The 72,089-nt window shown below is 41.4% G+C and overlaps 1 protein-coding gene and 1 long non-coding RNA gene across 2 annotated transcripts; one reads left to right on the top strand and one right to left on the bottom strand.

Moving 5' to 3' along the window:
* Positions 1 to 20,481: 20,481 nt before the first annotated feature.
* IL6 (interleukin 6) lies at positions 20,482 to 25,176 on the top strand. Its single transcript, XM_036327920.1, has 5 exons — positions 20,482 to 20,624; positions 20,793 to 20,983; positions 22,073 to 22,186; positions 23,171 to 23,308; positions 24,586 to 25,176. Exons 1-5 carry the CDS (start codon positions 20,606 to 20,608, stop codon positions 24,748 to 24,750), a joined length of 627 nt encoding a protein of 208 aa, XP_036183813.1. The 5' UTR covers positions 20,482 to 20,605; the 3' UTR covers positions 24,751 to 25,176.
* Positions 25,177 to 61,651: 36,475 nt separating this feature from the next.
* On the bottom strand, positions 61,652 to 71,636 carry LOC118666133. The gene is made up of 3 exons (XR_004970858.1): positions 71,455 to 71,636; positions 67,034 to 67,082; positions 61,652 to 61,881 (listed from the first exon to the last, which is right to left on the bottom strand). It is a non-coding gene; the product is annotated as an uncharacterized LOC118666133 (long non-coding RNA).
* Positions 71,637 to 72,089: the final 453 nt, after the last annotated feature.

Below are 72,089 nucleotides of genomic sequence, written 5' to 3'. Positions count from 1 at the left end.
ACAGGGGAGGCAGAGGATTAATCATGCATATAATGATAATCCTGCTTCCCAAACCAAAATCCCAGAGGGTGAGTGTTAAGTTGAGGGGAAACTTGAAAGCAATCAAGTTTCCATCTGACAGGCTGGAAAGATACTGTCTCAAATGGTTCCCTGCATGTTGCATGAGATGAGTCAGAAAAGGGGCCTGAATTTAGTGGTCCAGGGCTCCCTTAGCTGCCATGTGGTGTGAGTGTACACAGTTCCTATTAAATGGCAGAATTAGGCTTCCCTGCTGTCCAATGGGGAAGGAGTCATGAGGAAGATAACCTATGAGTTAGAGCAAAAGAGTTGCTACATTTTGTACATCCAAGTGTAGGGAGTGAGTTAATCTGTGATCCACTACATAACACAAAATTACATATTGCACAAAACTTTCAGAACTCTTAGAATAGGTTACCTCTGGGGAGTAGGATTAGGGGTCAATGGGTGTGCATGGAAGGAAACTTCATTACTTTTATAATATTCAAAGGTAAAACATTTCAAATAGTCAGCTATGACCAGAAAATGTCCACTTCCCACTTATACTCTGCTTCTGCATAAAAAAATTAAAATACTACTCTGCTGGAAACCAATCATTTATTCTATTGTATTGGTCACTGATGAGCTTTCCAGTCTCCTATCCAAACCAAAAAGGACCCAAACTCTTTAAGAATAATTATATTTAAATCCCATTGAAACAGAAATATCAGATTAACTCTAGCATCACACATATCAGAATTCCCTAAATAAAAGGCTTGTAGTTAAAAAAAAAAGATTCATCTATTCATACATTCAATAATTATTTTTTGAGAGTATAGTAAGTATTGGACACTTTTATAGGAACTGGGATACAATGGTAAACAAAGTCCTGTTTTCTAAAAGCTTCTATTCCAGTGGGAAAGGTGGATAATGAACATGTATGCAAACAGATAAACATATTTGTCAGCTAGGGCTAAATACTCTGATAAAAATCAGCATGAGCTATCAACCATAAAGAGATATGGAGGAAACTTAAATGCATGTTATTAAGTGAAAGAAGCCACTGGCATTTTAGAAAATATAAAACTGTGGAAACAGTAGAGACATTAGTGGTTGCTATAGGTAACAGGAAAAGGAAGGGATAAATTGGCAGAGGACAGAGGATTTTTAGGGCAGTGACACTACTCTGTATACTCTAATGGACGGGTACCTGTGATTATCAATCTGTAAAGAAACAAAGGATGTTCAACACCAAAAGTGAACCCTAATGCAAGCTATGGACTTTGGGTGATGATGAGTGTCAATGTAGGTTCATTGATTGTAACAGATATATCACTATGAGGCTGGATGTTGATAATGGGGAAGGTTGTATGTACATGGAGGGAGAGGAGGTTAGTAGTTATATGGGAAATCTCTATACCTCCACTCAATTTTGCTGTGAACCTAAAACTGCCTTAAAAACTGAAGTCTATTATTTTTAAGTTAAAAAATAAGTCAGGCCCTAGCCGGTTTGGCTCAGCAGATAGAGCATCAGCCTGCGGACCAAAGAACCCCAGGTTCGATTCCAGTCAAGGGCACATACCTTAGTTGCAGACTCCTCCCTGGCCCCAGCCCTGGTCAGGACACATACAGGAGGCAACCAATCAATGTGCCTCTCTCACATGATGTTTCTCTCTGTCTTTCCCTCTCTCTTCCACTCTCTAAAAGATCAATGGAAAAATATCCTTGGGTGAGGATTAGCAACCAAAAAAAAAAAAAAAGAAAAAGAAAAAGAAATAAATCAGAGTAAGGGAAAACATGAATAGGGATGGGGATTATTTAGAACTAAATTCTCATTGGACTCAGCACATACTTTTTTTTTTTTTTTTTTTTTTTTGGTTAATCCTCACCCAAGGATATTTTTCCATTGATTTTGAGAAAAAATGGAAGGAAGGGAGGGAGGGGGAGAGAGAGAGAGAAAAAGAAACATTGATGTGAGACATATGGATTGGTTACCTCCCACACACTCCCCAGCTGGGCCTGGGATTGAACCTGCCCTTGACCCAGAATGGAACCCAAGACCCTTCAGTAGGTGGGCCAACCCTCTAACTACTGAGCAGCATCAGCCAGGACAGCAAATAATTTTTATTTACAAATATTATAGGAGATGAAATTACTTCACTTCCAGTATTTTGTCTTTTAATGTTTTTTTAACAACTGAAAATAGCAACAATATAAAAGTAATGCAAGCATAAGAGTTTTTGTAGATTAGCAAATAGTAAACACTATGAAGGCATACAAGGAAGGTTAAGCATGATGGTTAATTTTATATATAAACTTGATTGGCCCATGGGGTGCTCAGATGTTTGTTTTTTGTGGATTTTTTTTGGTTTTGTTTTTATATATATATAAATTTCAGAGAGGAGAGGAAAGGGAGAGAGAGATAGAAACATCAATGATGAGAGAGAATCGGTTGCCTCCTGCACCTTGTCCCAGACAAGGGATCAAGTCCTGACCAGAAATTGAACCATGCTGTCTGGATTCATAGCTCAAAGGTCAACCACTGAGCCAAGGTGGCAAAACTCAGATCTTTGTTAAATATTATTCTTGGGTGTGTCTGTGAGGGTGTTTCTGGATGAGATTAGCATTTTAATTAGACTGGGTAAAGTAGGTAGCCCTCCTCCACACCCAAGTGGGCCTCATCCAATCCATTGAAGACTTGAATACAACAACAAAAACTAAGGCAAAATTTTCTTTCTCGAAACATTGATGTGAGAGAGACACATGGATTATCTCTCGGCCTGAAAGCTAGAGCTGGAACATTGAACTCCTGCCTTCAGACTATAACTTAGGCCATCCTGGTTCCAAAGCCTTTGGACTCAAATTGGAACTACGTCACTGGCTTTCCTGGGTCTTGAGCTTGCTGACTGCAGATCTTGAAATTTCTCAGCCTCCATAGTCAGATGAGCCAATCCTGTTGGTTCTGTTTCTCTGGAGAGCCCTGATACAGTAGGGTACTTACCTGAAGTTCTATTGGAAGTTTGAGTCAATGGAGCACAAAATTTAGCACTTTGTAGGCTACTCAAAATTACAGTGAGGTTAGCATTCTTATATCAGTGTTAGTTTATAGGATAAGGAAAGGGAGTACCAGAGGTCCAGTGATGGGGTGGGGATGTAGCAGAGCTGGTACTCAAACTCCATTTCTAGAGCACTCTAGCACAGTTGTATGAAAGTAGGGGTTTTATCAAATTCAAATGTATTGAGAATAGAGGAATGCTCAGTTTGGCTGGGGACTGGTTTTTCTTGCTTTGTTTTAAGTCCATCTCTGAGAGAATCTTGGATCATAAAGGTCTACTTAAGTTAACAGCACCCTCCCAGAACAAAAGGGGAGGTGCCCTGGTGGATATACTCCTGGGCATCTCAGACTTGGTGTTCTAAAGAAGCTGTTAGGATTCTTATATCTCTAAGATTGAATTCATTCCCCATGGGTGAACAGCTTATCATCCTGAATCAGACCTGGAAATCAACTTGCAGAATCTCTCCTAAAAGCATGAGTTTGGGAATTTATCAGACTTAAGTTTGAGTTTGGTTTTGCTGTCTCCTAGTTGTGATTATAAGTTAGTTAATAGACCTCTCTGAACTTTATTTAGTGTCCCATCTATAAATGTAGATTATTGATGTGTACCAGTGAATTTATTCAACAAGTCTTTCTTGGCTATGTTCTATGTGCCAGAAACGTAAAATGAACAAGAGGAAGTCGTCTACTTGCCAGAAGTACCCACTCTCATAGGAAGACACACATAAACCACCTAATAATTCCAAAAGCCATACGGAGAGTGGTGGCATCTCCACTGTAGTAGAAGCTTCTAGCATTCACCTATGTCCAATTCTCCTTTCCTTCAGCCTAATGAGAGGGTTACACTTCTGCCCCCTAGTAGTTAGGTAGTGCAATACAACTTGCCAGTGAGCTGAGAATGGGAATAACATGGTCACCTCTGGGCTAATACATGTAACTGCCAGCATGATACTCTCAGTACTCTCTTCTTGAGAGTAGAGCCATGTCGACTAGAGAAGCCAAGACTTCTGGATGGTACAATTACAGGATGGTGAAGCCTCCATTAGCTCCTTCAAGGAAGTCACTGTGGGGAGCTGCCCATGAGAATGACCCAGACATAAAGCAGACTGACCAAAGAATGAACTTATGTTAAGCCGCTGAGATCTGTGGGTTGTAAGTTATGAGGGCATGATCTAGCCTCACTAACTCATAAATCAGCCTGCAAAAAGCATTCTGAAAGAGTCAGAGCTTGACTGAGTGCTAACTGATACATAAGAGGAGATCCAGGGGAAGAGGTGAGGAAGCACCATCAGAACCAGAGATGGAGGCAGAGCAAAGGCCCAGAGGGTTGCAGTGGCCTGATAAGGTAAATAATGTAGATAATCATAAATAGTTCGTGAGTGCTGGAATGCATATTACCCTGCAACTTTTTTTTTCTCACTTAACTCTATGCCATGAATACCCCATCATGGCACAGAGTTAAGTGAGAGGGGTAAAGAGAGACTGAAGAGATGGAGGAGACCAAACTATGGAAGGCCTTGTGGAGCATGTGAGTAGCTTGGCCTTAATCCTAAAGGAGATGGGAACCAAGCAGGGCTTCTAAGCAAAGAAGTGACATGCTCAAGGTTATTTATGTAGAGGAAGGAGTGGGGCAAGACTAGGGGCAGCAGACCAAGATGAAACTAAACAACTAATGGAAAGTACCTAGTGTAGTACCTAGCAGAAAGAAGCACATCAATTCCCTTTTCCGGTACCCTGCTCATATTTTAATGTAGTTTTAGAAACCAGCCAACCCTGTAGCATGACAATCTTACTTTCAAGACTCGTTAGAAATAAGTGCTTCATTATGTAAGTGTGGATGTATGAGGCTGTCTCCTACAGCCTTGCCTGTAGAGGTAGAAAACTGAAAACAACCTGGATGTTCATTGAGAGGCAACTGGTCAAATAAAGCATAGATCTACTTGGTGAACTTGTTGGGGTATTCAATGCATAGAGTTAAGTGAGAAAAAAATGTTGCAGGGTATATGCATCATATGATTTTATTACTTTAAAAATAAGTAACCCAGCCCTGTATGTATTATTATGGTGCCTGTTTATACCCATTCACGTGAGCTGTGGCAGGGCATGTTAGGCAATGGCGGCTGTTAACAGTGTTCCTCTCAAGGGGCTGGAAGTCTCAATATAGTTACAGTCAGTATGTATTACTTTCATAAGCTTTTACATTGATAAAGATATGGAAAGAAAAACACAGCCCTGGAGAACTGGAATTGGTAATGCTTTTTCTATGGTAATTATTATCAACTGCAAAGGCATGAAAACCAGTCTTCCAGCTAGAAGATTCCTCTTCTGGTTGAAGTTACCTCTTTTGGCTGGAATGTAACTGTTTTTAAAGCCAATGCCTTACCTTGAGTTCTCTGTGATTACTAATTGCAATGGATTGGACCAGACTCTCAGGAGATTTGAACGGATCTAGGCCTTCAGTGCTAATTACTCCATGATAGGAAGCCCTGTTTACTTTTAGGGATGAATGGCACTTCCCATCAGGATAAGCAAATTACTTAAGGTTGTGGGGAAAAAGCAACCAATGTTCCCAAAATATTTCTTGGCCTTGAAAGACCAAAGACATGGAAATCAAGCTGAATCATTGAAAGTTCATTGAGGGTGGAGCCAAGGCTTACAGTAGGTGCTGATAAATTGAATATAACTTAATTAAATAAAAACACTATCTCAGATTTAGAATAACTGTTCTCATTTGCCAGCATTTTGCACAAGGCTCTATGAAAAAATAACACCCCCATCTTTCAAGACGTACAACCTTAGGAGATACTGGAATGCTGAATTTAAGGTGTCCATGAGCAACCTAAGCAGAAATACCCACTGAACACTGAAAATGTCTAGATTGTCTTTCAGAATACAGGGGAGAGACTAGAGCCACAACATAGACTTGGGAATCATTTGTGTGGAAGAGAAAGGGTAAGTAACTCCACACAAGTATGAGCAGGCCACAGAAGGCACAGAGAAAGGGAGCCTGGGCCAGTTAGCGAGCTCATAAGATAGCAGTTTGCCGTAACCGGTTTGGAGTGTCAGCCTGCGGACTCAAGGGTCCTGGGTTCGGTTCCGGTCAAGGGCATGTACCCTGGTTTCGGGCACATCCCCAGTAGGGGGTGTGCAGGAGGTGTCTGATTAATGCTTCTCTCTCACCCATGTTTCTAACTCTCTATCAATAAAGTATATTTAAAGAAAAACGAAACATGATACAGCCTCTTTAATAAAAAAAAAAAAAAAGAGAGAGATAGCAGTTTAAGGTGTGGAAAGAAAGTAGAGTCCCTGGGTTCCAGTCTTGGCTCTACCCTTTTCCCAGATGGCTGCTCTTGGGCTTATTACTTAACTTTTAAATTCTCCGTTTTCTCATCTGAAAAATACAGTGGTATCATAAGGCCCTTAGAAAATTGTAGTAAGGACCAAATGAGGTAATATCTGCAAAGTAATTAGAGCACCTGGCCCACAAGGAGCCCTACCAATCTCAGGGATCGGCAGGGGAAGCAGCAGAAGGAGGAAGGAATGAGGAATGCAGGGAGAAAGGCACTGAGACCAAACTGGGAGGCATGGTCAAAAATTTCAAATTTGCCAGAGGGAAAGTAAGATTAGGACTAAAAGGCTTGCATTGAATTTAGCAACAAGGAAGTTACTAGGACTGGGCCAAAGCTGTTCAGAGTGGAAGCCAAACAGACTGTTTCCAAAGCAAAATAGGCAGCATTACTAGCATTCCGACAGATCCAGGAATCAAGTGATATCTTAAAAGAAGGTTAAAGAGGGTAAAAGTAAAATTTTATTTAATTAGTATCTTTCTGAACATCAAAGCAATATATGATCAATACAGAAAACAACAAAAAGTACAAAGTTGGGAGGGGGGGGTGAAGGGGTGGAGAGGAAAGTAGTGCTTATTTAATCTTCCAGAGAGACCTACATTTTTTCTGTGAATGTGTATTTATATCAGGGTGTGGACACAAATAGTTCATTTAGTCATGTGACAAGCATGCCTGTATTTGCTGAAAACTTCTAAAACCTATTATTTAGAGATGCTTGGGGGAAACTTAGAAGATTCTTATGATATCAGAATAGACAAGCCTTTTTAAAGTATGTCACAAAACCCAGAGCCATAAAAGAAGGGATATAAAGTCTGCTTCATATACATCTAAACCTACTATGTAGCAAAAAAAAACATACAACACTATAAAGTAATAGAAAGGTGAGTGATAAATTAAAAATACATGGGAAAAACTAAAGTTTCCCTTTTGGAATATATCAAGAGCTCCTTCAACTCAATATGAAAAGGATTAATAACCAACAGAAAATCAGATAAAGGATATGAACATAGAGTTCACTGAAAATAAAATAAAAATGATTATCAAATATTTGGCCAGATGCTCCGTCTTACTTATATACTAAGCAATGCAAATTAAAACTACACTGAGATATGTTTTCCCTCATCAGTCTGGCAAAGATCAAAACTGAGAGTGTCATTCCTGATGGGAATTTGGACACGCATTCTCTCACACCTTGCCACAGGAAGCATTAAACTGGCACAACTTCTATATATCTGTATCAAAATAGCCCGTATCCTTTGAGTACTTAATTCCATTTCTAGGAAACTATTCCATTAACATACTCACATGTGTGAAATCACGCATGGACAGTATTATTCATCATAGCATTATCTGTAATAACAAAAAATTGGAAACAACCTAAAATTCCATCAATGGGGGACTGGTTAAATAAATGGAACACAAGGGCTAAGAGGAAGGAGAGAGCCCTGAATCTCCTGAAAAGGAATGATTGTGACTACACATTCAAAAAGAAAGCAAGGCGTGCAACAGTGTAACACTTGCATTGGAAGAAAAAAGTTATGTCATGGGAAAGGCGAATATTTTGCTAATCAATGTATGGAGTATTTCTAGGAGGAATCACAAGAAAAAGAAAAAAAAAAAAACAGTAGAAGCATTTGCCCTCAAAGAGCTAAACTGTTTGGCTCAGGCAGAGTGGCAATGATTTCATTTTTACTGAGTACCCTTTGGTGCCTCTTGAACTGTGTACCAGGGGTATGTCACCCATGAAAAAAAAAAAGGAAAGGATAATCTTTTAAAACAAAGTTAAATCTGTAAACCACTTTAGTTGTCTTTATTTTTGTAGCCATTTCTATTTTTAACTACCTTGATTCCTGCCTACCTTGATTCTTTTCTATTTCCCTTCTTTTCCCTTGCCCCACGTCTGTCTAATATAACAAAACAACAACAAAAAAAGCATCTTCTTACAATTTAGCACATGAAATATACCAATAAGAGTGCTGTATGGGTATGACTTCATTTAATTCCCACAACCTCCCGCAGAAGGGAAGTTTTCTCTGCTGAAATTTACAAATGAGGAAACTCAGGCACAGGGGATTGAAGCCCAACCCAAAGTCAAACGCGCAGAAAATCTGTCTCTGAAATCCATGTTTCTTTTTGGTAAACTGTACTGCCTGCAATATGGAATAAGTACGCATACATATATATTTTTAATTGTTGAATTAACTATTACAGTCTTTGTTTCTAATTTGAAAATCAGGTGAGCTTAATATTTTATATGGCTTTTCAAAAACATACATACAAAAATAAATTTATGAATTATACTATTTTTTATTTGTAAACTCAGGATAACTTTCCACAAATCAGTTGAAAGGAAACCCTACCTTTCATTCACTCAGCAGCCCTGAGCTCCCAGGAAGTGCTCAAAACTGTACTATTAACTCACATGGAAAGATAAAGCCCTCGGGAAACTCAGTCAATTGCAGAGAGAGAGCCATAGGAATGTTTCTACAATCTGCCAGTCAGGGTGCTAAGCACTTTACATAGGTTCTAACAGCTGTATGATGTGAGGCACAATTGTCACCTCCCGTTTTACAAATGAGAAAAATCAATCTCGGATATTCAGTAATTTCTTAGTGGACCCAGCTTGTAGGTTACAGAACAGGGATTTGAATCCAGGCAGTTTGGCTCCAAAGCCAGTGCCGCACGCCACTGCCTGGAAAGTGATTACTGCGGTACATGATACCGTAGGTCAGCTGGGAGGACAGCTTTCACTGTTCCCGGAAATGGGTCAGGGCAGGCTTCCCGGAGGGTGCAGGCACAGTCTGAGTCTTGATGAAAGTTCAGAACAGAGAGATGTCATGACATCCGAAAGATATCATTCTACCCTGCACTGAAACTGATATGAAAAGATTTATATCCTTTAAAGAGGAAAAAATAATTGTAGCCTAGAGCTTCATGTGATCTGCCCGGGAGCTGTGCCATGTAACTGATCCAAGTTTCTGTCAGGGAGTTTTATATTTTACTCAATATTCTGAAGTTTGGCTATGGCATAGTCAAGTATCAACCAGGTTCCTGTCATCAGACGGGTACTGTTAGTTTGTCTTTAATGCAACATCCTAGATGTGTGCAACAGAACGTAGCAGGGCTGAGTCAGAAAAGAGGATGCAGTACAATAAGATCCAGTGCCAAGAATAACAGTAGGAGAAGTGATTCCTTGTGAATTCTGGTACAGTTAAGAGCTAAATGTATGACCTAAGAAGCATCCTTTGGGGACCTTATGAATACTTCAGGGTTCATCCTGATCGCTGAGGGCCTCAAAGCTGGACTTGATTCATCAGCTCTGGTTGGGATGGGTCAGTGACAAGGCAGAAATCTCTAGGCCTGTGGTGTTCTATTATCTGCCTTGCTTTGTCTAATTCTTTCATTATGACCACTCTTCTATCCCTAACTGGGCCATGGCTCAAGAGCTGGGCTCAGCCTCTGCCCTATCCACCAAGGCATTAGCTGATATCTAATTGGGAAAACTGAAGGGCTTCTAATTCTGTAAAACACAAATTCTGCCCTAGATACATTCTGACTCTCCCAAACTCAGCTGATAGCCTATGCCTACTTGTTTATACAAATAGCAGCCTTCATTTTTAAACAATTTATCTTTATTGTTGAAAGTATTACAGATCTCCACTCCCCCCCACCCCCGCTTCATTTACCTCCCCTAATCCTGCACCTGAATACCACCACCCCGAGGCCTACTGCACTACTGTCTATGTCCATGGGTTATGCATATATTGACAGCCTTCATTTTGAGACATAGGAGCAGCATGCTTTGGCCAGAACAATTTCTTTTCTTAAAAAGATTTATGGCTGGCCTGGCCAGCATGGCTCAATAGTTGAGTGTCAAATTATGAACCAGGAGGTTGCAATTGGATTCCTGGTTGGGACACATGCCCAGGTTGCAGGCTCAGTCCCCAGTGTGGGGTGTGCAAGAAGCAGCCAATCAATGATTCTCTCTCATCATTGATGTTTCTCTCCCTCCCTCCCTCTCTCTTCCTCTCTAAAATCAATAAAAATATTTTTAAAGGATTTATGGCCAATTTCCTTTGAAAGGTAAGATCAAATAATGTCTTTGATGCATGCTTTTCCTACAATCTTAAATAGTACCCAAATAATAACCAAGTTCTGGATTGCATTGATTTTTACCTTCAAATTATCCTTTTGCTCCCTTGGATCCACTGGTGTGCTGGAAGATATTTAACAACTAGCTTTCAGGGGCCCTGGTTTGCAGTATTTGCCAATTTCCATGATGTAAACACACCCACCTTGTCTAATATGAAGCTACCAATAGGAATCACCCAGTACAAAGTTGTCAAGGATGATCACAGTCGCTCTCTTGAGCCTGAACCAGCAAGCCCACTTCCTCCTCCAATCCCCTACCAGTGGTCGGCAAACTCATTAGTCAACAGAGCCAAATATCAACAGTAAAAAGATTGAAATTTCTTTTGAGAGCCAAATTTTTTAAACTTAAACTATATAGGTAGGTACATTGTTATTAACTTAATTAGGGTACGCCACAAAATACCAACTTCTGCGCATGGGCCACGAAGTTTCAATCGCACTGTACGTGCATGCCCGCACGTGGTATTTTGTGGTATTTTGTGGAAGAGCCACACTCAAGGGGCCAAAGAGCCGCATGTGGCTCGCGAGCCGCAGTTTGCCGACCACGGCCCTAGGGTCTTCTTTTCCTCACTCAGATTGACAGTTTTATCATGTCACTGCCCTTCTCAAACCATCTTCCTTGGCTCCCTATTCCCTTCACTTCTGACTAGCTTTCAGAATCACCCCCATAATCTGGTCCAAGACAAGGGTTATTAGATCTAACCAATAAAAATACAAGGTGCCCAGTTAAATTTTAATTTCAGCTGAGCAAGGAATACTTTTTTAGCAAAAGTATGTCCCATGCAATATTTGGCATATGCTTATACTAAAAATTATTTATTGTATATCTGAAATTTATCTGGACATCTTTTATTTTATCTGGCAACCCTATGCCTAATCTATCCACCATCTCTCTAGAGAGAGAGGAAGGAAAAGGAACATTTTACCTCTCCTCCCAACACCTGCCAGCTTCTTCATGATTCTGGGACCCTGTATAATCTTAAGTCATTTAACCTCTCTGAGGTTCAGTTTCTTCATCCATAAGTGAAGCTAATAATGGCCACTTCCACAGAGTAGGGTTTAAATGAATTAATGTGTGTAAAGCATCTAGCCTAGCACCTGGCATTCAATAAATACCTGCTTGATCCAATATGTCAATTCTCAATATCTCAAAATACCTCAGAAGGAAGACTATACTGTGGTTATGAAATCTAAGGGCCACAGGTTGAGAACCACTGTCCTAGAAGGACAAGAAAATCAGATACAGTTAGCAGCAATTGCTTAGGCCCTGAACAAACCTTTAGGAATGCAGTCTCCCCTTTTAAAAGTTAAGATTAGAATTTGAAGATGGTGGCATAGGTAAATGCCTGTACTCGCCGCCTCCCACAACCACATCAAAATTACAACAAAAATAAAGAAACAACCATCATCCAGAATCACTGGAATGCTGGCTAAATGGAAGTCCTACAACTAGAGAAGTAAAAAAGAAATCACACTGAGACTGGTAGGAGGTGCAAAGGCACAGAACGGGCTGGCTGGGCACCCACGTATGACACTTTTTTAATCAGGAGGGAGATCGTCTCTGCCGAGGCCGACCAGAGGAGCAAGGGGTCCCAGCCCCACACCAGAAGCCCAGCCCAGGTCCCAGAGCTGAGAAAATAAGTCCCTGTAACTACGGGCTGTAAAAACCAGTGCAGATTGGGGCTCAGTGACACAGAAGCTGCTGGAGACCCCACTGTTCCTCTTAAAAAGCCGGCACCACAAACTGAACTTACAAGGTCCTGCTTCCTCTGAGCTCCAGCACCAGGATGAGGCTCTGGGGAACACAGACACATATGAGGAGGAACTAGATTGTCTGGCATCAGGGCAGGAACTCATGGGTGGCTTTCTCCCAGATGGGGGTGTTCACAGAGATCATTATTCCTATGCTGGCCCTTGGTCGCAGGGCTGACTAGCAGCCATTTGTTTGCTCCTCCCTTGTGATTCCCTAAGACCCTATCTCATCCAATTTATAACCCCACCCAAGCTGCATACAGCGGCTTTGCATATTAATGGCCTGTCCTTGGTCAGGCTAAAATCTCAAACAAGCTGCAGCTGGGTCAGGGAGCCCCAAACCTATCAATAAAAGGCCTAAGGCAGCCGTGGGCAAACTATGGCCCTCGGGCTGGATCCGGCCTGTTTGAAATGAATAAAACTAAAAAAAAAAAAAAAGACCGTACCCTTTTATGTAATGATGTTTACTTTGAATTTATATTAGTTCACACAAACACTCCATCCATGCTTTTGTTCTGGCCCTCCGGTCCAGTTTAAGAACCCATAGTGGCCCTCGAGTCAAAAAGTTTGCCCACCCCTGGCCTAAGGCCAGCACCAGCACCAGCCTGCCTTGCTTCACAGCTGGGCCTCATCTGGCACTTCTAAACCTAAACCCAATACAAAGAGGAGGAATCTGTAGTACTCTCTGTAGCTCCTGCTGAGTGGCCCCAGGCAGTGGCTGACTTTGCATCTCCCTGGACCCAAGAGCCAGTGTACCCAGTGGTCACTGCCAGACCATAACAGATTACAACTCTACCCATAAGCAACACACTCAAGAGACAGACTCAGTGAGCACCAAAGCCCCACTGAAGCAAGTCCTGCTCCATAGGGATGTCTCCTGCATAGCTGCTCTCCCACTGTAGTCACGCTGGTCCTCACAGCCAATTGGCCTAGAGGTCAATTACTTCCAGTGACACCAACAGCAATAAAGTCTCAACTACAAGACTGTGCTCATTGCCCACAAAGGGGTACACATAGAGCTCCCAGCTCAGTTGACTGGGGAGCCACTGGGCCCTATAGAACACCTACTACACAAGGCCACTCTACCAACTCAAGGAGACATAGAAGCTCTACCTAATACATAGAAACAAATGTGAAGACAAAGAAATATGTCACAAATGAAAGATGGAAAAAAGAAAACTGGATATGGAATTCAAAACCACAGTTATAAAGTTACTTAAGAATCTTCTAGAAACATCCAAAAAAATGGAAAAGGACCAGTCAGAAATTAAGCATACACTGATTGAAATAAAGAATAATATACAGAGATTCAACAGTAGAGGATTCTGAGAATCAAATCAACGATTTGAAATATGAGGAAGCAAAAAAAAACAGCCAACCAGAAGAGCAAAAAGAAATAAGAATCCAAAAATATGAAGGTAGTGTAAAGAGCCTCTGGGACAACGTCCAGCATACCAATTATTCGCATTATGGGTTGCCAGAAGAAGAGAGAGAGAGCAAGATATTGAAAACCTATTTGAAGAAATAATGACAGAAGACTTCCCCTACCTGATGAAATAAATAGACTTATAAGTCCAAGAAGCACAGAATCTCAAACAAGAGGAGCCCAAAGAGGACCACACCAAGACACATCATAATTAAAATGCCTAGGGTAAAGACAAAGAGAAAATCTTAAAAGCAGCAAGAGAAAAGCAGTTAGTTACCTACAAGTGAATGCCCATATGCCTGTCAGATGATTTCTCAACAGAAAATATGCAGGCCAGAAGGGAGTGGCAAGAAATATTCAAAGTGATGAATAGCAAAGACCTCCAACCAAGATTACTCTACCTAGCAAAGCTATCATTTAGAATGGAAGGTCAGATAAAGAGCTTCGCAGACAAGGAAAAGCTAAAGGAGTTCATCACCACCAAGCCAGTATTATATGAAATGTTGAAGGTATTCTTTAAGATGAGGAAGAAGAAAAAGAAAAAGATCAAAAATATGAGCAACAAAATGGCAACAAATACATACCTATCAACAATTGAATCTAAAAATCAAAATAAACAAATAAGAAGTCTAATGAACAGAATAAATTGGTGAATAAAATAGAATCAGAGGCATGGAAATGGAATACACTGATGATTCTCAGAGGGAAGAGGGTGAGGGGGCGGGAAGAGATTAAACAAAGATCTTATATGCATATATGCACTACCTATGGACACAGACAATAGCACGGGGCGGGAACCTGGTGGAGGGGGCCAATAGGGGGAAGAAAGAGGGACATCTGTAATAATCTGAACAATAAAGATTTATTTTAAAAAAGTTAAGATCACCAAAAGAGAATATCAAATGCCAGGGTGGAAGAAACCATTTCCCTGCATCCTGTTCATTTGCCAAGCTGACCAGTGTAGCAAGTGTGCCTTCTCTCCTGTTAGTACCTCTCATTCACAGAAAAGTAGTGCATGTGCTCCAGGATGGGTGATATAGGGCCATCATACCACAGAGCCCTTGGGGGACACAATACTGCTGCTCAGATACACACAATGGTGGAGATCCCACAGCATAGGAGAAGCCACAGGCCTGGCAGACCAAAGTCATGGTAGACCAGCAGTAGAGCTTCCTGTGAACACAGGCTTCTAAGACCTCCCTTACACAGTGAGGGTAGCATCCCTTGGAGCCCTGCCTATGATCTGTAGGTCAAGGACTCTGCTCTGTGCTGTACATACCCACACCCATACACAGAACTCAAGACCAGGAAGAAATCACCTCTGATTCTTAAACTTGCTTACCTGGATCTGAATTCTTCTGTAATATTTTTAATTAATCCAGGTGAACTCTTCTTCAGGAATAATAAACCCATTGTCTCCGAATTACAGTGTGCTCAACATGTCCAAAGCATCTCATGGATATTATTCCACCATGAGGACTAGAGAGACTTTTCCTACCTTCATGGATCCAGCTTGCTAAGGAGAACGCACATGAGGCTTAGTTCAGAAAGACAAAGACACTTTTTTTAAAAAAATAAATAGTAGCCAAAAGGGCAGGGAAAGGAGGTGAAGTACGTCATAACTTGGCCAGCAGAATCCCCTGGTCTTACCATTATATGTGATGCTTTCAAGTGGGTTCTTAGTACTTTAATTTTGAGAGAAAGAGTAGAAGGAACTAGTGAATGCATTTGCATGCTTAGTTTCTGCCTATGATACCGAACACGAGAGAGCTGCGACCTTTGGAGAAACCGAAGATGGCTCAAATGACTTGTGAGGATAAATTAACTCAGTGTTCTTTGCTGACCAGTTGATGTTTCCTAATTGTAAAGCAGAACCAGCAACCACCAACAGAGAAGGTGTGTACTCCACAGATAGAGAAGAGATAGAGCACTGAAACTCAGCCTAAGGGACCTCCCCGCCCTGGGGTGCAGGGCCAATGGAACTCCACCAGGGTCAGCAATGCAAGTTCTCATCACCAAACCAGCTTCAGAGCAACTGGCTTATTAAGTTCTAGAGGTCTGGGAACTCTCTTCCAAGCCTGAAATTCAGGGGAAAGGGCACACAGGGAGGGGTGTGGTCCCCACGGCAAGGGGAGTGTACATTGTTGCCCCAGGAGAGGCCACTTCCCTCCCAAGATGCCTGGGACTTCCCACCTCCTGAGGGGAAGGTAACTGAGCACATAGCAAAACAATGAGGGCACAGAACAGTTGACCTGCCCGCACAGTTCTGAATGAGGAATCCGGCAGAGCAGATGTGCCCCTCCCTGGCCCTGAGAGACCTTCACCCCCAGCAAAGCTGAGGCCAGACCAAGAAGTCACCAGGAGCTACAACTGGACATCAGAGCTGAGGTTGTGGGGACCAGGACTGAGACGGGCCCTGCTTAGAACTATCCAGAGTTTTGGTCTCCAGGCCTGGCTGCCCTCCAAGATCAGGCAGCCTTTTCCAAGTAGACATAACACATGTGTCTATATTTTCTCTCCAGGTAATGCCACTGCTTTTCCCAAAGCAGAGACATTTCCCAGAGCCTTACAGTCCTGGTATCTGCTATGGGAGATGCAGCCCCAGAAGAAACTGTCAAATAACCCACTATTTCAGTTAGAAGCTTCTTATGACTTAGTGACAAGTGAAACCACATCTGACAGCAACTGCAAGTTCCCTACTCCCCAGTGACTTCTCCTTTTTTTCCTGGGATCCCCCCTCCTGCTAAATCATAGGCCCAACCCCCCAGAATGAAGACGAAGAGCCCCATGCCACATTTTAACTGAAATGTGGGAAACACCTCCTGAGAGCTTAAGACAAATGCAAGCTACTTTTCCCCCTTCAACTCGAATGCATTTATGGATGCTCTAAACTGGACTCCACCGACATGTAGGAAAGCAGTCATGGACAGTAATTCTGAGGGCAAAGGCAGGACCAGCCAGTCCTAGACACAGTGGTCAAGGAAGCAAAGCTACCTTGGTTTCCCTTCTTCCTCCCCACACATTCCCATTGTCCTGCCTCTTTTGGTCTCAGCTGGCAGTCATTTCAAATCCAGCCATTGAGGTTATTAGTAAATGCTAACAGCACCACCTTTCCTGGTCATTTGTACATATTAAAATATGAGGGATGAGCTCTTCAAGTGGAAAATCCATTGACATCCAAAGAAAGGAGGCTATCATGGTGGAGCTATGGGTGTTGCATTATACTTAGGAGCACAGGAGAGTTCATTTCTCCCACAAGCAAGATAAAGACCTAGGATCTAGCGCAGGGGTCCTCAAACTACAGCCCGCGGGCCACATGCAAATACAAATATTGTATTTGTTCCCGTTTTGTTTTTTTACTTCAAAATAAGATATGTGCAGTGTGCATAGGAATTTGTTCATAGTTTTTTTTTAAACTATAGTCCGGCCCTCCAACGGTCTGAGGGACAGTGAACTGGCCCCCTGTTTAAAAAGTTTGAGGACCCCTGATCTAGCGTATGCAAGGTGGAAGACAGTGTTCCCCAGCCTCCCACCCACCATGTGTGTGTTCCCAGCCCCACACAGCTGCACCTTTCCTAGATGCCGAGAGCACAGACCTGGGATTAAGTCTGGCTCCCTTGCCCACCGAGGATTTTGAATAATGAAAATGACGATGGACAGGGAAGGCTGCAGGCTTCTGTCATAAAAACACTTTGTGGAAAGCCTTGGAAATGGCGTGCAGCACAAGACGCAAGCTGGGCTCGTTATTTAAATTGGGAAACCAGCCTGGCTGGTGTAGCTCAGTGGTTGAGTATCGACCCAGGAACCAAGAAGCCGCTGGGTTTGATTCCTGGTTAGCACACATGCCTGGGTTATGGGCTCGATCCCCTGTGGGGGGTGTGCAGGAGGCAGCCGATTGATGATGTTTATATATATTCTTCTCTCTCTAAAAAATCAATAAAAACATATATTTAATAAATAAATTAGGAAACCAGGTTTGGGATCCTAATGTTCTAAAAAAAAAAAAAAAAAAAAAAAAAAAAGAGGGGACATCACTTTTTTTCTTTCATTTTCCACTTTTGTCTAAGGTATTTTCAACAAAACATAGAACCTTATTTCTTCAGATGGTGGCTGACACAGTGGTCTGGCTCATACATAGTTTCCTCACTGGCAAGACACTGCAGAGCTCAGCTGGAAGAGTTCTCCCAGTCAGAGACCCAGGAATGTTGCAAAGAGGCAGTATTTACTGAGGGATTACTGCACACCAGGGATTTTAAACACTTTGTCTCATTCAGTCTGCACAACAGTAATATGGGAAGAATTGTTATTCCCCCAATTTTATTTTATTTATTTTTGTGGATTTTTTAAAAATATTTTTATTGATTTCAGAGAAGGAGGTGGAGAGAGAGATAGAAACATCAATGATGAGAATCATTGATTGGCTGCCTCCTGCAGGCCCCCCAGTGGGGTTTGAGCCCACAACCCAGGCATGTGCCCTTGACCGGAATCAAACCTGGAACCCTTCAGTCCGCAAACCGATGCTCCATCCACTGAGCCAAACCAACTAGGGCTATTCCCCCAATTTTATAGATGAACATAAAAGGGCACTGAGCCTTGGGGTAACTTAGCTAGGGTCAAACAGCAAGAGGCAGAGCTGGGCTTTAGACCCAAGCTGTGTGACATAGAAGCCTGTGGTCTACCATGTGCGCTCCCATAGAGCATTGCCTAGGTGACACCCAAACAAGAGGAAAGTAGAGTATGTGTATGCTTGTGTATGACTGTGTGTACATAATATACAAACCAATAATGAAAATACAGAGGTGAGTACCTGAGTAGCTCAGAGAGCCTCACCCAGATCAGGATAACAGAGGATTTAGTTGAAAATTCTGTGGCTCAGGTACTGCCTCTGGGGAGAGAAGCTGGAGAGGAAGGAGACTCACTTTTCCTTATATACCCTGATGTCTTATTTGAATATTTTATCATGCACATGTACTTCCTATTTTCAAAACTTTTAATTGAAAAAAAAAATCTGTATGTTGTTGTAGAGTCACTAAGTATTTAAAATTTACTGAATCACATTTTCTAAAAAAACAGGTGAGGAAAAAGGCAATCCCAAACAAGAGACCTGTCACGTGCATCACAGGGGAGCCAGGACGGGTGGCTTCCTTCAGTGCAGGAGTGAGGACTCAGCTGAGGGTGTCTGAATTGCTCAAGACCTAAGAGCACTAAAAAGGAAACCATTTAACCATCCTCTCCCATTTTCATTTTCGAACTAGCACCACTGCTGCCGCCACGGCGGGACCTGCCTCTCTGTAGAAAGTCAGTGAAAGAAAGGATGACCTCACTTTCTCCAACAGGTGGGTCCTGTAGTGTTGTGTGCAAAACAAAACTTGAGTAAATCAATGCATATTTGTAATACCGTAGCAGAGTTCCTTGTCTTAGCAATCTAGGCGAGATCCTCTTTGCAAAGCAAAGAAGCTAATTTTGTGATAACGCTGTTTTGCAAATAAATTTGAGGGTTTGTGTGTGTGTTTTTGTGTGTGTGCTCTATGAGGGTCCTAGTTTCAGCCTGGAGCCAATCATCTGAGCTGTTTGGGTGTCTGGGAGACTGGTGGGACGGCCTGGTCATGAGCCTATTTGCATGAGACCAAGGACTTTCCTGCAAGAGACGTCGTCATTGTAAGGGCTGAGGGAGCCTGGTCAAGCTCGGCCAATGAGAAAGGCTGGGGCACTAGAGGAGAACCGTGATCAGAGCCTAGAGCGGAGCCTGTGTTTGATTGCTTCCCAGCCGCCTGTGGACTCAAATCAAGTAAAACAGCAGGAGGAAGCTATGAACACAAGCTCCAGAAAATGCCACAAGGTACTCCTTTGACATCCCATCAAAGAGGTGAGTAGTATTTGCCCCCACTTTTTCCTGAACCAAATGGGTGTCACTAACTTGAGGGCTCCAGCAGACCCAGCACCCACCCAGGCAGGCACCTTGGGGCTCCTCTGCGGGAGTGGGATCCCCCATTGCCAGCAGCAGGGACAGCACAGCAGCCCAAGACAGCCCTCTTGGCACAGAGATCAAAGTCTTCACAGCAGGGTCCTAAGGGGCCACTAGGGAGAGAGCAGGGCTGTAGCTGACCAGGCCGACGTGAGTTGGAACAGGTGAAGAGAGAACTTATAAATGGTGGCACGAGAGTCATTTTTGTAGGCTCCACACACTGCACCTGGAGACTCCCGGAGATTAACTGCACAAGATTTGGGGGCAGGCAGGTATTTCTGCAACAGCTGGTCATGGCAAGGGCCAGCAAAGACAAGTACTGCCGATGGCTCAGAGTGTAACCCCAGGCTGGTGGGCTGTGGTGGGCTGAGGAAACTCAGAACCTCTTGGTTTTTACAAATGTGAAAAAAACTGGAAAACTAAATCTCAGCCTGTTAATCTGGTAATTAAAGTTTTTTTAAAGTCATAGTCAGCCTTAGCTTCTTCAACCCTCTAAAACTTTGTGGATGACTTTAGCTTTACTTTCCTCAACACATGCCAAAGTGCTGAGTCACTAAAAAAAAAAAAAAAAAAAAAAAAAAAAAAAAAAAAAAAAAGTAGAGGAAGAGTGATCTTGCTTCTAGGGCTCCTTGGTAATGACCTAAGCGGCACATTTCCCTGGTTTTCATTCCTGTGATGATGCTAAAGGACGTCACATTGCACAATCTTAATAAGGTTTCCAATCAGCCCCACCCACCCTGGCCCCACCCCCATCCTCCAAAAAAGATTTATCAAATGTGGGATTTTCCCATGAGTCTCAATATTAGAATTTCAACCCTCAATAAATATGAGGCTGAGCATGTCTGAGGCTCATTCTGTCCTCGAGCCCACCAGGAAGAAAAGAGAGCTCCATCTCCCTCTATGAACCAGCTATGAACTCCCTCTCCACAAGTAAGTGAAGGAAATCCCTAGCCTGGGAACCGCCCGGAGGCCGGAGGCTGTGCCTGGGTGAGAGAGAGGGTGTGCGCTCTGAGGGCTGGCGGGCAGCCAGCAGCCAGAGGCACAGCTTCCCCAGCTGTGCAGGCTGCTCACTGCTGCTCTCCCTTCCCTCCGGCACAGACACCTTCAGTCCAGTGGCCTTCTCCCTGGGGCTGCTCCTGGTGATGACTACTGCTTTCCCTACCCCGGTTCCCCGGGGAGAAGATTCTAAAGATGATACCACCTCAAACAGACCACCACTCACCTCTTCAGAACAAATTGAAAACCTCATTAAGTCCATCCTCCTCGAAATCTCTGACGTGAAAAATAAGGTGGGTAAGCTCAATGGAGGGTGATGGAAGGCTTGTGTGGGCATGCCTCTCCTTGCCCCTGGATGGGGACAGGGTTCCTGCATTGGGAGGTCTTTGATGGGTTCTTCTGGGGGAGTTTAGATTTGACATCAAAGAAGCAGACTGTCTTATGTATTTCTCCTCTGCTGCTGGTCTCAGGGACTCCCGTCCCCTCCTGGAAAATACAGAACGGGGCTGGAATCCATGTGCCCTGACCCATTCCCCACTCCATACTTGACATGAGCTGAGGGTCACTGTTTCTTAGGACTCCCTTTCCCTAACCAAAAAATAAGGTCTGTTGATCTTTTTTTGTGTCTCTTGGACTTTGGGAGGATTAGAAAAGTGGCACCTGAAATGAATGTTCAGCTTTTCAGGATAGTCACAGTACTTTTAAGTTATATAAGCGTGATAGTTAGGAATTCCTCAATGTCATTCCAGCTTATATACTGCAAACTCGATAGCCCACCAAAGAGGCAAAATCATAGGAAGATTAAAGCAGCTCCTAAACTTTAAATGCAAGGTAGTTTGACTGTTTTGTAGAAAGAAAAGAACACAGCAAAGGGGATTTGGGCACCCCAAATCTCCTCTGGTTCTGCTGAACCAGCTTTGTGATCTTGAGCAAATTTCCTACCACCTCTAAGCTCCACCTGTAAAACTGTGGGATAGGACTAGATGATCTCACAGGTTCTTTCAGCTGGAACATTCTATGGCTCAAATGATATTCACTCAATTATTATCGAAATGTATTAAGTAGGTAGTATGTGCCAGGTACTTTTTATAACTATTATGTCTCATCCTCACAACAAACTTATGCGGAAGTGCTTCATTATCCCCAATTTGGAGAGAGGGACACTGATACTCAGGACAGTGAGACAAGCCTGAAGTCACAAGTGAGCCTGGAATTGAACCCAAGAGTGCCCATCCTCCACTAGATCTTGCTTGTCTGGATGCTAATGGATTCTGACTTCATTTTTCTTACGAGAACTTCCTGGCCATGGTGGAACATGACTAGGCCCTCTAGTGGTGTTTGTGTTAGAGGCACATGATAACAGTTTTGGTATTTCTTCCCAGATGTGTGACAACCATGAATCGTGTAAAAACAGCAAGGAGGTACTGACAGAAAACAACCTGAACCTTCCAAAACTGGCCAGAAAAGATGGATGCTTCCATTCTGGATTCAATCAGGTACCCACACATCATGTTCACTGTTAGCTATTCCCAAGTTCTCCACCTTGCATGCAGGTCTGTGTACACACAGACAGGCAGGCAACAACGAAGGCCATAGATGTAAAGAATATTGTGTAAATTTCATGAGGAGGCCAACAGAAATCTTTGTAAAGGCAACTTATTTTTGAATGGCATAGTCAGAGACAGCCAGCCTCCCTTGGGATTTTCACAATGGTCATGTGTTAGAAACCCCAGCAGGTTTAGCTGGTTTATCCTGTATGAGGTGGTAGTTCGGTGACCTTTCTTCTCCTTGGCTGCCCTTAGTGTTGTCCTCCCTGCTGAGGTTATTCTCTACACCTTTCTCCTTCTAGGCAGTGAGATAACCTGTGCTGACTTCTGATTATTCCATAAAAGGTTTTAGCCCAACATTGACAAGGGCAGGAGTGCAGCCAGAGGGAAGAGCATTAAAGGGAGAATAGAGAAGGACCCCCTTGCCACATTCTAGCATCCACTGGGCTTTGAGTAAAATTAAGTGATGTTTCTGATTGTCCAGATACTTAAATTAGGGCAGCTGGTGCTGTCTGATGTCTCAAAGCATGATGCCTAAGAAGTATGGGAAGTTCCCAGGGGTGGGAGTGAGAGGTGGGGATGGAGAGGGAAAAGTTGTTAAATTATAGCAATTTTGTTTTAAACATTTTATTTTATTTTTAAAAAATACATTTTTATTGATTTCAGAGAGGAAGGAAGAGGGAAAGAGAGATAGAAACATCAATGAAAAGAGAGAATCATTGACTGGCTGCCTCCTGTGCACCCCACCCTGGGGATCAAGCCTACAACCTGGGCATGTGCCCTAAACCAGGAATCGAACCATGACCTCCTGGTTCATAGGTTGATACTCAACCACTGAGCTACGCTGGCTGAGCAAATTATAGTAATTTTAACTTTTAAAATTCATTGTATCTTCCTGGCAATAACCAATTTTCCCACCATCTTTCCTCTTAGGAGACCTGCTTGATAAGAATCACCACCGGTCTTCTGGAGTTTCAGGTATACCTGGAGTACCTCCAGAACACATTTGAGGGACATGCCCAGGCCATGAAGATAGGAACCAAAGCCCTGGTCAATATCCTGAGGCAAAAGGTGAGTGTCGCCTGTCTCCTCACTCAGTGTAGCCAATACAGTCTCAAAGAAAGCAGCCCAGACAATTTGGGAATGTAAAGCCAATTCAGAAGACATAGTTGCATGTAAAGGAAAGGATCTGAGAAGTATTTCCTGATAGTTAGAACTGTTTTTATGTGTGTATGTTGTAGGGGGGAGGGGGGAAGGTTAGATCTCTTCTGCAAAGGATATCAATAACTATATTTAAAACTATGTTAAGTGAGGTAGATTTTGACATCAACTCCTAATAGCTTAAGAAATAAGAAAGAAAAAAAAGTATCTGTAGAGGCAGAAGGAAGCACATACAACCCTGCTCAGTGATCCATAATCACAAAGAACAGAGAGCACAAAAATTATTTTAATATTTTAAGTATTGCCAAGTGACATTCTTATCATTATGGTAGCAACTCCTTTTTCCAACTTTTTGGAAGAAGAGTTAATACAGAAAATTGGCTAAAGGCTGGAGGAACAGGTACAGGTCTTTGGTACTACCAGCTGGCCACTCAACTGCCACATGACGGAGACTTGATGGCACCGTGTATAGATGAGCCAAACAGAGCTCAATAAAAAGTCCCTGTATGGAGAAGCCTATGGGTGCTAATCCTGTCTTTTGCCTTAAGTGGGAGCATCTCCCACTTTAATGTGCACACAAATTCCCTGGGGGTCTTGTTCCAATGCAGAGCTTGATTCAGCAGGTCTGGGGTGAGACCTGAGACTTGCATCTAACAAGCTCCAGGTGATGCCATTGCTGTAGTGCTCAGGCCACGCCTGGAGGTGCCCCATGTCAGTGGGTCTATGGGAAGGTGTTTCCCAGTCCTCCTACACCACTAGATAAGTGGACTCTCAACAGATGCTGAATAGATGGGTGAGAGAAACTGGAGGGAAATATTAGTGTCAGAGGCCACTCAAGATCCATTGAAATGCCTCTAACTATAGATTCTTCATTTGAATATTAAATTTCAAACATGTGCCAGGCACTGGCTAAGACAACAGAGGATAAGTAAGATACTGTGGCTGCCCTTGGGATGCTTATGATCTAAAGGAGCCAGAGAGGCAAAGGGATGCTTAGAACTCAGTTGCTATGAAAGGGTGGGCTCAGAGGAAAAGCACCTCACCCTATCTAGGAAAGGCAGGGTAGGTGGTCCCAATTAGTCTTCTTCACCCCAAATCTGAACATATCCCCACAGCCCAGAGCATCCCTCCACTGAAAAGAATTTGTTCAATATTTAAACAATTCTTCTTGCTTTCTTTCCCTCCAGATGAAGAACCCCGTTGAAGAAACCATCCCTGACCCAACCACAAACACTGGCCTGCTGGAGAAGATGCATGCACAGAAAAATTGGCTGAAGACCACGACGATTCACCTCATCCTGCGAAGCCTCGAAGACTTCCTGCAGTTCACTCAGAGGGCTATCCGGATGTAGCCTGGGCATCTAAGATGGTTGCAACTCATGGACATTCCTTTCTCTGGTCAGAAAGCTGTCCGCTGGGTACATAACTTATGTTGTTCTCTATGAAGAACTAAAAGTATGAGCAATAGGACACTATTTTAATTATTTTTAATTTATTGATATTTAAATATGTGATGTTGAGTTAATTTATACAAGTGATATTTATATTTTTATAAAGTGCCACTTGAAATATTTTGTGTGTTCGTTTTGAAAAAAATAACAGATGGTTGTACAGCTTGAATACCTTCGTTTCAGAGTCAGATCATTTCTTGGAATGTGTAGGCTTACCTCAAATAAATTGCTAACTTATACATGTTTTTAAAAGAAATATTTATAATGTATTTATATTATGTTTAAATTGTTTTTATACCAGTAAAAGTCTTTTTAAAAAATCAGCAACCAAGTCTCTATGAGTTTCTGTCACCACCAGCAGCACAAAAAGTGACAATCACCTGGTGAAATATAATTGAGCACCTACTCCTACTGCATGCCAGGCACCATGCTGAATGTGTAGCTCCATAGTATTTAATCCTGCACTTGCACACCCTTTAATGGATGAGGGAGAGTAAGTGATTCTTCTAAGTCACCCAGCTGGATGGTAAGGCATAGGCCCAGATTTGAAATCCAGGTCTACCTATCTTCAGGCCCCCTTCTCTTAACCTTTAGGTTCCATTGCCCCCCAGGGAACTGAAAGATAATGTAGAAAATCACAGAACATGTTCATATAGAGAATATATTTCAAGATATAATTAAAAGCCTTTGAGATGATACAGCCACTTGATTACGACAGTAGTGTGCAAGCTTCCCAATAACATGAAAGTTCTGCCTTCTTCCTCTGGGTTCCTCAAACACTTCACATACCTGTCTGTCATAGCACCTACCATGGTGTAACATATCTTTAAACTGATGGGTTTTTCTTTGCAGTCAGCATATGGGTTACTCAAGAAGTCAGGCCCTATTATATACACTTTATATCCTAAGCCCATAGGAAGTCCCAATAAACATTTATTGAACCATATATAGATGATCAAATATAAGACACTTCAATTCTTGGGGCCTATACTGTTGGGCAATGAGTGGGGAAATTATAAATACTGTGTATTTGTGAATCTTCATCTTAAGGAAAACAGTAAGAATTAGAAAGAAACATCCTAAGAACTTCTAGAAGAGCAATGCATAGTCAGTGTCTGTATATCTATCTCCATGTCCTTTCCCAACAGTAATATTCTTTTTCCACTTTCTCCCCTCACCCCATCAAGAGTGGTGGTGAGAGAGGCAATCTGGGTGACTGCACTGGCCTCTCCACCCCACCTCAACACAATGTTGGGAATTTGGTAAAGATTTCCCCTTTCTAACCCCAGCAATATAAAGTTCTGACTTCTAATAAAGACTTCCTCACTCTAACCACCATACACTTCTTCCTCCAGGGAAGAAGTTCTGCTAAGCAAGGGAAAGCCCACAGAAGTCCGAAACTGAAAGAAGCTATGCAAGAAAAGAACCACAAACTCTGACTTCTAGAAATCATGCATCACAAGTGGCTTCCCAACATTAGGGCTGAATCAAAGAACAAAGAGAAATGGCAGCTGACCAATGCATCCATTCTCCAAACAAAAATGTGCTGAGCATCATATATGTCAGGTAATGCTGGGGATACAGAGGTGAACAAGCTAGGCCTGACCCCTGTCCTCATGTGGTTTACACTGTAGCATGGAAGACAGAAGACAGACATTGAACAAAGAATGTAAATGTGATGAGGTTTACAAAAGAGAAATGTTTGGTGTACTGAGAACCTGTTCTGAGGGCATTAATAGCAGGGGAATCTTACTAAGACCAGGGAGGGCAGTCATGGAGCCTAATTGAAAAAGAGATTTGGACTGAGATGTGAAAAAGATGTAGCAGTTAGCCAGGCCAAGATGGGTGGGAAGAGCATCCCTGACAGAGGGAATGGCATTGCAAAGGGTTGAGATGATGAAAACTACATTATGTCCAGTGCATAAAGAACAAAAAGAAGGTTGGTTGAGAGGGGTTGGAGAGGGAGGCTGAGACTCAAATCATTGACAGCATCAGAAGCCATATTCAAAATTTTGAAATTTATCCCATATGTGGTGAGAAGGCATTGACAAGTTTTAAGCAGTAGAATGACATATGAAATTTACATTTTAATATGATCACTCAAGTTGCAGTGTGGAAAAATTGATAGGAAAGGGGCTGGAAGGGAATGTCAGAGAAACATTCCAGAGGCCTTCATTGTAGTCCAGGGGAGAGATGACCATGTTCTGAATTAGGATGGTGGTAATGACTAGAGAAGAGAAGGCAATGCCAGCCATCAACAAAAGATAGCTAGGAGTGAGTTCAGTAGGATTTGGTGATTGGTGTCTAAGATTCAGGAATTTCAGAGGACACTAAGGCTATGATAGTGGGAAGAAGTAGGGGTTGGATGGAAGAGTAAAGCACAGTATTCCCTTATTCATTCATTGAAATATTCTCTGAACATCTGCAATATGCCAGATTCTCTGCTGGGCTCTGGAGATACAATGGTGGATCAGACAGATTAGGTCTCTGATCTGAAGGAGCTTACAGTCTGGGGGAAATAACTACTATGCTGTACACTAAGTATGTGTGCTACTATGGTAAGTTGAAATGTGTCCCCTAAAAAGTTGAAGTCCTAACACCCGGAACCTATGAATGTGACCTCATTTGGAAAGAAATCTTTGCAGATGTAATCAAGACAAGATGAGGTCACATCTTATCTTGGGGGTGGGGTGTCCCAAGCAGAGAGCATAGCACGTGTGAAGGAGAGATATCTGGGTGGGCCTTATGAGAAGAGACAGGAAAGGAGTCTGTGAACATAAAGGCACGTATTGAAGAGATAGATTTATAAACCAAGGAACATCAATGATTGCAGACAACCACCACTTCAGTTATACGATGTAAATGACCAAAAAAAAATCTACAAGAAAAAGCTGTAGGGAGGTAGCAGTCCGGATTCCACTCCTGAAGGTAGGAAGAGGCAAGTAAGGATCCTTCTCTAGAATCTTCAGAAACAGCATGGCCCTTCCCACACCTGGATTTCAGATATCTAGGCTCCAGAACTGTAAGAAAAAATTTCTGTTGTTTTAGGCCACCTGGTTTGTGGTAATTTGTCATAGCAGCCACAGGAAACTATTACTGCTATTATGGCAAAACACAGTAGGAGAGTCTAATCTAAAATTGAGGCTTCAGGAAAAGCTTCCCAGAAGAAATGACATTTAAGCTTATATCAAAAGAATGTATAGGATTGAGTCAGTTAAAGAGACGGGGTTAGGGATGGGGTGACCCAAGCAGAGAGCATACAACATGCGAAGGCTTAGAGGAAGGAGAGAACATGTTGGAAGAATTGAAGGAATCTTAAATGGCTGAGGCACAAAGGTGGAAGTAGTAGAAATGAAGCAGTAGGATTCAAGTTATGAAAGAGTCTAGATGATGGGTTAAATAGGATCACCAATGTAACAGAAAGATGAAGAGCAACTTCCTTGAATGTTTTTGATTTAGAGTTTCTTTTGTCTGTTCACTTTTGTTTTTTAAATGTTGGGGGATTTTTCAGTTCTTCTTGTGGCATGATGGGTAGCATCTAGAAGAGATTCCATTTTCTAGCAGGTTCCAGCAAAAGGGCAGATGGTACCAGGGAGGCAAGAGGCAAAAAAGAGAGATGATAAGGAGCACCTGTGGCAGATGTGACTTCTGGCACTGTGATGTCTAGTAGTGAATTTTAATTTATCTTCTGTCTTACTCATTAAACTTCCATGAGCTATATTCACCAACATGGACCCAGTGTATGGCAGTTTAGTTCCAGTCTAGCTGTGATAAACAAAGGGAGGCTCATATCCACTTTGGCGGGGAGAGGGGGAGGTGGCGGGGAACGGACACTGCAAGATTGAAAACACATAAAGATTCAGAGAAGTGATCGAAGAGAAATCAAAGGTAAGTGTTTAAAGAGAGAAGCGATAGGCAAAATCAAGAATACTCGGGAAGATTTGGGGAAAAGTTTGAATTTCCTGTAGAAGGCTTGAGATGGAGACACTGCTTATTATATTTGGATGCTAAAGGGAAGGATTACCTCCCAAAGTTAGGGGCCTGGGGCACTTCAGTTACACTATGAAAATGACCCAAATATCTGCAAGAGAGAAAGCTGCAGGGAGGCAGCAGTCCAGATTGCACTCCTGATAAAACTTCCAGTTTCTGGTGAGTTAAGAATGGGAAGGAAGAGATAAACCATCCTACATTCTCTAAGAAAAGACTAATAGTAATAATAATGATAATAATAACATAACTACCATATTTTTCCATGTGTAAGACACCCCCCCTTTCCAACCTAAAGTTAAGAAATCAATATTTTAAACAGAAAACAGAACACATTTTTATTTAGTAGTTACCGCAGGTCATCTTTACATCCCAGTACTATGGTATTATGCAGCATATCACTTTATTCAGCCTCTGTTGCATCGCTGCTCTCTTCTTCATCACTATTAGTTCCAGACATACCAATTTCTTCAACTTCTATTGTATCACTGCTGTCTTCTGAGTCACTGTCTATATATGTGAGATCATCCTCATAAACTGGTGGCATTTTCTGAGCTAACTGTTTGTGTTCTCATGGCCAACCCTTCTCTCCTCGTGAAATTGAAGCACCATTGTGCCTTTCCTGTAAAATCAACAATGTTCATTTCACTTGCAAACATTCTTGCCTGACACTGAATAAGCTTTGTTGACACACATAAGCCACTCTGGTGCTGCTCCATAATCCAAGTCTTAAGCCTCTGCTCCAAGTTTGCCCATTTTGCTGGTTTTCCTCTTAAGGCCTTCTTCTTTTTTGGCATCTTAAGAAGTTGTTCTTCCTGTTTTCTCCACTGTCTGATCATACACTCAGTGGGAGGAGGTCTAAATTGTCTCTCTGCCTCTATTTCCATGCTCTTTTGCATAGCTGATTACATTCAGTTTGAATTTTGCAGAGTAAGACAATCGCTTAACGGTATTTATCTTTTTATTTTTTGACATCTTTATGGGCTCAGAATGCTCTGGTCCTGCATCTGTGCACTCTCCACCTCCACCTCCAATTACGACTTCAGTTGATGTCAGTAACAATAAGGCTCGTGATTGGAGGAAACCTGTTTGACAAGGTATGGGCAGCTATGCACCTGCTCGGCTCCTTCTCGGCTGACTTCCCTGTATAAGACACCCCTTGATTTTCAGTCTAACGATTTTAGAAAAAAATAGTGTCTTATACACGGAAAAATACGGTAATTGTTTTTGAGCACTTACTTTGTGCCAAGCACAGTTCAATGGATGTACTGTGTCGAAAGCACGTGTATTAGCCAAAGGAGCAGAGGGTCTAAGAAACTTGTGCAAAGTCATAAAGTGTGTAAGTTACATAGCAGACTGCAAGTTATCCCTTCAAATCCATTCTCCACTTCTTCCGTAGTATAGAGTTTGAATTAGACACGTGGCTACCATTCTCCTTTGCAGGTAAGCTGTGCTGAAGAAAGAACATAGTAAGCCTAAGACTGCTATCCTAGAAAAGCCGGCTTTCAAGCATGTCCCTTCGCTGGCATCTGGGAATTTGAATAGTAAACAGTTCCCTATACCAATATAGAACTTCCCTCAAATACTAAGAGTGCCTAAAATGTGTGTCCAAACAATATGATTTATATGTACCACCTGCTTTCCTGCTAAGAATCTGAAATTTTAATACATGAGAAGCAGAGGTGCCCCAATAAAAACTTTGGGTTGCTAATGAATTTCCCTGGTAAACACATGTTGCCACAACTCATTATTGAAGGAATTAAGCACATCCTGTTTGAGTCCACTGGGAGAGGACTCTTGGAAGCTCGTGCCTGATTTTCTCCAGAATTCAGCCCATGTGTCTTGTATCCTTTGCTGTAAGAAATAATAGCTTATGACTCATATTAACTGTGTCCTAAAAGCCCTCCTAGTAAATCACAAAAAAACTTAACCACTGTGTTAGGAAACCCTGAACTAGTGGCAAGTTTCCACCAATGAAATTTGAGTAGAATTAATGTAATTTTATTTTGCTTGCCCTAAAAGGTATCACTAGTCCTCCATTTCTGGTCTTTCACCTTTCTGGGGATTAGAATAAAAATTTATTGGTGAATCAGTTTCAATCATGCAGAACAGAACAATATCCAGAGCTGAAATGTCTAATATAGTTCACAGTAACCACTTGTGTGTGTTTAATTTTAAATCTAAATTCAGCAAAATTGCCCTGACCGGTTTGATTCAGTGGATAGAGCATCGGCCTGCAGACTGAAGGGTCCCAGGTTTGATTCCGGTCAAGGGCATGTGCCTTGGTATCAGGCACATCCCCAGTGGGGGGCATGCAGGAGGCAGCTGATCGATGTTTCTCTCTCATCGATGTTTCTGACTCTCTATCCCTCTCCCTTCCTCTCTGTAAAAAATCAATAAAATATATTTTTTTAAAAATAAATTCAGCAAAATTACATAAAACTAAAAATTAAGGCTACCAATTTCAAATATGCTAGTGGCTATTATATTGGACAGTCCAGATATATTTCCATCATTTCAGAAATTTCTACTGGACAGCCCTACACTGGTGGTTTGTGGAATAAAGAGATGAATGGAACCTCGAACACTAAATGACCTCCTAGAGCTGAATAGTCTCACCAAACTGTATCAGCAATAACCACTGTACTGTTAGATGATAAAGAAATATACTTTTAACTTATTTAAGCAACTATATTTGGGGATATCTTTGTTACAGCAGCTTATCCTATACTGTAACATAGCTCCCAATTTCTTTCAAACCAAGGATAAAAAATTAAAAAAAGAAAGAAAGAAAAACACACAGAAAGCAAAATAATCATGCAGGACAGGAGCAGATTCAGAATATCTTAGGAGCACAGCTTCCTTTGATGCCCAGGTTTTAATCAGGGCACACACCTATTGGTAACATTGTCCACTATGTGTTAGGGTCTCCCAGAATATGAAAAGCTCACACTTGCTCTACCAATGCCTTTTTGTATTACCATCAAGAAGAATTTACACAAATAATCTATGTACTTTCTCCCCCACCCCCTTTATTTTTAGAGAAAGAAAAACACTGATGTGAGAGAGTAATATCGATCAGTTGCCTCCCGGATGTGCAACCTACCACCTTTGGTGTACCAACTGAGCCACATCAGCCAAGGCTGGGTACTTCTTCTTAATGTAAGCACTTAATGCTATAAATTTCCCTCTCAGTGCTGCTTTAGCTTTGTCTCGCATGTTGCAGTTTCATTTTCATTCAATTCAGTGTATTCTTTTATTTCTCTTGAAACTTTTTTGACCCACCCATTATTTACATTTGCTGTTTAGTTCCCAGTATTTGGAGATTTTTCCATTATCTTTCTGATATCCATTTATAGTTTTATTCCACTGTGGTCAGAGAACATACTTTATCTTATTTCAGGTCTTTTAAATTTGTTTAGGCTTAGTTTATGGTTCAGGATATGTTCTATTTTGGTATATATGCCATGGGGTTTTTGAAAAGAAATATATTGTTACCTGGAGTGTTTTAGATGTCAATTAGGCCCTGTCAGTATCAACCAACAGGTGTTGTTGAGCTCTCCTATATTATGATGATTTTCTCTCTAATTGTTCTACTGACTGTTGATAGAGGTGTCAAAGTCACCAACTAGAATTGTGGATTAGTCTATTTTTCCGTTCAGTCTATAATTTTGGCTTTATATATTTGCAATTTTGTTACATGGTGAATACACACTCAGGATTACTATGTTTTCTTTGTGGATTAACCTTTTTATCATTATACTAGAGGCCCGATGCACAAAAATTCGTGCAAGAATAGGCCTTATTTCCCCCGGCTGCCGGCACCAGCTTCTCTCCAGCACCCGGGACCTGGGCTTCCCTCCTCTGGCCACCAGCAGGCACCCAGGACCCAGGACCTGGGCTTCCCTCCTCTGGCCACCAGCAGGCACCCAGGACCCAGGCTGGCTTCCCTAGGGCCACCCACAGGCACCCAGGATCCAGGCTGGCTTCCCTCAGGCCCCAGTTTGGTCAGGAAGGATGTCCGGAATGACGTCCAGTCTAGTTAGCATATTACCCTTTTATTATTATAGATAATGTCCCTCTCTGTCCTTGGTAATTTTCTTTGCTCCAAGTCTACTTTATCTGATAGTAATATAGCCACTTCTGCTTCCTTTTGTGGAAGTTTTTCATAGTATATACTTTTCCATCATTTTACTTTTTTTTTTTTTTTTAGTTATATTTTATTGATTTTTTACAGAAAGGAAGGGAGAGAGATAGAGAGTTAGAAACATCGATGAGAGAGAAACATCGATCAGCTGCCTCCTGCACATCTCCCACTGGGGATGTGCCCGCAACCCAGGTACATGCCCTTGACCGGAATCGAACCTGGGACCTTTCAGTCTGCAGGCCAACGCTCTATCCACTGAGCCAAACCAGTTTCGGCTCCATCATTTTACTTTTAATCTACATATATCATTTGAACTAAAATGAGTTTCCTCTACAACATATGGTTGGGTCAATCCACTGTACCAATCTCTGTCTTTTAATTGGTATGTTTAAGTTATTTACATTTAATGTAACTGTTAATACATTAAAACAAATCTGGCATTTTACTTTTGTATTTTATGTTTGATATCTCTGTATTTCTGTTTTCTTTTTCCTGCCTTCAAGTAGGTTGCTTGAATATATTTTAGAATTCCATATTAATTTATCTCTAGTGTTTTTGAGTGTTTATCTTTGTAAAGCTCTGTTAGTTTCCTCTAAGCACTCATTACATTATGTATATACTAGAGGCCCGGTGCACGAAATTCGTGCACGGGGGGGGGGGGGGGTTGGTCCCTCAGTGTGGCCTGTGCCCTCTCACAGTCTGGGAGCCCTGGGGGGATGTCCAACTGATGGCTTAGTGGGCCTAAGCCGTCAGTCAGACATCCTTAGCATTGCCACGGAGACGGGAGAGGCTCCCACCACTGCTGCCGTGCTCGCCAGCTGTGAGCCTGGCTTCTGGCTGAGCAGCTCTCTCCTTGTGGGAGAACACTGACCAGCAGAGGGCAGCTCCTGCGTTGAGTGTCTGCCCCCTGGTGGTCAGCACACAGCATAGTGACTGGTCATTCCACTATTCGGTCATTTACATAGTAGCCTTTCATTATATAGAATACGCTGTAGATGAGGCCCCTTGGAACCATAAGAAATGCAAAAAATTCACTGTTAACTCATTCTGGAATTGTCCCCACTTAAAATCAAATTGCCCCCGCCCCCCGTGGGGCGTGTGCTGCACCTTGGGAACCACTGTGCTTGACACTTTTCCTCTCTGAGCTTCATTTCTGCATATGCATATACCATGGGAATTGTAATCTCTTCTCCGCCTACCTCACTGGGTTGTCATGAGGAGGTTCTGAGCTAATAAACCTAGAAATGTTTCATCAAGTGATGTCTAAACGGGAAGGGATTGTTATTTTTAAGCCCATGGGTACCCTCACAGGTAGCAGGTGCTGATTAGGGGAGGAGGGCATGATTGTTTCCTGGGACTGTAGCTATGGAGGCTTTGCAGAGGGTTCCACAGGCCTTGGAGGGGTGGGCTCTGGCCAGCAGTCCTGTAGCAGTGGTCTTCCCTGGAAGCGCTGGCTAGGGGGAGGGGGGAGTGCTAGGGGTGCGCTGGGGGGGGGGGGGGGTGGTAAGGCTGAAGGGGGAGTAACTGTCAAACCTCCCCACTTGGCACCATTCTTTAAATTGTACATGGCCTTTTCGCAGCTGTATGTGCTCAGGGTGGGGCTCCAATCTCCTGGAGCAGGGCAGGGGCTGGGCCAGGGTAGGGCCAGGTGGGCTAGGAGGGCAAGTTTAGCCACACCCCCGGCAAGGTTCAGTGCACTTCTGTTGCAGAGGGAGTGTTGGGGGGGATGAGTCCGACCCTGAGGGGCCGCTTAGACCTGCCTCCACCCAGGTCTGGAATTGTAGGGAGGAGAGGCGTGCCTGGCCCCAGTGGAGGGGGCCCAGCAGCAGCAGGCCACGGGCCTTGGGGGCGCTGACGGGTTGTCGCAGGCGTGCTATTGTTGTGGGCACCCCTGGCGGGGGTGGCAGGGGAAGAGATTGTGAGTCGGAGAGATACGGGCTGCAGCTACCCCCAAGGCTGGGTCTTCTCCCTGTCTGGTCAGCCTCCCCATCCCCTTGGGGGTGCAGGGGCTAGGGTAAGGTGTCCGTGCAGGGGGACTGGAAGAGCTCCCCGTGACCGCTTCCTCTCCCTTCTTTGCAGTCCGGGCTCCTGTCAAGCACTCTCCTCAGACCCCCGGGAACTTAGGTCCAGCTGCCCTGCCCCTCCATGGCTCCCTGCAACCCCTGCCCCACTCGGCTCTCCCCACCACCCACCTGTCAGGAGGCTGCCAGGATGCCCTGCTGCGGGGCCACCGGGGAGTATGTGGTAAGCCTTAGCTAAGCCGCCCAGCTCGCCGCGGGCCCCGGGGGCGTGGCGGAGGCCACGGTGCGCGCTTCGCTCGCTGCTCCTGCCCAGGGCCAGCAGGCTTTGCTCCCTCGCTTGGCGCCTACGTATGCAAATTAACCGCCATCTTTGTTGGCAGTTAATTCGCATATCGCCCTGATTAGCCAATGGGAAGCGTAGCGAAGGTATGGTCAATTACCCTTTTTTGTCTTTTATTAGATAGGACTAGAGGCCGGTGCACGAATTCGTGCACCAGTGGGGTCCCTCAGCCTGGCCTGTGGGATCGGGCCAAAACCAGCTCTTTGACATCCCCCGAGGGGTCCTGGATTGCAAGAGGGTGCAGGCCAGGCCGAGGGACCCCACCGGTGCAAGACTGGAGCCAGGGAGGGACGCGGGAGGTAGGCCAGCCAGGGAGGGACTGCGAGAGGGCTCCAGGGCATCTCACTCAATCCCGATCGGCCGGACCTCAGCAGCAAGCTAACCTACCAGTCAGAGCAACTGCCCCCTGGGGGTCAGTGTACATCATAGCGAGCAGTTGAGCGGCCTTAGCATATCATTAGCATATTATGCTTTGATTGGTTGAACAGACTACTGGACGACAACTGGACACTTAGCATATTAGGCTTTTATTAAATAGAATAACTTATCAGAGTCTACTGGGGCCAACACTTTACAAGTCTGAGTAGAGCACAGAAACTTACCTCTCTTTACATTCCTTTACTCTCCCCCATTTATAATATCATTGTGTTAATTATTTCCTCTTCATACACTGAGAACCACATGAGACTGTTAAAATTTTTGCTTCAATAATCAAACATACTTTGGAAAACTCAAGAATAAAAGGAGTCCTGTGTGGTGTGGCTCAGTTGACTGGGTATTGTCCCATTAACAGAAAGGTTGCTGGTTCAATTTCTGGTGTGGGCACATGCCTGGGTTGCAGGCTCAATCCCCAGTAGGGGGCATGCAAAAGGCAGCTGATCAATGTTTCCCTCTCACTTTGCTGTTTTTCTCTCTCTCTTCCTTCCTTCCCTCCTCTAAAAATTAATAAACTATCCTTTAAAAAAAAAGTCAAAGGAAAGTTTGTTTTCCCATAATTTTGCTCTTTCTGTATTCTTTTTTTCTTCCTGATGTTCCAAGTTTCCTTCTTTTACCATTTCTGTTTTGTTTAAAGAACTTCCTTAAGCCATTCATTTAGAGTAGGTCTGCTAGCAATAACCTTTCTTTGTTTTTCATAATCTGAAAATATCTTGATTCCCTCTTCATTCCTGAAGGATATTTTCACTGGATATAGAATTTGGAGTTGACAGTTCTTTTCTTTTAGCACTTGAAAAATGTTGTGTCACTCTCTTCTGGCCTCTATGATTTCTGATGAGAAATTTGCTTGTCATTCAAATTGTTTTTTCCTAGATATTAATGTGTCATTTCTCTCTAGCTGCTTTCAATATTCTTTTTCTTCTTTAGTTTTCAGATGGGGAAAGAAGTCTAGGTCCTCCATTTGTCCTCAGTTGACACCCAAGGTAGGAGGAGCTTCTTGTTACTACTAGGCAGGGGTAGGGATTCAAGCAGTCTAGAGAAGCTTGCCTCATTATTGCTCTAAATTTAGACTCCACTGACATGGTGAGGGTAAGAGGTGGCCTTGTTACCACTGAGTGTTGGTGAAAGTTCTAAGTCTCCATTAGGCACCCTCTGGCATCATCCTAGTGGAAAGGGGAAGAGACACCTCCTGACCATTAGGTGGAAGTGGAACTTCAGGGTCTGCATGTGGCCCACTGATACCACAAGGGCTGGGGGTGGGTTAGTCGTTCATTATTGCCTGTCAGGAATGGAAGTTGCAGCTCCCCACCTAGCCTTCTCTGATACCAGCCCAGTGGGGGGTTGGGGTGCCTTCCTGGCTATAACTTCATAAAGGTGGAAGTTAGGCTCTTCACTTGGTTTCAGCTGCAGGTGGGATAGTGGGACTGTTTTTTTCTGTGATTTGCTTGGAGTCGATGGTTATTATCTAAAATTTTTTTGTGTTGTGAGACTGTCCCTTTTCTAGTCCTCTGGCTAGAAAATTCAGGCTTTTCTTAGGACTTTTGTTTTTGTCTGCACCCATTGGCATTTTCTAGGTTGCTCTCTTCTCCTGTATTGAGTCTGAAATATATGAGGCAAAAAGAAAAGCCAGGAAACTCACCATTGTGTCATTCACCAGGTCCTAAGGTTCCTAGCTGATCCTTCTCTTCTCTCTAGACTCTTCTTATGTTTGTTTTATATATAATGTACAGGGCTTTAGTTAAACTTCATAGGAAGAATAGGAGAAAGTATGTCTATTGCATATTCCTGGAAATGGGCTTCCTTTCAAGGGAATGTGTACTAATATCAGGTATTCCCAATTCTTAACCCAAATTCAGACTTTCAAGACCACATCTTCATTAGAGTCAATGCCAGTGAGCAGTCTTTCACTGTCATCAGCTTTCCATTCCCCTCAGGGACATACAGAAATAATATCCATAAAGGAGAAATATAATACCAAACTAAAATTAGGACTCTAGAGTACACAATAGGTATTAATATATATTCCAAGTTCCAACATAATTTTTGTGGGTACTGTTTTCACATGTTAAAATAGTGCTATTTTCATTGCTAGTCATTCCAACTCAGATTGAACATTAAGGCATCTCCTACCTGCAAAGAGGGATGTTTCTGTAGAAAAGCAGATCATTTCTTCAGTTGTATTAGCCTGATCTTTTGAGTATATTATTAAAAAGTATATATTACCAAATGTATTAAAGAGAATGAATAATTATATAAAATCCAGTTTTTCCTATCCTAGGGGAAATATGGATTTCCTTAGCTGTGGAAGATAGGGAGTCATAAGATGGAAAAACAGGAGAGTTATTTGTTGATAAATATCTCCGAGAAGGGCATCCATTTGTAATGTGTGTGTCCAAAGGATATAAGTAAGAATAGTCTGGAAGGCCTTGGGACAGAACAAGGCAGACACAAGAGCAATGTTGTGTCTGATGAACCAAGATCCAACTTACATTTGATACCTTGAAAACAGATGACAGCCACTTCAGGGCAGACAACTTATTCCCACCCCCAACTCCCCCTCCTAGGAAGTCTTGGCATGCCTGGGACTGATTCTCAATCCTGAAGGTGTATGGGCAGGCAGTAGGGGAAGCAAGAGCCTAAAGTGACTGAGGAAATCCTGATTGAGCTGAGGTTAAACTTCTAAAAAATGAGGGCTTGACATAGAACTTATGTTCAATTTTAAAAAATAGGCATAGCTTATTACCTGTGCTGAGAACCTAAGTTTCTTGCCCACTACAGAGTAATGAAATAATACAAAAAAGTTGGCAAATAACCAGAAATATTCAAATAAGAGAGCTGGCCTGGTTTGCTCATGCCCTACTGGGTCCATACTCAATAGAGTTGGTAAACTAAACACATTTTGCAAATAAATTTATTAAACTTTTTTTTGCATATCCACAAACTTTTAAATTATTAATGAAGTTCTATTAGAGTATAATAATTAACTACAAAATGCCATAAAAACTAAGAGATACATGTAGTTCTGTACGTGGCAGACAATTCAGGTTTTAGAAATATCCACCCTTTGAAAAAGAGCCACAAAAGAAAATGAAAATTGAGTTTCATGTAAGTCAAATATTTTGTTTAGAGAAAAGCAATAATCACTGTCAAGAAGCCAAAACACAATTCATGTCTATGCTGCCTGCAAAAATGCTTCCTTTACCTCTCCCTCCCTCTAGCTCACCCAGCCTTACAGCCTCTTTCCCCAGAAGTCCCTGGGTCTGAAGCAAACCTCTCAACCTATAAAATTCCAGATAACTGATTCACCTTCCTCAGAGACTACTGTTCCTGGAGGACTTTGGATAAAGACAGTGGAATGACATGTTATACTACGTTGCCCTCTCTAAAATTTTCCTGGAAACAGCAAGAATAAAAATATGAGGGCGGGGGGGGGGGGTGGGAGGGGGGGACATCATTGGTGAAACAAGGAAATGAACATAGCTGCAGTCCACAAGCACAGCACCCAAAATTTAGGGAGTCTGGGCAGAGATGGAGGGGTAGAGCTCTGGCACAGTACTTACTTCAGCTGAAGGAATTGTTAGCATTCTGCAGGGCCTACCCAGGATCTTCAGATTAGAGCAGTATGTCCTGGGGTGGAAATGGCCCACAGAACTGAGATGTATAGTCTGCTCAGATATATCATGTTTCTTTAATGAGAACTAATTCTAACACAACTGGTAAATAGGGGTGTGATGCAATATAATAATTCAGTATAATTATATAGATTCATATATGACCTCTCCTGTGCATTTTTTTAAAAAGGAATTCTTTTTTAAAAATATATTTGTATTGATTTCAGAGAGAGCTAGAAACATCACTGATGAGAGAGAATCATTGATCAGCTGCTTCCTGCACTGCCCCCAATGGGGATGGAGCAGCAACACGGCCATGTGCCCTGAACAGGAATCAATCCATGACCTCCTGGTTAATAGGTTAACACTTAACCACTAAGCCCACCAGGTGGGCTCTCCCAGGCATTTTTAAACTATCAAGGGCAAGATTTCTCAATTAAAGAGAAAGCCTTAACAGTATATAAAAATCCTTTTTAAGAATCCTTTACTTTAAATATTGGCTGGTTTAGTAACTTCAAGAACCTCAACATTTTCTACTACAGGGACCATCTGAGGGAACTGAGAGTGCAGATGTGGGAACTGCAAAGGCACTTCCCCTGTGTTTAAAAACATCAATGAAAGGATACTTAGACCTGTGTCAGATCAGAGTTTTATTTTGATATCAATCTCTGTTAGAAGGAAATACTCTTTTTTTTTTAAACATTTTTTTTATATTGCTTAAAGTATTACAAAGAGTATTACATATGTCTCCTTTTTTTCCCCCGCCTTTGACAATCCCCTGGCCTCCCCTACCCCCCCAGTGTCTTATGTCCATTGGTTATGCTTATATGCATGCATACAAGTGAAGGAAATACTCTTAAGAACACACCTCAGTTTAAGCTGCAAAGAATCTACTATATGATTCTGGAAGCAAATGCATGAGATTTAACTGTGCTACTGTTTATTAGAATTGTTATTGATATTGTGTTGCACTGATCATAAAATTACAAAAATTTAAGTAGTGTTCTCCTAGCCCTATTTTCCTCAGAAGCATGATTTTGCAAAATATGAGTTTTTTCAGTAATGTATAAAGGGTATTATAGCAGAAATGTCTTTAGGCCTACAAGGGGCCCAGATCAACTCCTTTGAATGTCAGAGAAGAAAGATATGAAGGAGAACCATGCACATTGTCAACCCTCAGTATCCCAGCCAAGGAAACTGGGGGTCAAGGGGTTTGCAAATAAGGAAGAGTGAATGGATGAGGTCTGAGAAGGTGAATGCTAAGTCCTGAGTCGCATCGCCCACTCAGGTCCAGATTTCTGGGAGCCAGGCAGGATAATGAAAGAATCTTCTCTGGAGAACTTGCTAAAAGAGCAAAGATGTAAAAATATTAATATCAGGATCTCTCCAACAAATGATTTACCCATTACTTGGTGAAGTTCAAGAATGACAAGTCCTGCACACAGATGCACAAGCTTCCAATCAGCTTTTTAGTTCTTAGCTCTTTAACATGAGCAAACAACCAAGTCAGACATTTAAGGAAACCAAAAATAAAAAAGCAATTTGGATGAAACAGTGAAAAAAACTCCATAAATACTAGTATCCTCAGAGAGATAAAAGAGAATGTAGCATTCATGAAGCAAGAACGGGAGGCTATTTTAAAAAGAGAAAGAGAGAGAGACCATGCAAGAAAAAAAGGAGACACAACATAAAAAATTTTAAAAGGCAACCAACCTAAGAGATATAACATCCAAAACAAACAGAAACTACAGAGAGAAAAAAATTGATGGATTCAAAGTCAACAAAAGAACTGAAGGCATTTCTATACACCAATAGTGAACTTTCAGAAAGAGAGATTATAAAAACAATCCCGTTTACCATCGCACCAAAAAAATTAAGCTACCTAGGAATAAACTTAACTAAAGAGGTAAAAGACCTCTACTCAGAAAACTACAGGACGTTGAAAAAAGATATAGAGGAAGACATAAACAGATGGAAGAACATACCGTGTTCATGGATTGGTAGAATCAACATCATTAAAATGTCCATACTACCCAAAGCAATCTATAAATTCAACGCACTTCCCATTAAAATACCAACGGCATACTTCAGAGATCTAGAACGAACTCTCCAAAAATTCATCTGGAATAAAAAAAGACCCCGAATAGCTGCAGCAATCCTGAAAAAGACCAAAGTAGGTGGGATCTCAATACCAGATATCAAGATGTATTACAAAGCCACTGTTCTCAAAACTGCCTGGTACTGGCACAAGAATAGGCATATAGATCAATGGAATAGAATAGAGAGCCCAGAAATCGGCCCGAACCAATATGCTCAATTAATATTTGACAAAGGAGGCAAGAACATACAATGGAGCCAAGATAGTCTCTTCAATAAATGGTGTTGGGAAAATTGGACAGATATATGCAAGAAAATGAAACTAGACCACCAACTTACACCATACACAAAAATAAACTCAAAATGGATAAAGGACTTAAATGTACGACAGGAAACCATAAAAATTCTAGAAGAATCCAAAGGCAACAAAATCTCAGACATATGCCGAAGCAATTTCTTCACTGATACAGCTCCTAGGGCACTTGAAACGAAAGAGAAAATGAACAAATGGGACTACATCAAAATAAAAAGCTTCTGCACAGCAAAAGAAACCATCAACAAAACAACGAGAAAACCCACTGTGTGGGAAAACATATTTGCCAATGTCATATCTGATAAGGGCCTAATCTCCAAAATTTATAGGGAACTCATACAACTTAACAAAAGGAAGATAAACAATCCAATCAAAAAATGGGCAAAGGACCTAAATAGACACCTTTCAAAAGAGGACATTCAGAAAGCCAAGAGACATATGAAAACATGCTCAAAGTCACTAATCATCCGAGAGATGCAAATCAAAACAACAATGAGGTACCATCTCACACCTGTCAGACTGGCTATCATCAACAAATCAACAAACGACAAGTGCTGGAGAGGATGTGGAGAAAAAGGAACACTTGTGCACTGCTGGTGGGAATGCAGACTGGTGCAGCCACTATGGAAGACAGTATGGAGTTTCCTTAAAAAACTGAAAATGGAACTCCCATTTGACCCTGTGATCCCACTTCTAGGAATATATCCCAAGAAACCAGAAACACCAATCAGAAAGGATATATGCACCCCTATGTTCATAGCAGCACAATTCACCATAGCTAAGATCTGGAAACAGCCTAAGTGCCCATCAGTAGATGAATGGATTAGAAAACTGTGGTACATCTACACGATGGAATACTATGCTGCTCTAAAAAGGAAGGAACTCTTACCATTTGCAACGTCATGGATGGAACTGGAGAGCATTATGCTAAGTGAAATAAGCCAGTCAATGAAGGAAAAATACCACATGATCTCACTCATTCATGGATAATAGAGACCATTATAAACTTTTGAATAATAATAGATACAGAGGCAGAGCTGCCTCAAACAGATTGTCAAACTGCAGCAGGAAGGCCGGGGAGGGTTGCGGGGCAGGAAAAAAAAAAAAAAAAAAAAGAACTGAAGAATTCTCAGGATGAAAAGATACAAGTTTCCAAATTGGAAGGACCTCTGAATGCACAATTAATATTTTAATCCCATATAAAAAAAAGGCCCATATACCAAGCCATATTCTTGTGAAATTTCAAAACTCTAGGGACAAACAGAAGATTCTGCATGCTTCAGAGAGGAAAAAACAGGTCACTTACAATAAAACAGGAATCAGATGCTTTGGATTTCTCAACAATAACACTAGAAACAAGACAAGAACAAGAAGCAATGGAGCAATGTCTTCAACATTCCTCTAAATTTAGCTAACAATTAATCAAGTATGAAGAAAGAATGAAGACATTTTTAGACACTCCAGGACTCCAAAAATTTACATCCCACAGTCTTTTGGAAGAAACTAATGAATGTCACCAAAACAAGAGGGTAAACCAAGAAAAGGAAAAATATGGAGGAAAAGAAAAAGCAGAGAACTGAAGGTAAACTCAAGGTGGAATGGTGAAGGGAGATCCCGAGTTAATAACTGTGCACCAGGTTTAGAGGACAATAGTCCAGACTAAAGCAGTGTCACCAAGACAGCCATGATGAGGGATGCCATCCTTCAAATGCCTGTCTTGCACTGCCTTTTAAATGGAGGAATGAATGCCTAGTGATCCTGGCTATTACCTATATATATAGTGTTATCTATCCTTAGCCTATTTTGACCATATGCTAATTAATTGAGCTCCTGCTTTCCTCTGTATGCCCTATAACCTAGATCAGTTGAAGATATGTGGCGTGTGTGCTTCTATCCAATGTATCTCGGTCGTTAGCGTGTACCAAAATCACTGCAGGGCTTGTTAAAACACAAACTGATGAGCCCACCTCCAGATCTGAGACCTAGAAATTTCTTACAAGTTCCCAGATGATACTGATGTTGCAGGCCAAGGAACCATACTTTGAGAACACTGGTTTTCACCTACCCTTGTGTGATGGGATTGGCCGTGGTGAGCTGGGGACAGAAAACACAGAATTGCACTCCTTCCACCTACTTTTCCTCTGAACATCTGTGGCCCATGTTCCTGGCCTGCAGGAGGTTTTGACTTTCCCAGGACTTCGTCAAGCCTTTGCCCACTGACTTCTCCAGAAAGATATCTTGTAAACCATGCTCATGAGACTCTATTTAGCTTATTATATCCCAGAAGCCTTCTTCTAACAATGACAATGGAGCTCTTTCCCTATTCAGCTAGGTGTGTACTGATCACTCATGTTTCTATTTATGCTTGTGCATGCATACATACATAGTTTTTAAAGTTGTTTTCAAGTAAGAAAATTATGAACACAAAAGTCACCAAATGGTTACCACCAGAGGAAAAATAGTGTGATCTTACTTATTTCTGTGTATTAATTATACAGTTCATAATTTTTCAAAATGAAGAAATAATACCTTCCTGATGAAAGGTCTCTCTCAAAAAAAGGTCGGGAGGGAGAGAAGATAACTGAGGGAAAATGTTCCTCCAGGACAAAGGCAATAACAGATTTGATGAGAGGATGCTTGAGACAATAAACCCAAATCGGGGTTCAGACTGTCCCAGTTCATGAGCTCATCCACTCCTTTCATCTGGTGGTCAGCCTAGTCATTCAAAGATGTGTAATAATCACAAGCCAATCAATGTACAACCTATACATAAAAATTGCAAAACAGCAAGAAGGGGGGGGGGGCAAGCAAAGAATTGATCAAGAACAGACATCACAAGAGGAATTTATCCAAAGACTGCTGTTAATGAACTGACTAAGTAGAATTGCTGATATTGACAAAACTTCTTAAAAATCATTGATCAAGTAAGTGTCCAGAGATAGGGGCAAGCACTCATTTAACTTCCCTGAGCAAAAAGTGGAACAAAAATTTACCAAGGTCTTTAAGGGTGGGAAGAAAAACAAAGCAGCTCAAAGGTAAATACCAGTGTGGTAGACGCCCCTTATGGGCTTCTTACCTCATTCTCCAGGGCTATTGGGTGCTCAGCTGCATTGTCTGGACTAGAAGATGGCTGAAGTCCAAGGAGAATCTCAAACAATGGCTCAAACCAGCCCTATTCAACTCTCCAGTAATGACACTGAGATGAGGGTTTCCTGGAGCAGAGACATTGATAGCAAAATTCTACAAACTTCTGCTACTTTCTGTCCTTCTCGAGATTTGGCCGGTCATCAATTTCTTAGATGAATAAAATAATCCTGTATCTGTCCAATACATTTCCTTTTTGCTTAAGCTAGCCAGAGTCTACGTCTGTTACTTGCAATCAAGAGTCTTAATTCCAGCAGCCTTGTAACTATTTTCAGGAGAAGCCTCCCAAAGCCTGACTTCCGAATATTTGAGTTAATTTATTTTTTTCAAAAATATTCTGTCAAACACTTAGGATTCCTGGAATCAGTATGACACATGCTGTTCTCTTTATAATGAACTCATCTTCCCCTAAGGAGAAAGCAAATCAGCTGCACACAGGCCTCAGGGGTAATGTCTGATAAACCAGCTTGAATAACCTCACTTGAGTCTGATCACCTGAATCACCGAGAGGTATCTCAGACTGGCATCATGACAAGTATACTTATTTACACAGGGGAAATATTCCCTGAAACTTGGTGAATCACTCAATCCAGTTTTCTTATTATCATCAATTTTATCTTTACTATTAATATTTTCATTACAGGAACAGAATGGATAAAATAATACAGGGTGTCCCAAAAAAATGTATACACTCTTTAACACCTGGTAGCTGTTAAATGAAAATGAAATGTATTTTCATAAACTCTGCCTTTATAATTATTCGAAGTGTGTATATACATTTTGGGGGGACATCATATATAGTGGTGTTCATAATTAGCTAGTTGAATACTCAGTTTTCAGATATAAACTGTATTGACATAACTCACAAATTAGCCATATCTAAATAAGAATTAACAATTCAATAGTTGATAGAGTAGCCTGCAGTAATTCAGCATTTGAGTAGTTTAGAAACTTAGATCTTCTGTTCTGAAAAACGTTCTTTCCAAACCTTGAAGTCCCCAGTCTACATTGACCAGCGATTAAGAGATTAGTGTATATTAACACTCTCTCTCTCTCTCTCTCTCTCTCTCTCTCTCTCTCTCTCTCTCTCTCTCCCCCCCCCCCCCCCATATACACACACCACTTCAGCAATTTACTCTTCTAAGTGTTACACCTCTCAAAATGGGAGCCCATTAAAGTTAACCAATGAACTTATATGCATATTAACAGGACAGGTAATAGTTCAGGGAAGGCCTGGGGAGGGGAGGGAAGTGGGATGGAGGAAGTCAATGGGGGAGAAAGGAGGATATCTGTAATACTTTCAACAATAAAGATAAATTTTTTAAAAAAGAAGAAAAAAGAAAGTTAAAGGCAATGTAGGCTCCAATAATGATAACAGATGATGTTTCCTGAGTGTTCATTCACAAGTCCAGCACATGCTAAGCATTTCTCATCTCTTACTTTATTTAATCCTTCCAGCACTCTATGAGGTAAATATTAGGTATTACCATTTCATGGGTGAGAAAAATTGAAATTTAAAGGTCACACAGCTTGTCAGTGGTGATGCTGGACCTCAAACCCAGGCCCGAAAGCTAGTAAGTCTCAGAGCTAGAATTCTGACTTTGTCCTAGTTTTAAGGTCACTTCTTTTTCTGCCATAGGATTAACCACTCCCAAAATGACTAAAAATCACAATTACCTTCCAAGAAAATGCCTTCTATCACTTAAAAAAAACATCCAAATCCCTTTCTTGTCCTTTAAGTAAAAAAATCTTCATTCCTGTGGTTAGAAAAGGATAATAATGTTATTGTTCAGAAAAAAAGTTAGCAAGGCCTACATTCTCTTATAAAAATACAAGCATTTACACATATAAAGGCTATGGCCAGTTTTTCTAACTCCCCCTGTCCTGTTTGGCCAGTTGAGCAGGACCAACACGTTCAGAACTACCCTCTGGGAGCTGGCTCATGGATCTGTCACCCAGAATACCTGGAGGTCAAGTGAAGAGGTGTGAAGACCCAATATACTGTTTATTTCAGTATGTTATAAAGACACAGCTTTCATATCACAGATCCATCCTACACCTTTTCATGTGAACTCATCAATAAAATGATCCTTGTGCTAACCCACCCTTTAACCCCTGAACTCCTACTGGGGCAGGTCAAGGAATGGGAGGGGATCCAGCTTTTCAAACAGCTCTCATCCATTCCTCCCCACTCACTCCAAGAGTGAGTGTTGCTGCCAGTTACCATCCATGTTCACTAGGATCTTATCAGTAAAATAGAATATATATAACTCCTACAAACTCAACAACAAAATAACAAACAACCCAATTCAAAAATGGGCAGAGGAATATAGAATAGGCATTACTCCAAAGAAGATACACAAATAACTGATAAGCATATGAAAATATGCTAAATATCACTAGCCATTAGGAAAATACAAATCAAAACCACAATGAGATGCCATTTCACATTCATTTAGATGGCTGTTATCAAGAAACACAAAATAGAAAGTGTTGGTGAGGATGTGGAAAAATTGAAACCCTTGTGTATTCCTGGTGGAAATGTAAAATGGTGTAACCACTGTGAAAAACAGTGATCAAACAATTTTGCTCCTACGTACATACTCAAAAGAATTGGAAGAACTCAAACAGATGTTTGTACACCCATGTTCATCACAGCATTATTCACAATAGCCACAGGGTAAAACAACCCAAGTATCCATCAACAGATGAACAGATAAAATACAGTGTGTGTACGCACACGTGTGTGTGTGTGTGTGTGTGTGTGTGTGTGTGTATTATTCAGCCTTGAAAAGGAATTATATTCTAATACATGTTACAACATAGATGAACCTTGAATACATGCTAAAATAAGCCAGACACAAAAGACAGTTAAATGGGCACAGAGTTTCCATTGGAAATAATGAAAAAGTTCTAGAGAATGGAAGGCTGCACATTTTGACTATTGTTCATGCCACTGAACTATACATTAAAAAAAGCTTAAAGTGGTAAGTGTTATGTTATGTGTATTTTATAATTTAAAAATTTCAATAGAATACACACTACAAGCACCAGAGTGATCAGAATGGGGGTGCTTTGTTAACTAAATTTTCTGGCAAAGTTAGAGTTGAGCAGAAAACTTTATTTCACCTGTTAGAAAAGCTTTCTAAAACCTATGACATCACTTTCTTCCTAATGACCCCAAGTAGCTGAGAACTTTCAGGTGAGAACCACTTATCTCTACACAAGTCAGCAGTAAATGATTAGCTGGCCACTGAGTCCAACTGCAGCTAGGTTTCATTAGGTTGCCCAGTGTTTCAAAATATTTTAATTTGCTGCCAACTTTTAAAAATAACAAAAAAAATCTAATAAAAATCTAGATCTCCAACTTTTCTGAAATATCAGGAGATATAATGGCCCTGTGCTCATGTCATCCGTGGTCACAAGGAGCTGAAGATAAGAGCCAGCAGCTGCCCTATTTGACCACAAGGCCTTGGACAATTCACCATTGTCCCACCCCACCTACTACCCTCCTTACATTACCTAGTCGGCCCTGTGGGCATTTTAGTTTTCAACCTCTTTTATAAGAAGTGGTCAAAATATAGCAATGAAAAGGTTAATCTACAAGCTACTGGAAGGATGGTCATTCTAAGAGACCTGTTTTTAATTTTCCATTTTTCATTCATGGAAATGATGGGGGTAGAATACATTTAAATTCAGGTACCTTGAGAAAGGCTGGAAAAGATTTCATTTTTTTATAGTGACATTTTATAAAAGTGACAGTTAATTTACTTTCCTAATTATATCTTAAGATAACAATAAATTTAGAGAACAAAATTGACTCTAGAACATTTTATAGGATCACAAATACACTCAAATCTATCTAGAAAATGAGTCATCAAAAGAAACTATTTCATCCATAACTGAGTGGTCACAGCAAATCACTGCAAGAAATAACTACATATAACTATGCACTTTGGTTTTTTATAGGTATTTGGGAATTGTAGGTGAGAGAGCACTTTGGACTGGGGATTTTAATTCCCTACTGTCACTTCCTAGCTGTGGGATATTTGATGGCAGAATGAGAGTAAGATTACCCTTTTTGAGTTACGCTAAGCATTAGTGTGTGTGACAGTGCTCTGTAGGCTGTAATGCAGTACTCAAGTGAGAGCTATTACACGCCTACAGTGTTCTGTGTATCTATAGTTTCCATCAGATCAGTGCTACTCAAAGTGAACTCCTGCTGAACCATGAACCCTTTGTTATAGGTCTGCAACAAGATAAATACCAAAGTTAACTGAGTAAACGTTTGGAAACAGAAATTTGATCATTGCTGCATCATCCAAGTGTGTGATCAGTGACTCCTCTGAGCAAGGTCAGTGTTAGTGAACTCATGAGATGAAGCAAGTGGCATAAGCTATATACTGGTCAGGAGCAGTAGGACAATTTCTTTTTAGGTTAGTTTGTCCAATGAAACACCAAAGTATATAAAAACCTGAAAAATATAAGCATTGTTAATATCTTATTTTATAATTAATTTAGATGCCAATCAACCCTTTTAAAAATCTGATGGCTAAATAAGCTTCAATGGACATTTTTGAAAAAAAAAAAAAACCCATACTTTTTCTGAATGGAGAATGGTAGTTAATCAAATGATGACAATGGGAGTGATTCCAAAAAAATTAGAGGAGTTAGTACCTGTTTCGTTTGTTTGGTTTTATAACCATAAGTGATGGTCAAGTGCTAACACCACATTGTATTATTTGTAGAAACATATAGCGAATAAAGCAATGGAGCCACCTAAACTCCTAAACTTAAGTGATATTTACATATAAAAAAATTAGTTCAGAACAAAAAAAATAATCTATTGGAGAAAAATATTGGATGAAAATTGCTGGGTCTAAATTGCTCAGTTCAGATCAGTTTGAAGAGCAGAAAAGAATGTTCTACTTGGCTTTCTTTTCTTAACATATTTTATTGATTTTCTACAGAGAGGAAGGGAGAGGGATAGAGAATTAGAAACATCGATGAGAGAGAAACATCAATCAGCTGCCTCCTGCACAGCTCCCACTGGGGATGTGCCCGCAACCAACATACATGCCCTTGACCGGAATCAAACCCGGGACCCCTCAGTCCACAGGCCGACGCTCTATCCACTGAGCCAAACCGGCCAAGGTTCTACTTGGCTTTCTTAATGACAAAAACTCCGCCAGGGGACAGGAAGCAGTAGGGGACACATTAGATGAACTGTGGCTCTTCTGTAATTTTATTGAGAAGTTGAATGGGAGCTGTGTAATGAAGAAATTGAAAATTCTCTACATGTCTAATCACCTGGTGAGAGACAGCTGGATTTGTCAAGCTGGCAGAACTGCCATGCCTAGAAGACCTGAGGTTCGTAGGCAATCCTTTGGAAGAGAAACATTCTGCTGAGGGGAACTGGACTAAAGAGGCAACCAAGGGAGAGTTCAAACTGAAAAAGCTGGTACCCCAGTAACCAAGGAGGATGAGGAAGAAGAAAACTAACACCACATTTTCTGCTTTGTGTTAACTTATTTAAATGTCATACGAACAATAGATAAGCTTTGTATAATTGTCTACTTTAAAGATTCTGTGTGGCCCTAGCCAGTTTGGTTCAGTGGATAGAGCATGGGCCTGCAGACTGAAGGGTCCCAGGTTCAATTCTGGTCAAGGGCACATGCCCAGGTTGCAGGCTTGATCCCCAGTAGGGGGCATGCAGGAGGCAGACAATCAACGATTCTCTCTCATTATTGATGTTTCTATCGTTCTCTCTCTCTCTCTTCCTTCCTCTCTGAAATTAATAAATATATTAAAAAACTAAAAAAGATTCTGTGTGGAGCAAAAGGTTCTTAAGATAAAACAAAAACAATAGTAAAATAAAATATTAAGTGATTATCTCTAAGTAGAAGATTACAAGTGATATTTTCTTTGTTCTTTTGCATTTTCATGTTTTCCAATTTTTTCTTCAATGAGCATCTATCACTTTTAAAATTAGAAAAATGTTAGTTTTAAAAATACACCATGGCCCTAGCCGGTTTGGCTCAGTGGATAGAGTGTCAGCTTGCGGACTGAAGGGTCCCAGTTTCAAGTCCTGTCAAGGGCACATGCCCAGGTTGCAGGCTTGATCCCAAGTAGGGGGTGTGCAGAAGGCAGCCAATCAATGATTCTCTCCCCTGATTGATGTTTCTATCTCTCTCTCCCTCTCCCCTCCTCTCTGAAATCAATAAAGATATATTTTTTTAAAGAATATGCCATGAATCATAAATATTTAGACATATTTCTTCGGTTTTGCTTTAATATTTTTTTCAATAATTTTAATTTTTAAAACTATGATTTTGATAAGCCAACTGTGATGTCTTGGTTTATGTGAGTTCCCTTATTTAACATCAGTAAGCAAAAATGCTTAATGATTTCACCAGCTCTTTGGACACAAATTGTTGGCACTATGCCCCCGAAATCTTGTAAACTCATATGTTGAAATAGTTGCTTCATTTTCACTAAATAATCGAAATCATTTCCTAGGTATCAGAGAAGCTTGAATCTATGCCTGAATCCCAATCAAGAATAGAAGAAACAGAAACTTTATCATTCCTCCTCAGTCTGCCACAAGTCAAAAGAAAATGCATTTGTGCCAGAGTCTGGGAAATAAAAAGAAAGATCTTTCTGAGACAATTGAAGGTGGCCACCAGGTGTCTTGGACAGACTTGTTTCATGACAGTCTTCTGAGTAATCAGAATATTTAACTGCTCAGCTGAGAGGGTATAAAGCATGGCTCCTTACCCCAAAATACCTCCTCCAAGTATTTTGCATATGAGATAATGCATATGACTGTTATGCATATGTCTGCTCCCTCCATCCAGGCACTGGCCATTCCATAAATATCCTGTAATATTCCCCTATATATATTTCATAAAATTACCATCCCTACCCTGAAAAGTTTAAGATCAAGCCCTAGTTCATCTCTCCAGACTTCTCACTTCCTACTTCACAGCCAAATCCAGCCACAGTTGTGAGCTTTCCATTCTTACCCAGCTAGTCTTAGCTTTCAACTGCAACTGCATCTCTACCATCTCGGTTCCAACCTCTGTGGGCCAAATCTGATCTACCAGCTCCCGAGTTGTGCAGTCTCAAAGCATTCAGCCCATTGTTCCTCTTCAGACACTCATGGCTTCCTCAGCCGGTCCTCCTGACCTTTCAGTACAGCTCCTCTGGCCCATCACCATCTGCTTTCTACACTCTACCTACTGGGACCCAGTCTTCCCACATATAACATGCCATATAAGGACTAATTTAATTGTCACCTAATTTTATTTATTAACTTGCCCTGTTCCAGAAAGGACTTAAGAGAACATATACCCTTATCCTACCATGTTTTGTCAGATGGGATTCTTAACCCATATGACTTCTCCCAGGGCTTCTATCTGCCCTATGAAGCATAACGGGATCCAAAGACAGTGTTTCTCTATGACAACAATTCCTGCCCTTCCTGAGACAGGCCTACAATAGTGGCAGAGGCAATTTTCTTACCAAAAGGAAAATAAAAGTAAAGCACTAATCTTGAATTACTGGCTAGAAGCCAAGTAAAATACTAAGACAGCAAAGAAAACACTGTGATCTTTTTGGGTTTTTTTGGTTTTTTATTTTTCAATTATAGTTGACATACAATGTTTTATTAGTTTCAATGTACAGCATAATAGACATTTATCTAACCTATGAAATGATCACCCCAATAAGTCTAGTACACATCTGACACCATGCATAGCTATTACAATATTATTAACTATGCTAGAGGCCCAATGCCCGGATTCATGCACTAGTGGGGTCCGGTAGCCAGTTTTGGCCCAATCCCCGCAGGCCTGATCCAGACAGGAGAGAGCCCAATCATGTGTGTTGAGCATCTGTCCCCTGGTGGTCTGTGTGTGTCATAGCAACCAGTCACTTAGGCTTTTATATAGAGAGATTCCCTATGTTGTACTTGACATTCCTGTGACAATTTTTATAACTGCCACCTTTTTTACCCATCACCCCAACCCTTCTCCCCTCTGGCAACTATCAATTTGTTCTCTGTATCTTTGAGTTTCTTCCTGTTCTATTTTTTAGATACCACATATAAGTTAAATAATATGGTATTTGTCTTTCTCTGTTTCACTTAGTGTAATGCCCTCTAGATCCATCCATGTTGTCGCAAATGGCAAGATTTCATTCTTTGTTTTATGGCTGAGGAATTAATATTCCATTGTATACATGTGCCACATCTTCTTTATCCATTTATCTATCGATGGATATTTAGATTGCTTCCATATCTTGGCTACTGTAAATAATGCTGCAATGAACATAGGGATGCATATATCTTTTCAAATTAGTGATTTGGGTTTCTTCAGATAAATATCCAGAAGTGGAATTGCTGAATTATATAGTTCTATTTTTAATTTTTTCAGGAACCTCCATACTGCTTTCCACAGTGGCTGCACCAATCTGCATTCCCACCAGCAGTGCCTAGGGTTCCCTTTTCTCCAAGTTCTCGCTAGCACTTATTGGTTGTTAATTTATTGATGATTGCCATTTTGAAAGGTGTGAGGTGATATCTCATTATATTTTATCTGATGATTAGTGATGTTGTCCATCTTTTCAAATGTCTATTGGCCATCTCCATGTTCTCTTTGGAGAAAAGTCTATTCAGGTCCTCAGCCCTTTTTGTAATCGGATTTTCTTGTGTGTATTAAGTTGTCTGAGTTCCCTATATATTTTGAATATTAACCCCTTATCAGATGTATCACTGGAGAATCTTTTCTCCAATTCAGTAGGCTGTCTGCCTTTTGTTGATTTTGTCGTGTCTTTAGCTGAGACCCTTTTTACTTGGCAGATGCTGCTCTCCCACACCCCCTGCTGGACACCGATGTCCTGGTGCAACTCTTTCAAAAGTTCACAGCCCCAGGCTGATCTGACACCTATTTATGGCTCAAAATGTGTAAGCTGAACATTAAAGAGAAGCCACGCTTGTTAATCACACATTTCACTCATTAGAGAAAGGGACACCCCTCAGTGGAAAATGGCAAGAACCACTTGTCAGAAAATGGGCATCTGAGTCTCCATTCCGTTACTTTCCAGTTGATACTAGGAAAGTTATTCTCAGCTTCTCTGGGCTTCAGGTTCCTCATCTATAACATGCAGATGATAATACCCACCCCATACTGTTGCTGTGCAGATTACATGATCTAATACTCACAACAGTGCCTGGACTAAAGCAGGCATCCAATTTTCTTTGTTTCTCCCTTGGCACCCCAGTGACTTCATCTATGAAATAATGACAATACCTGCTCAACCTACCTGTGAAAGTTAGCTGGGCCAAAGGAGAGACAGATGTGTGTCAAAACACCTTGTAAACCACGAGGTGCTATGCTAATTCATTCATAAGTGACAACGCCTGCCTACCACATTGAAGAAATATGGTGACACTAGTTTTGATCATTGCAGAATTGTATAAATTGGTGGGTAAAATAAGCCTGCATGAGAATAACTATGCTTTAAAGCAGAGACTTAATTTTACAGAAAAAGAACAATGGGATTGTGGAGGAAAGAAAAATTGGTTTTTATCTAAGATGGAGGTTAGGACAAGAATGGCTTCATGCGTGTGTTCACACTGGACCAGGTTCTAGAGACAAGATTTGGGGCAGCAAACATGAGGAGAGGGCCTCCCGGATTCAGTTAAGAGTGAGAGTAAAGACACAGAGGAATGGAGGGTCTGGAGACACTAAGTGCTCCCAGTTTGGCTGCAGGAGGTGAGGTGCCACAGTGGACAACAGGGTTAGAAAGACAGGCTGGGACATTATGGTGCTCTGTCAGACTGAACTTTATAGCCAGGCAACAATGAGCCATCTGAGGTTTGTGAACAGCATGTCTGAGGAAGTTTACTGAAGACAATGTGAAGGCATGAGATGGAAAGAAAGGGGTAAGTACAGGGAAGGTCATGACTGCCGAGGAAAGAGGCAGGCTCGAATGGCAGCAAGGGCAGGAAAAGAAAGGAGTAAAAGAAAGGGACAAACATAAATGGAAGACACTGCAATCATAGTGTTGAAAAAGAGAGTCACATATTATCACTCAGTTTTACATATATCAAAGAAAAAATACCAGAAAGATGTCACGTGCTCAAATTAGTCCTATTCTTGAGCAACTTACAGAAAGACAAAAGCAGCAGATGAAGTTATAAAGTGCTTCTAGAAGTAACAGACTTCTAAAATTAACAGGGCATAAGTAGGGAGTGTGGTAGAATTACTTGGCATCTGAGTCGGTGAGTTTCAGAAATACATCTCAGCAATATACAGTGAGTCAATATATACTTTGATATCTGCTTTTAACTAAAAGTTCAATAATGTCAATTAAGTTACAAATTACATTATTATCAGGCTGACCTGAGAGCAGTAGCATATCTGCCCACAGCTCTCCACAATCATCCTACACAATGAGGAGTTTACCTTGCTGTTTTTTCCAGGTAGACTGGAAAACAATCAATGCAAATCAAACCTTCTCACTTCATCCAATATCATTCACCCATTGACTAAATTTTAAAAACAAAGAGAAACACAATATGGAATGGTCAACTTATAACAACAGCAAGTTTTTCTTTAAAGTCATATGTGCTCAAGGTAGAAAATACGGAAGAAGAAATAATGTATCATCCAATATACCATGTACATTCATCATTAATATTTGGGTATAATAATGCTTTCTAGTCTTTTTTTCTGTGCTTTTTTAAAAAGCATGTTAAGATATTTAATATATATATATCACATATATAAGATATATATCTACAGCATATATATATATATATATATATATATATATATATATATATGATGCTGTTTTATTTTGCGTACCATTATAACAAATATTTTCCCATTGTGGAAAACTAGAAGAATCTACTCAGAATTCATATTGCTTTAAGAAGACAACATAAGAAGCTATGTATGTTAATTCCCCAGTTAATTCTAGCAAAAGGAGAGGAAATGTAATCATTTTTGAATATACACAGAGCATTCTGGTTCTCCCTAACAAAAGCCTGCCCTCAAGGGAAACTATTTTGCCTGAGCCTAACACACAGGTTTCACCAGCGCCTAACCAATATGGAGGAAGGAAAATATTTGAATAATAACTCAGATATTCAAAATTAATGACAGACACCAAACTCCAGATAACAACAGGATAAATACCAAAAAACCTACACCTAAGCATATCATACTCAGACTGCAGAAAATCAGTGACAGAGAATATCTTTTTTAAAAGCCAGAAGAACTCCTGCCTGTGGAGAAAAAAATGACATCAAACTTCTCCTCAGAATCCATGCAAGCAAAAAGAGTGGCGAGAAATACTAAAATTGTTGAAAACCATGTGATAGGAAAGTGTTTGGGGGTCCCCAAGACCATCATCATGTTCCGTGACTCACTAGAGCAGCGGTTCTCAACCTGTGGGTCAAACGACCCTTTCACAGAGGTCGCCTAAGACCATCAGAAAACACATATATAATTACGTATTGTTTTTGTGTTTAATCACTATGCTTTAATTATGTTCAATTTGTAACAATGAAAATACATCCTGCATATCAGATATTTACATTACGATTCATAACAGTAGCAAAATTACAGTTATGAAGTAGCAACGAAAATAATTTTATGGCCGAAACCGGTTTGGCTCAGTGGATAGAGCGTCGGTCTGTGGACTGAAAGGTCCCAGGTTCGATTCCGGTCAAGGGCATGTACCTGGGTTGCGGGCACATCCCCAGTAGGAGATGTGCAGGAGGCAGCTGATCGATGTTTCTCTCTCATCGATGTTTCTAGCTCTCTATCTCTCTCCCTTCCTCTCTGTAAAAAATCAATAAAATATATTAAAAAAAAATAAATAAATAAAATAATTTTATGGTTGGGGGTCACCACAACATGAGGAACTGTATTAAAGGGTCGCGGCATTAGGAAGGTTGAGAACCACTGCACTAGAGGGACTTACAGCACTCAGAAAAGCTATCATACTTGTGGTTAGGGTTTACTACATATTACTGTTTAAGTGTACAGGTTAAAATGAGAAGGAAAAAGCCTCGCAGGGCAGAATCCAAGAGAAACCAGGTACAAGCTCCCAGCTGTCCTCTCCCAGCGGTCACAAACTGTGCTTAATTCTCTCAGAAATGGTATGTGACACAGGTGAAGTGCTGCCTACTAGGAGCCCCCACATGACTGACCTTAGCTACTCAGTCTCCAGTCTCCACCAGAGGCCAAGCTGATACAGTGTGGCCCCAGGTTCCAGGTGAACATAAACAGATGCTCACCATAAATCAAATTGTTGGTATAAACTATCTGGCAAGTCCCAAGACCCCAGGCACACAAATAGTACACTCTTATCCCAAGGGCTTAGAGGTTATCTCTCAGGAATGGTCAAGAACCAATTCCGACCTATGCAACGTATGCAATTTGGACAACCCATACCTGATGAATTAACACTTTACTACACAGGAAGCCATCAAGGAAACAGTAGCCTAGATGAGAAGCAGCTCACCAGATGGTATTAGAATTGAACACAGAGCTGCTTGGTCCTGTGTGCTCCCTTCCCATGCAGGCGATATGTCCTCAGTAGAGCATGTACTAGACTAGAATATGAGCAGCCAATCAGGAAGGTCACCAGTGTTCCTATCATCCTTGTTGAAAGTCCCTCAGTGGGAAGAGGACTTGGCAGGAGCTGTGAAGCACAGGTAGGGTGTCAGGTAGAACATGGATTACTGCCCTAGGATAGCAGTGTGATGTAGAGAAAGGAATTGCTGGAAAGGCTTTTCGGTATTGAGCAAACAGATATATTAATTAACATAACATTGCAATTCATTTGTTAGCCCTTATCCTTCAATAGATTATTGTGATACTGGGAATAAAATACATTATGCAGAGAAATAAATTATTTAGGTTAGAATTTTGTACTCCTAAGACATGCTAATGAAAGATGATACTTGATAATGGAGAAACTTTATTTCAAATAATAGCAATGAGGATGAGGATGATAATGAAAATGATAATACCTCCATTATTCACTCTGCTGATTCTAAATAAACTCTTGATCCATGCAGCATTTAAACAATTCATTAATATCAGAAAAAATGTAAATAGCATATTCTTAGGTGTTTTACTTCCTTTCCTTCAATACATTACTCACAAGATCCAAATAGTAAAAGAAAAAAATTAAATTTTGGAGAATGATCCTGTTAAAGATATTCAATATTAACATAACATCGCAGGGAGTTCCTTGAAGACGGTAAGTACATACTGTTACAGAATTTTTAATCATAAACTTGTTGAAAAAAGCATTTAATAAAGTTTAATTCTAGTTCCAATAAAATGCACTTGTAGCTCTTCTTTCAAGTTTAGTTTTCAACTAAATAACAGCCCTCCCTTGCCTATCAGAGGACATCCAAACTCTTTCTCTGACATTCTAGACTCCCCATTGTCTACTTCCATCTAACTTATCTGCCTCTAACTACAGCCCCCCACCCCCCACCCCCCGCCACATACGGTTCCCCTCACATCACAGCAGTTTTGGAGACTGGTAGTCCCAAGATCAAGGTGTCAATGGGGTTGGCTTCTCCTCTGGCCTTTCTTCTACTGTGAGAAAATACATTTCTGTGTTTAAGTCACCCATCTGTGAGTTATTTTGTTATGGCAGCCCTAGCAGACTAACACAGGCCTGAACACCAGGACACTGGGCTCATTGGAAGCCATTTTAGAAGCTGCCACAGAGGATGTTGGGCTAATCTATTGTCAAGGCCCTTTTCTGCAATCATCTTTTAAGAGGACTCTTTGCTTTTGCAGAAAAAGACACATTTAGCACTCTCCAATTTGCAATATTAGCCTGATAGCCATTAAGCAATCTGAAATAAATCTGTATTCAGAGAATTCTAAGCTCCGTGATTTACAGTCACCTGCAAAGATGTCAATTGCTAGATTTAACATTCTTTATACATTCAAAACTCAAGTATTCTAAGTGCATAACATTAAAAAAACTTTTAGACTTGCCCCCATGTGTCCTAATTTGTTGTACTTAAAAATGCTTTTTTAATTTGAGATTGGACCAATTTCATTTGCCAGCATTTACATATCTATACATATCCTAGGCATCTAAACAGAAGCAAAACCATAGTAATATACTTTCTTCCAACTGAGTTTTTAAAAAAGGATTGACGTATGCTGAATTTCCTACAGCTATAGACTTTCAGAGGGCAGTCTTGCTCTTTTAAAAGAAATTAAACTAATAGTTTTATGGAGACCTTTTCAATGTAAAATAACTTGTGGGAGTGCTCTTCAAAGCATTTGAAAGTTCTAATAATCTAGCCACCCACCCACATCAACACTATTCATTAGAGCCTCTTTTTACTTGAAAGGAAGTATAACAAAACAAAAAAATCAAAAGAAAGTAAGATTAATCCAAGCATGTACACCAACTCCATTTCTCATTAACAACTGTACCAACTGAAAAATAAGCCATCTTGGACTTATGGCCTCAGCCATGCCAGAATAGCTGGTATTAGACTTAGCCTTCCTGCCATAAACTGGACAAAATATATGAAACAACAATGTTCAGGATTGGATGGCAACATAGATTTTTGGTAGGCATCTAACATTCTTTGCCTACTTCTTTGCCTACCAAATACTGAGACCCCACTATGTGCCACGCACCATTTTAGGTGATAGGGATATAGCAGTGAACAAATCAGCTAGATCCTCGTCTTTATGATGAGAAAGCTAGGTAAACGAGGGTGGGGAGAAGGAGCAGTATAATAGGGAGGATTAAAGGCAAGAGAGAGTATGATTCCCACAAGAAACTAATATGATCTTTTCAGAATTACTAAAACTTCTTGTCATTTCATGTCACCCACACTTTCTGTAGTTATACTACACCAACTGGGCAGGAATAATCTTAATTTTAAGGACTCTCTAGAGTCCAGCACAGAACAGAGACCAATGCTTGTTGGATTGCACTGCCCTAAAAACTAAAATTCAATAAAATGTAGTTCACAAATATAAGATATATACACACAGTAAAGTGTATTCTAGTCTCAACCATTTCCTGTGTCTTGAACATGAGCTTTAAACTCTCTTCCTTAGCTTCCTGAGATGTGCGATATGGGGACTGGTCCCTTACAACTTAATTCTGGATTCCTTTCTTTAAAATCTACTAGATTTTATAGACAACTACAAGTTAACCCCTAAAATATAAAACCAGTTATGTTTACTATCCATGTTAAAATTTTATCAAAATGGACACCTCCCATAGCTCTACTTCGTTTTCTAGAAATCCTAAATAAGAAAGGGAAAATATACACCAAAATTCTAACTAAAAAATTCACTGACAGCACTAAACAAAAAGGAATGGTGAGGGGAGGGGGAAAGAAAGGGCCACAATTTTAAGCAATTCTGAGATTAAAAACTAAAAATTGTTGTTTAACAAAGAGGTGGTTTTTTCTTTTAGCAAAATCATACGTGCTGAGATTCATGATGTTGAAGCTATTAAGTGCTTACCAAAAAATGGTTTTCCTGTAGTTAGCTCTTCTCAATATTCCACTTTTAAACTCTCCTTATATAAGCAATAGTCTCGACAATAGTCTCCTACGTCTCCATGGCAAAGGTAACAAAGCTTGAGGAAATAAGTTTAAATAGCTAAGAGGGTTTTACATTGGAAACAAGAAAGAACTTTCTGGTAATGACAAGTCCAGTCACCTGAAATTACTTTCATGATCATTCTCTACTTGAACACTGGATGTTTAAAACCATTCAAACCAACAAGCTCCTCCCAAACAGCATCTTATCTTATTTCAGGCCTATTTTCCTACATTAATTACAACTCCCAAAACTAAGTAAATCTATTCTGATAGAATTACGGAAAAAGCTAAACATAAATAGGCTTAATACAGGTCAAGCCCAGGAAACCAGGATCTAGAACTGAAAACTAATTCCCAGGAAGTGCCTTTTCTTCTCAGAAAATAGAAAGTGCTACTATTCTGTGTAGCTCTCAATGGGCTCTTGCCCAGCCAGCTCATTTCCGAGCACCACCAAGGGAAATCTCAGACTCACATTTAATTCACAAAACAGTCAGACATACACTCCCCAAAGCCATTCCCATCAATTACCAACAGAGCCCTTTCTTATAATCAGAACTGCACTCCAATTCAGTGCTGGAGGGAAGGGCCAATTTATCACAAGCTAAGAGCTGTTTCTACTTTCACTACCTCAGAATATCCCAAGGAAGTTATCAATTCAACACACAAGGAAACTGGAATCCATGTGTTAAGAAATTAACTTGGAAACTCTCTAACTTTTGAAGGTAGCATCTAGGCACAAATACAGATTCCCTGTTTTGCCTTTTTTTTTTTCCCTTAAACAGAACAGTTTTGTTTGTTTTCACTGATTTTCAGAGAGGAAGGGAGAGGGAAAGATAGAAACATCAATGATGACAGAGAATCATTCATCAGCTGCCTCCTGCATGCCCCCCACTGGGGATCGAGCCCACAACCTGGGTATGTGCCCTTGACCGGAATCGAACCTGGGACCCCTCAGTCCACAGGTCGATGCTCTATCTACTGAGCCAAACCAGCTAAGGCCAGATTCCCTGTTTTGAAAAAGTACTAAAAGGCTAAATTTTTACTTAACAGTACTACTGTGTTCAATTCAATAAGGACTCAACACATAACATTGTTAAAAAATATTTATTTTGATCCAGTCCCCCATAAATCAGTCAGTAGAGGCTCCACTCTGCCACAGATGCATCCGAGAAGAGCCCTGTGCCATTCAATTGGTGAACGTGTGAACGATGTCCCATCTCTTATGCCAGCCAGAGGGCACACCTTCCATGTTGTTACTGTCCATTGATTGCTTCCAAATCCAGATGACCAAACAGTCCTTTATCCCCAAAGTAAGCTAAAATGTTTGTGAAGAGGAGAAAGAAATTAAACCCCAAAATAAAAACTTCTTAAACATAGTTTAAGAACTAGATTTTATACATTCACGTCTGTGTTTACTCGTCTACCAAATTCAGTTACTAGAAGAGAAAGATCAATCCCATTAAACAAAAGGAAAAATCAAACATAGAAACCTATATTTAAAGAAATACAATTTTGTTAGTTTTGACAGTAGTTACCTGTTATATAAACAAAAAGGGAAATATAAGTTGAGGTCAATAAAAGATATATGATAATGATTTTCATTAACATGAAGGACTGATGAGCCCAGAAAATAAACCTGTATCATTACTAGATGTAACATCAGTAAAATTAAAAAACACATTTATTGAATGCTTTCTATGGGTCAGACAATATACAGAAAGTTCACAACTCTTAGTTATGATCCCTATTTTAAAGAAATTGAAACTGAGGCTTTGATATGGTTACATATTGTTAGTGGCAGAGTGGGATGTGACCCAGGTGCTCTTAACCATTAGCCCACACACATCCCAAAAGCAGTCAGCCTTCATTTCTGCCTCACCTAATTCTTACCCCAAACATTCCACCCACTAACTAGCCAGTGATGGCGCACCTATGACACGCGTGTCAGAGGTGACATGCAAACTCATTTTTTTGGTTGATTTTTCTTTGTTAAATGGCATTTAAATATATAAAATAAATATCAAAAATATAAGTCTTTGTTTTACTATGGTTGCAAATATCAAAAAATTTCTATATGTGACACGGCACCAGAGTTAAGTTAGGGTTTTTCAAAATGCTGACACACCGAGCTCAAAAGGTTCGCCATCACTGAACTAGCCCAACCTCCTGAATCATTTGCTGACTAAGCAACAGGATCCAGGAAAGAGATAAGAGGTGTTTTATTTCTAAATCTTATTGATTAAAGATGTGATTCTTAGTAATATGGCAATAAAATTGCACCACAAAATGACAATGAGTATTCTGTAAAATTTTTTAAAAGTATTTTTCCTTTGTCTAAGAAAAAAACCAACACTCTTCTATTTCCAATTTTCAAAAGTGTATTAAAATCTCTCATTAAAGGCCAAATATTTATAAATACAGTTAAGATATGAAAATAAATTATTCATCTAGTAAGATCTTCTCCTCAAAGGTAATGAATGAGCATCCAAAATAAAGAGGAAAAGAAAACCTTCCTTGGCTTTATACAGATAATGGGAACAATGATTCTCTTAATGAACCTTAGTATTGACATATTTTACTTAAACAATGTTTTACTAAAATATTGCCTTATTCATTAAAGAACTGCATTTTAAATGCGTTATCAAGCAACATTTGTTGATCACATGCAATGCACCATCCTGGGTGAGGTGCATGAAAACGAGTATTTTCCTCATCTCAAGGAACCCAACTAATTAGCAAAAAAAAAAAAAAACAGACCAGTAAATCATCAACTATATTATTTATATAAGTATTACATAAATAAATTCATACATAAACAACGAACTTGATGTTAATGAACAATAAACTTTCCATTAGTAAAACCCTAGCAGCCACCATTGTTTCTTTCAGGGTACAAATAAGGCAGCCTCCCCAGTGCAAACAGCACAGTATATGAAATGCTATAACTGGATAATTCTCTTCAGACGCTTAGTCAATTCTTTCCTAAACACAGATACTCCTGGAAGGAAACCAGAGATGCCCATAACGACAGAAAAGGGAGTCAGCGCCAGCAAGGTGCGCTGAGAAGACACTAAGGTGAAGAAATGAAAAAGCAAGGGGCGGTTGTTCCATCTAGTTTGCAACCAGGATCAACTCTTGGTGGGATAAATGAAACCAAAAAGTACAACCAAAGGGCACACTCTGTCCCCACCTCTGCATCCCGGATCACTTGGGACACACACAAAAATGCTACTGTCCAGCATGCAGGTCCAGTCTGAAAATGGTACCACAAGATGCAAAAAGCCCACCAAGACGTCTGGGTGAGCTGACGAATTGATGCAACACTGTTGGCAGCTACTTTAGGTGCTTACAGGACAAAATATAATGTAAATATGCAACAACCATAATATAAGCAGAAAATGGCAGAAAATAATACTATGGGAACACAAAAACAGACTAGCTTTAGCTGGAAGAAGGAGAAAATGATTTAGGGAAGAGATGACATTTGAGATTGGGCTTTTCTAGAATTACATTTTCAAATGGAAACAGAGGGGAAGGAGCATTCCAGGCCGAGGGAGCACAAGCACATGGACAAAGGCATGAAAATAGACAGTTCATTCTGGAATTGGCAAACACCATCTCACAGCTAGAGCACTGTTCCCCTAGGAGAAAGAAATGAGGTAAAGGCCCAGCCGGCATGGCTCAATGGTTAAGCATCAACCTATGAACCAGGAAGTTACAGTTCAATTCCCAGTCGGGGCACATGCCCGGGCTGTGGGCTCAATCCCCAGTGTGTGGCGTGTAGGAGGCAGCTGATCGATGGTTCACTTCATCATTGATGTTTCTCTCTCTCTCTCCCTTCCTCTCTGAAATCAATAAAAATATATTTTTTAAAGAAATGAGGTAAAGGAGATGACACAAAAATGATTAAAAATCACTATTAACAGTTTATTGCTCACATATTACTTGCCAAGTACTGTTAATACTTCACATACAGTATTCTTAATCAAGCCTCATGGCAATCATATGAACTAGTATTTTGCCCAACTTATAAAAGAGGAAACTTCATTTTAGAAAGGTTACTAGCCTCTTGGGGAAAGATACCTGTTGGCAACTTCCAGTGCTTGGAAAAATGTTCCCACAGTCTGACCCAGTCGCCCATCTCTGATAACGTCTCCTAAAGTAACATTTCTCTAAGGAAACAACTAGTCTAAGGTCAGTCAGCTAGTAAATAGCAGACACATTATCTCAAGTCCCCATTTTACAAAAAAAAGGAAATGGCAGTTCAGAGAGTAAAAGCTAAGGAAAAAGGAACTTAGTGGTGATCTCTGAAAGCAGTTTTAACAAGCCACAGCATAAAGGTGAACCGCAGGAGGTTAAAGGGAGGGAGGGGAGTGAAGAAAGGTAGCAGTGAGTGAAGACCATTTATTAAAGCACTTTATTAGGGAAAAGAGAATTAACTGCAGAAATGGACAAGTTGAAGGTACATAGGGTGCTCATCTCAGGAAAAAAAGACCCTTTCCTCTTAGGTAAGAGGCTGATAAGGCAGAGAGGGTAGAGGAAATTCCTATCAGATGGCACTGTGCTAATTACAGTAAGAGGTAAGTAAGATCATCTGAGGGAGGCCACGTGACCCAGTGGAAAGAGTGTAGGCTTTGGAGACACACATACTCATATTCCACCATCTACCAACTGTGACCTGTTCCGAAGAACTGAAGGGACAATTAGAAATATTGCATATAAAGCACCTGAAACAGTGGGTGACACATTGTTAAGTGACAGTAATATTGCCATTAGTATTTTCTGCCCCTAGAAAAAATGGCTTCAAGTAGGAGTTTGAAGAAACTGAAGACCTAGGATGGCTGATAAAAAGTCTGTTAGGGCAATCCACATGAAATGTCTGTAAAACAGAGGGTCAAGTTGAAATCCCACAGCAACTGTGCAGGGGTCCTAGCCATTAGAGTGCCAGAACTATCAGTCCCTCCTAGAGAACAAACCTGCTGCTCTAGATTCTGCCTTTACATATATGTATGTACATACACACATATGAATAGTTTTCATAAGTATACATATATACATACATGTGTCAGTACAGGAATATGTCTACTCTTTGTACCTATGCGTGTGTGTAGTTTTTGCAAGTGCTTATCAAGCACTGGCAAGGTTGTTTCTGAGAGAGAAATTTGACAATGCATTTTCAGAACCGGAAGTGCTCATATAGCTGACTTATTAATCCCATGAGAATCCTATCTAATAATAGCCAAACATGGTAATTGACTGTACCTTCGCTACACCTCCCATTGGCTAATCAGTGTGATATGCAAATTAACCGCCAACAAAGATGGCGGTTAGTTTGCATATACCGGCTGGGAGTGAAGCAAGCCAGGCAGCCAAAAACAAGCCGGGTGGCAGAGGCAGGAGCAAAACAAGCAGGGCCGTGGCGGGAAGCGGGGGCGAACAAGCTGGGCCAGGGGGAGGAGGGAGGCAGGAACGAAACAAAACAAAACAAGCTGGGCTGGGGGGAGGAGGGAGGCGGGAACGAAACAAGCCAGGCCGGGAGGAAGAGGGAGGTGGGAACGAAACAAGCCGGGCCAGGGGGAGGAGGGAGGTGGGAACAAAACAAGCTGGGCCGGGGGGGGGGGGGGGGGCGGGGGAGGGGGGGGCGAAACAAGCCAGACATCCCCCGAGGGGTCCCAGACTGTGAGGGCACAGGCCAGGCTGAGGGACCCCTCCCCCACCCAGTGCACAAATTGTTGTGCACCGGGCCTCTAGTGTATTATAAGGAACTAAATCAAAACCTATAGAATCTAGGTGCATAAAAATGTTCATTATATTATGTAAAATATTGAAAAACTGAAATACCTAAGTAATCAAAACCTGGAAAATATATAGGATATCAACTCTAATTTTAAGTGAAGACAATAAAATACTACGTACTCTTATTAGAATGATATAAAAAGTTGTATTTATCTGAATAAGGTTAAGATGGAAATATGGGAAATTTAAAACAGTTTACCTTTTAAAGTGGTAGGATGATAAATTATTGCTTTTTTAAAAAAAAATATGCTTCACTGCAACATACTGAGGATTCTCAGAGGGAAGGAAAGAGGTCAACCAAAGAACTTATATGCGTAACCCATGGACACAGACAACAGTGGGGTGAAGGAATGGACGTGGGGAGAAGGGAGTCTGGGGGATAAAAAGGAGGAAATCTGTAACACTTTCAATAAAGATAAAATTTTTAAAAAATTAAAAATATGCTTCATTACAGTTATGATACAGTAAATAAAAATTAGGAAGGGGAGAGAAAGTACTTACCTGCTAACAGGCTAAACTGGTCTGCAAAATGCTACAGTATTCCAATAGCCCAAAACTATAACTGCTAAAGCTCCATTACAATGCCTACCACTACTACTCTTCTGCTTCCCAATGACTCAGTACTAACATATGAATATCTGCCCTGAAATATTTATTTGTAAGAACAGTACCTCAAAACAGTTGGTTCAGGCATTCCAGGATCTGCACCCCTCTTAAATCCTGAGAGAGAGGGGAAGGGAGGAGAGAAAAAAAAAAGAATACTAATTAAAACCCCAGCAGACAAAAAATTTATAATCAAGACTGTCTTTTTCAGTAACTAGGGTAGCTGGAATGATATCCCAAGCTACCAGCTTTATCTTGACTTACCTATGCTACAGAACAGTTTCTAATCTATTATGTCTAGGACCAATCAGTAGGGAAGACAAACTACTTTCTTCCTATTATACACACAATTAGCACAGGAGACCCTAGCATGTACTATTTTTCATTATCAAACACTAGAGGCCCAGTGCATGACTTTCATGCACTGGGCGGGGGGGGGGGGGGGGGGCGGGGGGCGGCGGTGGTGTCCCTCAGCCCAGCCTGTGCCCTTTGGCAGTCCGGGAGCCCTCAGGGGATGTCCAACTGACAGCTTAGGCCTGCTCCCTATAGCTGTCAGTTGGACATCCTTAGCACAGCTGTGGAGGTGGGAGAGGCTCCCGCCACGGCTGCTGCGCTCACCAGCTCACCAACCATCAGCCCGGCTTCTGGCTGAGGGGCACTCCCCCTGTGGGAGTGCACTGACCACTAGGGGGCAACTCCTGAGCATGTGCCCCTGGTAGTCAGTAGGCATCGGTCATTCCGCTATTCGATCTATTTGCATATTACCCTTTTATTATATAGGATTATTATATAGGATATTCAAGTTATTATTTAACAACATAATTAAAAGTCTATTCTTATTATAAGCATGATTAAATAAACCTTAACATTCAGTTTTGTTTAACCTAATCAAGTCAACATTCTTATTACAAGTATGATTAATTAAACCTTTTACCATTTAAAATGTTTATTAGCACTGGCCAGTGTGGCTCAATGGTACAGTGTCAGCCTATACACCAAGGGGTCTCAGGTTTGATTCTTGGTCAGGGATTGCAGGTCGATCCCAGGCCCCCATTTAGGGTGGGTGCAGATAATAATGTGCCTCTCACACATGAATGTTTCTCTCTCCCTCTCTCTCTCTAAAAATCAATGGGAAAATATCCTCTGGCAAGGATTAATAAAAATTTTTAAAAATATGTTTATTAATTAATTGGACAACATATTAATTTGCTGAAATAATTTATTAAGATTAGAGTTGGTGTCAAGAACTATGAGGGGTATGAAATTTTATCCCATTTTTCAAGACAACAAACTTGTCTGCCATATTCCTAGTCAGAAACAAAGAACCATTTATTACTCCCAGCTACAGCAATAGTCAGAGTACCATCATAACAGAGACAACCCTGCATTTAGGGAACCAGAGTCTTTCATAATGGGCAGTAAGCATATCTCCCCTTTGTTCTGGAGGGAGATACTATTGTCCAAGGCTGTTCATTCTACAAACGCATCCTTAAATAGATAACATTGGAGCAAAGGTAGTCAGAGCTTCTGTTCCCAAGAATTGTAGAAATTCAAGAAACTGTGGAAAACTGTCTTCCAACAGATGGCTCATTAAAATCTTTTTGTTGGTAAATGTCCAAACTGATTCTTTATTATGTCCTATTTTGTAGCACTATAATCCCACTGTACTCCTTGAAGTCCTAAAAAAGGTATGTTTTAACCTAAACTACACAAGAAAATCAATCTACAATTGCAGGTTTTAGTGAGAGGTGAGATGGAGAAGTAAAAGAAACAACCTGGAAACTAGGTTAGACATTACAGTGTAAGGAAAAAGGCCATTAACAAGAAGTACTGAAAAAATAGCCTCAGCGTCAATCTCAACCTGAGTTGGATGCTAGGGTGAAAATACCACAATGGTAATCCTAGGAAAGAGAATATAGCCAGCGCGCACAAAAAGGAAAACAAATTCTAGGATGGAAAAGAAAAGCATTATCTACTCTTCAGACCAAAGCCCTTGATGTACAGATTGTAGCAACCAGCCACAGCTTTCTGGAAAGTAGAAAAGGAATCTCAAAAAGAGGAGGAATAATAAACAACATAAACAGATCCAGAGACAGAGAATCATTGATCAGAACGTCAAACCTCAGAGGGAAGGTAGGGGAGGGTGGTGGTAAGGGGGAGAGATCAACCAAAGGACTTGTATGCATGCATATAAGCCTAACCAATGGACACAGACAACAGGGGGGTGAGGGCATGAGTGGGGGCGGGGGGGGGGGGCAGTGGGTAATGGGGGGGATAAGGACACATATGTAATACCTTAATCCAGGGGTCCTCAAACTTTTTAAACAGGGGGCCAGTTCATTGTCCCTAAGACCGTTGGAGGGCCGGACTACAGTTTAAAAAAAAACTAGTCGGCTGCTAAGCAACAGACAGCGGCTGCAGGCCGGATAAATGTTTTCAGCGGGCCACATGTGGCCCCCGGGCCGTAGTTTGAGGACCCCTGCCTTAATCAATAAAGAAATTAAAAGTCAAAAAAGAAAGTTCCCAGGTTCAATTCCAGTCAAGTACCTTGTACCTTGGTTATGGGCACATCCCCAGTAGGAGGCGTGCAGGAGGCAGCTGATCGATGTTTCTCTCTCATCGATGTTTCTCTCTCTCTCCCTTCCTCTCTGTAAAAAAAAAATTCAATAAAATATATATATATTTTTAAAAAGGTAGATGAAAAGACTTATAAAGCAACAAAGAAACCACAGGACAGAGACCAAGAGCAGTCGACAACAGGACCCCACATACACAATGGAAAAAGAAAATGGCACAATGAAGGGGAAGAATCAAAGCCCCCCTACCTTTCTTAGCTAAAAAGAGAGCTGGTCCCACTGTCCCACCAGCCAAACTGGGCCCTTCCACCATTTGAAAGTCAGGAAGAGGGGTAACAGCATAGACCAGTGATGGCGAACCTTTTGAGCTCGGCGTGTCAGCATTTTGAAAAACCCTAACTTAACTCTGGTGCCGTGTCACATATAGAAATTTTTTGATATTTGCAACCATAGTAAAACAAAGACTTATATTTTTGATATTTATTTTATATATTTAAATGCCATTTAACAAAGAAAAATCAACCAAAAAAATGAGTTCACGTGTCACCTCTGACACGCGTGTCATAGGTTCGCCATCACTGGCATAGACTGTAACAGTAACCTGTCAATTATTTAATCCTTGATACTTAAAAAAAGTCACTAAAATCTTGGAAAGTAATGCTTAAAAAAAAAAGTATTCAAAATAAAGGAGGAAAAAGATCTTTTTTAAGCCCTGGATACTTAAGTATTCCCAGACTATCAGTTGGCTTGCAATTCATGGGGAACATCCAGCATAATCAAAGGCTCTTGTACTTTCTTAGGCAAGGCACCTAAAACAAATAGGAAGCTAAAATCATAGGATTTTGAAGTGTGAAACTGTTAGAAAATGTCAAACGTGATGCTCAAACTGACAGCGCTGGGGCTGTTTCCTTCCCATCATGTTGCCTGCGTCGGGCAATAAGATTAAACAGAAAAGAAAAGAAAAAAACGACGCAAGGTTAGAAACAAGATAAAGTCCCAATGTGCAGCCCTGGATGAAAAATAAATGCCTGGGCACTTACAAATCTCTGCAGTACAGCATAAAGGTTAAGAGTATGGGCCCTGCCCTGACCTGTTTAGCTCAGTGGATGGAGCGTCAGTCTGCGGACTGAAGGGTCCCAGGTTCGTTTCCGGTCAAGGGCATGTACCTGGGTTGCGGGCACATCCCCAGGAGGGGGCGTGCAGGAGGCAGCTGATCGATGTTTCCCTCTCATTGATGTTTCTAACTCCCTCTCTCTCTCCCTTCCTCTCTGTAAAAAATCAATAAAATATATTTTAAAAAAAAGAGAGAGAGAGAGTATGGGCCCTGATGGCCTGCCTGAGTTCACAGCTGTGTGGCCTTCCGGCAAGGAATCAACTTCTCTGCGGCTCGGCTTCTCGCCGGTGCAGTGGGTCCGAGAATAAAGTCACCCTCGCCCTTCTTGGTGCAGAGGAGGAAGCACCGGCATCCAGCAACTACTGTCATCGCCGTGCTTCCAGGCGGTGGCGTGTCCGCGTCACAGGCCTCTCTCGCGCCAGGCCCACCTGGACAGGTGAGGACGAACGCCCTGAAAACCCACCTGGTGCCAGAGTGCAATGTGTCGCTTTCACATACTGTTCCTTAGTCCCTCTCACTCTCCCAACAAGCCTGCAAAGCATGTCACCTCCGCTTCGCAGATGTAAAAGCAGAAATGGAGGGATTGCGTGGCTTGTTACAGGCCATAGAAATACTCAAAGGTCGAACAGGAACTCGCACTCATGTTGGACCGACCCCACTGGACCCGACGGCCTCAAAGGACCTGAAACGTGACACAGCGTGGCCACATTGCTCTCTCCCGCCCCAGAAGCCAAACATGGAGGCGCCGCCTCCGCACTCCCCGCCCGCCCGTCTCCTCGCGCGCTCTTCTCCCACTGACCCAGGTAAATCACGAGAGGGATAAAGCCCCAGCGGATGGCGAACTGGCCGCCCTTGAAGAGCTGCTGCAGCCTCTGCTTGGCCTCTTTGCTCAGCTTCACCATGGTGACGGCCCGGGCGGCGCTGCGAGCACCCACTGCCGCGGCGGAGTCCTCCCTCCGAGGAAAGAGAGGGGTGTGCGCAGGCGCCACACGCGACTTTTACGGCACGAGTCGTGAGCGTCGCCAGCAGAGGTCGTAATTCACCGCCCGGAACCCGCCTCGCGCCCGCCGCGGCGCTGTCTATCACAGGCGCATGCGTGGTCGAGTCTGCTCTCTGTCCCAGGCTCAAGTTCACCTCCAGGTTTAGGAACCGCCTGGTTTCGCCGGTTGCAGGATTCTGGAGGCTGTTCTTTCCGTTCGGAACGCCGTCTCTCTGTTCACCGGCTTCTCCATCTTTTCAAGTACATCTCCACGTGTTCCCTGCCTGACATAGAAGCAGCATTATATTCAGGAGGACTGGGTTTTAGGATAAAAGATTAAAGATCCATTGTTCCTTGAAGGCACCATATTCTCTCTTATCTCTTGCTGTTGCCTCTGCCAGAAATGCCTTCACACCCACCCCCTCTTTTTTTAATATATTTTATTGATTTTTTTT

The sequence above is a fragment of the Myotis myotis genome, unplaced genomic scaffold (genome assembly GCF_014108235.1).
Source record: "Myotis myotis isolate mMyoMyo1 unplaced genomic scaffold, mMyoMyo1.p scaffold_m19_p_11, whole genome shotgun sequence".
Taxonomy (NCBI): domain Eukaryota; kingdom Metazoa; phylum Chordata; class Mammalia; order Chiroptera; family Vespertilionidae; genus Myotis; species Myotis myotis.
The sequence above is the reverse complement of the archived record's forward strand: the minus strand, read 5'-3'. Positions and strand labels throughout refer to the sequence as shown.

Coding starts and splice junctions, on each gene's coding strand:
- IL6 (XM_036327920.1), top strand. Junction 20,984..22,072: donor TCTCTGACGTGAAAAATAAG/GTGGGTAAGCTC, acceptor ATTTCTTCCCAG/ATGTGTGACAACCATGAATC. Junction 22,187..23,170: donor TCCATTCTGGATTCAATCAG/GTACCCACACAT, acceptor CTTTCCTCTTAG/GAGACCTGCTTGATAAGAAT.